At 40.0% G+C, this 72,089-nt stretch overlaps 2 long non-coding RNA genes across 3 annotated transcripts; one reads left to right on the top strand and one right to left on the bottom strand.

Annotated features, from left to right (window-relative positions):
- Nucleotides 1-26,625: 26,625 nt before the first annotated feature.
- Nucleotides 26,626-45,131, bottom strand: LOC105465807 (uncharacterized). The gene is made up of 3 exons (XR_977794.2): nucleotides 45,052-45,131; nucleotides 27,272-27,365; nucleotides 26,626-26,683 (listed from the first exon to the last, which is right to left on the bottom strand). It is a non-coding gene; the product is annotated as an uncharacterized lncRNA (long non-coding RNA).
- Nucleotides 45,132-46,009: 878 nt separating this feature from the next.
- LOC105465806 (uncharacterized) lies at nucleotides 46,010-59,892 on the top strand. 2 transcript variants are annotated; one of them, XR_977793.2, is made up of 4 exons: nucleotides 46,025-46,146; nucleotides 46,236-46,292; nucleotides 47,923-48,053; nucleotides 58,444-59,892. It is a non-coding gene; the product is annotated as an uncharacterized lncRNA (long non-coding RNA). The 2 variants fall into 2 exon arrangements; XR_011619333.1 differs by lacking the exon at nucleotides 46,236-46,292 and having other exon boundaries at nucleotides 46,010-46,146.
- The last annotated feature ends 12,197 nt before the right edge of the window (nucleotides 59,893-72,089 follow it).

Genomic DNA, 72,089 nt, shown 5'->3' on the forward strand with positions numbered 1-72,089 from the left:
TGGCATCATCTGCTGAGATAAAGAGCCCATTCTGGGCCTACTCACGGGGATATGTCCAGGAGCTACGCTGGAATTAGGATGAACAAAACTAGATTGGATAAACGCAGATCCTGAGAATCATCGTGGAAGTTTGATGGTCATTTGCCCGACTATTTGGGCAAATGTCATGTGTCCCCTATTTGGACATTTGCCCCTTTACCACAGGCCACCAACCTGGTGAAGGGGAAAGGAATCCAGGTTAGGAATCAAGAAACTTGGATTCTAGTCCATGCTCTGCTTCCAAGAAGCTATGTGGCCCTGAGAAAATCCCTTTCAGTCTCTGAGCTTCATTATCTGCAGAATAATAAGATTAAAATTATCTCCAAGTTCCTTTTGGGTTTCAACATCCTATTGTTATGGTTCCAGTTAATCTATTCCCTATTTACTGAAGTTTACTCTAAAAATAATTAGCAAGACATTGAACAAGAATTACCATAGGTAGTAAAGCTCCCTTTTTTCTTTGATATTAGTAATACCTTAAAAAAATCTTTTTGATAGTAAAAAAAAAAAAAAATTATCCCAGGTTGTTATAATGACTGTTATTTATTATTCTACAAGATATTTGGAACTTTCTTTTTCAGTTTTCCTGCTGTCTTGCACAGCTACTCACCCATTTTGAAGTATTTGTATAACTCGGTACCTGAAATATAAATACTATATCTGAATTTTCTAATCAGCTAAAAAACACCAATTAGTATTTGACTTGTCTTTAAAATTATTTTGCCAACTATTTTCTAGCCTTATTTTTAATTACAAGAGGAAAAGAAAAGCAGTTTCTAACTTCTTTCATTATTCCTTCCAGAAGAACTATCAGGTCTTCTTTCTCTACCCCTCCCTAAACCCCACCCCTCAGGAAGAAACATTTAATTCTTAGGAAGAAACTTACAAACAGAAGCCAGTCATATTTCTTGATAGTAATTTTCTTTGTTATTGTGAGTCCCTTGCAGAAGATATGTCTGAAATAGATTTGGAGACTGCTTTCTTCCACTGTTATATGGCCAACAGTAGCAATCCAAGTCAACAGGGAATGAAACAAAAGCATATTTGAACACCAGACCTGTACGTCCTATGGCTTCTAGAATATTTCCATTGGCTTGTCTCACTGCCACCTCACACATGTTGGGACAGTGCCCAATGCATGGTAATAACAACAGCTATCATTTATTGAGTCCTTAGTAGTGCCACCCACTGTACCAGGAGTTTAGCACTCATATCTCAGTTTTCACATCAGTCTGTGTGGGTTTTAATATTATTCCCATAGTACAGATGAGAAAAATTAAGACTCAGAGAGTTACTTGCCCAAAGACCATTCACAGGTAGAAAGTGGTAGAGCCCGGGGCCCAAACAGATGACATCCAGTGTCAGAGTCTGGACTTCAACAACTGGTCTGCATGGCTTCCACCTAAGCACTAAATAACTATTATAGTTGAAAATATGACTAGATTCATATATGCTGTCATCATTTTATCCCAAATAAGCTTGTCCCAATTTCTTTGCTTTGTCAGTCTCCTTTGCAATCCTATGACTACCGATAGCTTAAAAGTGTTTCCTGCCTGTCTTATATTCATCTGACATAACTTACACGTCTGGTAATATTCTAGGAGCAGTACAATCTCTTCTCTCTAGAGTTTACATTCCAGAGTAGGAGATGGATAGTAAACAAGTAAACACATAAATCAACAAAGGACTTACAAATTGTGGAAGTGTTTTGAAGGCAATAAAACAGAATAATGGGACAGAGAGTGACTGGGGGAAGATCTATTTTCCTTTGTCCTCTTGATATTCCCCCTATCTATTCTCACTGCCAGACCCCGGTAGAGGTTCGGTTCTTGGAAACATTACCACTGTACCTTCATAACTGTTCTTGCTTCCTCTAGGTTCTTTTTTTTTTTTTTTTTCAGTCTATCATGCTGACCTCTTTAGAACAACATCCCTAAATTGTTACTTTCACATCTTGCATTTTGCTGTACACTGGGCTCAAATACCTCATTTTACACTCAAGTCCCTCTGTCATCTTGTCTCATCCTACAAATCCAAAACACCTTCCTTCCTTCATCCACAAGTGTCTCTGGAGCAACTCCTATGTGTTAACCATGACGCACTCCTCAACAGAAGACATCTGGTCCTTTTGGCCAAGTTTTTCGAGGGCCCTACGTACTCCATGCTCATTCCCACAAGCCTGATGCCAGAATGGCCTTTTCTGCCCTGTCCACCTCTTAAACGCCCCTTGTCATCTACAGCCCAGCTGAAGTCTCAGTTTTGCAATTAAGTTTTCTCTATGCCATTCTACACTAATGTCCTTTTTCTTTCAAATCACATTAATTTTCATAGCTTTCCATTCAAGTACATTGCTTTGCAGTGCTCCCTAATCATTGTGTGAATGTGTGTACTGTACACGTGTATGTGACTGAAGACTGTACCTTTGTTCGGGACAATAAAGCAACTCTTACATTGCTCTCTTATTCCTGAGTGTCAATGATCACAATAGCAGCTAAAATTTATTTAGTACTTAACATCTGCAAGACACTGTGCTAAATGTTTTACACAGTGTAATTTATTACCCATACCCAACAGTAGGGTGAGTGTCACCCTTATTATCCCCATTTGGCAGATAAGGAAACTAAGGCTTGGCTAGATGAAGTGACTTGGATAGGATTACATTGTTAGCAAATAGCAACTCAGGATTTAAGTCTAGGATATGTGGTTTCAGTGTCTGCATTCTAATCTCTAAGTCACGCTGCCTGAACATGACCCTCAGCATTATTTTATACTTTCATTACCTAGCTACTTCCCAGAAAGACTCAAGACCCTTTACAGGAAAACACACTATGCTGGGGGTGGTGTGGTGGGGAAGAGAAAAGACATATAACTCCAGAGCAGGATTCTGCCTTCTGGGGGTTGCTACTGTAAAGACTCCAGGGGGAAAAGCCATGACCACCACAACTGACAAAGAGATAGGCCTTCCACTGAGGAACTGGTAGGTAAGAAGGGAGAAGATCTTAAAGTCACTGGACAAGACAGCAGTGAGAGTCGCTTCATGGTAAAGCTCACGATACACATCAAGAACCTCAGAGAATCACTCTCAATGGTAAGGGGACCCAACGAACTCACTCAGGGTTCTCTGTGAAGGTCAGAGGACTTTTGATAACTATGCTGTAAAATAACTGGAAATAGAAGATGTACTGGACATTTATCAGGGACAAAAGGTGAGCTATTTGGCAGTTTAGATAATCCTTAATATTTTTTTCTATTTTTAAAATAGTTCTTTTATAATGTGGTGTTTAATAGTGAATTGGCTCTGTTCTCTGGAAGTCCCACATTAAAACATCTGGTATTTTGCATCTCAGTGCCGATTATTCAGTTTCATTGGTTTTCCTCTGGCCAATTTCTTATGATTCCCACTCCCGCTGCCTTCCTACAGCCTTCTTTTATATATATATATAATATATATAACATAAAATAATATAATATATAATAAATAGATAGAGAGCTGTGTGGACACTGTGGAATAAGGCCACCTTTTCTAGGACTGGGTATTTTCAGATTTGTCTATGACAAGATTGATGGCTGGGAGTGTGCCCAAGGACCCTGAAGTCCCAGCCAGCAACTGCTTCACTGCTAGAACTTCTGTGGGAGATGGAAGTTTTCAGAGAACTAAATGGAGGAGGAAAATGTGCTTCATTAACTTGAACCTACCTTTAAAATTAGACGGACTGGACCAAAAGAGGGAAAATTCGGTTCAAAGTGAGGAGAGAAGGTTATGGGTAATAACAATAATCAGCTCCAAAGGTGTCTTCACTGCAGAGACAATGCATTTTTAGAGTTTTAAAATCTTGTCAGAAAATGCCACATAATAACGAAAAAGTTCACACAGAAGCATCTACCATGGAACATTGATTGCTATCTTTTGATTTTGTTTGCAGTTTTTGCTTGGGGCATGGGTTTTAGGTTTTGTCTATGCCAGTTACATTTTTAAAAGTAAAATATTTGAAAAGTCTGTTAAGTTTTTTTTTTTTTTTAAAAAACCACCATACAATTGGAGTGTGAAACACAAATACAAAGCTAAAAATCATATACAATAAAGATAACAATCAATATTCCAAAAATACAAATGACTATCAAGTTTAATGCAAATATCTCAGCAATAAAGCAAAAAGAAATTTTAACCAGTTGTACAGTTCCGAATTTAATGACATCATCTACCATGGAAAGAAAATTATTTCCATTTTGTTTTTCTTGAAAATTTCCTCATTGCCCTGCAATTTCCCACAAATACAAGCACTTTTAGAGACTTAAGGGGTTTTTCCCCTTACTTCTTCATATGTGAATGCAAATATCATCCCCAGCATATTGCCTAGTACTCTGCAGTGTATTGAGTTCAGCATGTTGAAACTTTCTGGTTTTGATTAAAACACACACCTGAAAAATTCATGAATGTAATATATTTCCTTCAAGTCATTCCTAAATACCTCACTCCACCATTACCAACATGTGCAAAGTTATGTAATTATGTCCTGAGGAGATGAGACTCAGCAGGGTGTAAGGTGATAGGCTTGAAGAATAAGTGTTCAAAGACAGCATCTTGCCCAAGAGCCATGTCCTAACACAGACCCTGAATCCCAAACTACACCCATTTAGCAACATGAGAATCAGCCTTCTCCAACTATATGCACTTCAATAGCATGCCTTGCCAAGGAGACAAAACCACTGTTTGTCTCTTTCTTTCATGCACTATCAAGCTTCCATGAATGATGTGCTTTTGGTCTTTCCTTAGCTGCTTTTAATAGGTTTAAAACCCTGAGGCTGCTGATATATGATTATATAAACATTTTTTTCAAGATATACATTTTCTCAAGTCTAAAAAAATAGCATATATTCAGTCTGTAATTGGCTTTTATCAGGAGCCATTCACCCTCTCCCTTAAAATCAGTATAGGCTTTGTGGTTCTCACTCAAAGTCCTTAAAGAAGAAAAATATATGTATTAAAGGTACAGTAAGCTTTAGAGTCTTACATCGATTGTTCTCTGCCAAGAATCCCATTTTGAATGTTTTATTTTCTCCCCAAAGTTGTGTAAAGGAACAAAGTGTATATTATTCTTTAAATCTAAGTTTAAACAGCTTAATGAGTGGAGCCAATTGAAGTAAATCATAATTGCTAAACAGGATTAAGTTTACAACAGCCTTGTGACGGTCTGCAGAAAAACACAACACAAAAATAGCCCTAGACAACAGAAATGCATTTGTATGGAGGTGCTGTCCCAAGACTCCTTTCTCTAAAATGCCGGTATTATGAATCAATGTGTGTAAAACAGTAACCTTTGTGGGCCTATATTCTAACTGGATCCATATTATTTATGTTCCACACTTTATCATATAGCTGGCAAACCTTTTCAAATAGTAAGACTCAACATGCCGTCAACAGTGATGTACAATCAGGCTGAATTACTTTCTCCTGCATTAGTAAATGAGGGCAATCCCACCCAGTCGTACTCATTTGTCCACCTTCTGTACTACACAATTTTTCTTCAGACTAATGGATTTTATGCAGCTGATCAAAAGTTGTGGGGCTTCTTTTCAATTCAATTAGCTAAATTATTTCTTGCCATTTCAAATTATAGCCTGAGTCTCCACAAGGCAGCAATTTTTAAAAATTGTAAAGTGGGATTATTTATGCTCAGATATCAGACCTATAGTAAGAATAGCCCAAACCTTGATAAGATATGGAGAAGGAAAGGACAATAAGCAGGTGAACTGGAACTATTGCCAGACTGCCTGGCCAACTTTCTAAGCCCTCTGCCCACAACGATCTACTTGCACTCTACTTCCAATCTACTTGGAATTTTACTAAGGCCCTAAGATAGAGCAAACACTTTGGTGCAAGTTTCTCAACAAACCTTTGTCCAACCACTATTCTGGCCAGATGCTCAGGAAAAAAGGGGTTCTGTGGACTAATAAATTTGGGAAATGCTGCATTTTACAAAGCTCATTAGCATAGTAAAAGCTCCTAGAAGTCCTACATAAACTTTTAATTTAGTTAACTTAGCTAAACCCCTGCTTCCCAAAATTAAGAGGACACAGAATCTCATTTTCAACATAACATCCCACAGAACCAACGTTCTGCCAGGATTCACTTTGGGAAACCCAATTTTAGAGCTCCAATTTAGCTTTCTGCTTATGTTGTCTTTAATGATTCAAGGTAGATGATATGTCGTAAATAATCCACTGTGCCTTTATGGAGAGTGCCATAATCTCTAGAGCTTGGTGGATGGTTTGAGTTTTATGTAAGTTGGAATTTTTTGTGGGGCTTAAGCTACCTGTTAATTTTGAGCTTGAACCTTGCATTCACTGTTACATTCCACCTTAGCGCACAGAGTGAAAGGTTTTTGGAGTGTGCCAAGTTGACCTGTTACTGTAACTTCTACAAACACTTAAATTTTGCTCAACATTGAACCTCACTTGACTAGTATTAGGGTAAGCAAAGTGAATTATTTATTACTCTACTTGACTGGTATTAAAGTCTCCACTTGACTAGTAGTAAAGTGATCGAAGTGAATTGTTTAATACTCACTCTCACTTTATTGAATCCAGTTCCAGGCCTTCCACAGCAAACAAACAGAAAACTATACTTGATTAATTATACTAAACTTCTGATTTCCCTTTCTATGGTCAAGTAACATCCTCAGAACACAACATCCCATCTAATCAAGCCATGTCATAGACGCTTAGCTCCCCAAATTCAGAAATCTGCAAAGAGTGTCTCCATCATCAATGTGAGTCAGTGAGGACCTAGCATAATAAAGTTTTAGCTCCAAAATGCTAAGTTTTGCCAGAGCATATGGGGTTATAAAAGCAAATGTGTACTATGCATAATATTATGTCACATTATCGGGCACATTTTTTAAAAAGGCAACACCCACAGGTCTGAACAACTTCAGTTTTATGCAAATTCTGCAAGCACTAAGACGTGCTTACTTGTCACTTTTCTGTTGTATCAGCACAGTGCCCCAGGGAGGAATCACATCTCATTTTGCTTTGCCATTATTAGGGTCTACCTTTGTAAATACTATTCTCACTTGCTAAAGGTTTTCTGGCTCTACACAAGAGTTCTTCATTCACAATCTCTTTTGTGACTGGCAGAGAGGAGCTTCTGTGAGTACAATGATGCAACTCAATCCTCCTTGGGAATTCAATATGCTGTACCATTGATGCCCAATCCCACACGCTTTTTATAATCATAGCCATCATCTTTTTATTATGTCTTGGACTTGAGGAGGCCTGAAAGCAGATGTAACTCATGATGACCTGACTTCAATGGGAGAATGAACCAGGTGGCTAATTGTCTCTAAAACAAATATGCTGATAATTAGCAGGAGAGCACAATGCAACAGAAGCCTAACCACCAACCTTTATTTAAGTTAAGCAAATGGGTGAGCAAATGATGCAGCTGCACCACACTTTGACAAGTTAATAAGGGAGCCATACTTCATCTCCTCAGCCACACTAGCCAAAGCATGCCCTCAGGACTTGGTATCAATGATGCTAAAACTGTGAACTTGGGAAATTGTCAATGCTTACAGTGAAAACCCCTTGCCTGACAATTTGATGGAGCCAGGGTTTAAGGTGTTAGATTTTCTCACCTATGGGACAGTGGGGGTCAAATCAAAGACAATAGAAAATTGATGAGATCTCACCCATACACACTGGAAGTGCTAATAATTGCAGCTCTCTAAGAGTGCTAATTTATGACAAAATCATTGCAGATTTCATTTTTCTAGGGTTTAGCATTACTTGGCTTGGATTGGCTAATGTCTAGATCAGGGTTCAGCAAGCTTTTTCTGTAAAGGGCCAAACAGTAGATATCTTAGTCTTTGCAGACTTTATGATCTCTGTCACAACTACTTACCTGTGCCATTTTAGTGCAAAATACCAATAGACAAGACATAAATAAATGACTGGCTGTATTCCAATAAAACTTTATTTATGAACACTGAAATTAAGTTTCATGTAACTTTCACCTCAGAAATATTATTCATCTTTTGATTCCTTTCAACTATTTGCAAATTTAAGAATACTTCTGACATTGTGAGCCATATAAAAATAGGTTGTATTTGAACTATGAGCTATATAATTTGCTAACCACTGGCCGAGATTAATGAATTGATCTTCAGTTAAGGATTCAGAGATAACATGGGGTTATTCCTGTTTATTTGTTTCTTAGTTGCACAAGGGAATTCAGTTCATGAGAAAGAATTGAAGAGTATTCAAATTACTCGATTCAATAAATACATACTGATAATAATTTGTTGTACAAGTCACAGGTCCTAACTAAGGGCCTAGACTCTCTGAAGTATATTATGATTTAGAGTTCCAGTAGCAAATGGATCAACCTTAGGGATCAGGCAAAGGGATTCTTCCCTGGATGATTTGTCAATAGGTATTAAAATACACATATTATGTGGCCCAAATTCTTCATTTCTGGGAATTTATCCTAACAAAATAGCTAAAATTGTGTACAAAAATTAAACAACATCAAGGATGTTTATTACCTTATTATTTACAAGGGGAAAAAACTGGAAATAAACAATAGAAATGTCAAACAGTGACACTGTTATTGTCAACGTCAAATAATAGGAACTTAAATAATTTATGGTAATATTCTATAAAATGGATTATTATGTAGCCATTAAAAGTATGATGCACAAGACTATGTATTATGGGCAGAGTGTGGTGGCTCATGCCTGTAGTCCCCGCACTTTGGGAGACTGAGGCAGGCGGATCACTTGAGTTCAGGAGTTCCAGACCAGCCTAGGCAAGATGGCTAAACTGTCTCTAGAGAAAAATACAAAAAATTAGCCAGGTATCGTGATATGTGCCTAAAGTCCTAGCTACTTGGGGGGCTGAGGCAGGAGAATTGCTTGAATTCAGGAGGTTGAGGTTGCAATGAGCCATGTTTACACCACTGCACTTCAGCCTGGGTGACAAAGTGAGACCCTGTCTCAAAAAACAAACAAACAAAACTACATATTATGGAAGGATGTTCATCTAGGGGAGCAAGCATGTAACAAAACAGTAAAGACCAAATGATCTCATTTTCATTTTTAAAACTGCAGAAAATATCTAGGAGGATAACTAAGGTGCTAGTTTTCATCACTGAGAGGTGGTTTACGACTAGTCCTTAATTTCTTCTTCTTTCGTATTATATTTTCTTGTTATTTTAAATTCATTCATTCATTCAAACCATATTTATTAAGCATTTAATGTGTTCTAAAACATGTTTTTCTACAGTGGAAACATTATATTGTGTAATTTTTTAAACTAAATATTTAAAAGAAGAAGTGATCCCCCAAAAGTTAATGTAAGAATGTACAAGCAATTGGGGTGAATTGCATGGATGCCCACCTCATAGAGGAGATGCTGAGGAAGATGAGGATCAGAGTGACTAAGGCAGACGCAGCTGGCAACTGGGTCTAAGATATCTAAAGCTACATGGTGAGCAACTGTTAGCCATACTGCAGGTACCTATGCCATTCTTTCTACCATCTTATAAAACCATTTCCCAACCCTATGAAGGGGCCAGTGGATAAGACACTAAAATAAGGCAAAGAGCTAGCCTAATAATACAGTCCTATAATGCCCTCTTCTTCTGACAGAGAGAGTGAAAAAATGAAAGAAAGGGCGATTTGAGCAGTCGACCTATTCAATTTGGAGATTTAAAAAAAACAAAAAGCAAGTGACTTAACACAATATCCTCATCATGGTAGAGTCTAGACTGCACTAGATTGGGATAATTTTGACATCTTTTGTCAAGCAGAAGTATTTTAAAGCACATACAACAAAGTATCAGAATAATGGTGATGGAGAAGTAGAAATGCAAACATTTTCACATTTTTCCTACAGACCTCTTTGACTTGCTGGTTTCACTGAGGTGTATATATATATATACACACACACACACACACACACACACCTCAGTGTATATATATATACATACCTCAGTATATATACATATATATATATATATATTTTTTTTTCGAGACAGAGTCTCGCTGTGTCACCAGGCTGGAGTGCAGTGGTACAATCTCAGCCTCGTGGCAACCTCTGCCTAACAGGTTCCAGTGAAGTGATTCTCCTGCCTCAGCCTCCAGAGTAGCTGGGATTACAGGCATGTGCCAACACACCTGGCTAATTTTTTGTTATTAGTAGAGACAGGGTTTCACCATGTTGGCCAGGCTGGTCTCTAACTCCTGACCTCAGGTGATCCACCCCCTCAGCCTCCAAAGTGCTGGGATTACAGGCATGAGCCACTGCGCCTGGCGAGTATGTGTCTTTTCAAGTGCTAAGCCTAAATAATTGTTCTTCTGACATTCAAGATGTCAGTCATTTTCTACTGTGTCTGAGGTTATACCTTTTGGGTGGTTCAGAAAACCACGGACATAAGAAGAATTTACAGGGTTATTGGAAGATAAAGACATATACAATCCCAAAACCATCATGTATCACATATTATTTCAGCTATGAGATTTTTATAGTGAAAACTCAGATATAGAACAATTGAATAACAATTGAACCTGAATACTAGAGTGCATTGCTTTTAGTAAGTTCTCATATGAATTCAGACAGTTAGATGTGGCTTCAAACACACTGATGCCTTATTGAAAACACAGGGTGTCTATTTCATTTTCTGCATCTCTCTCTTCCCACTGACATTGAATAATTCTCTTCCAGCTGCCTAAAATAATAGTTCTGGTGTGTAGCTGGCTGACAACCCAACACACAATCAAAACCATGCTGGCCAGATATGTGTAACTGCTTCTCAGCCATTGCTGATCCATCTGTCACTTTCCATACATTGGGTTGGAAAAAGTATTCAGTGAGCAGATAAAGGCTACCAAGCACGCATGCATGCATACGTCACATACACAGAGACACACATACTTATTTGCCCTGTGTGGGATTATGTGGGTGTACGTATTTATCTAGAATATAAGCCAATATTTTTCAACAACAGTTTTATCTCCATTTACATAACAGTTTGTTGTTGTTGCTGCTTAATTTCAAAATAAGCTATCCTTTCTCCTCCTTCTAAGGAGAAAACTGGAAATGTTGCTTTCACTACTGCCATTTTTCAAAAGACCCTCATCTGTACTCCAGAGAGAACCAGGTTGGGGCACAAATATTTGTATCAGCTATTCTGGTTCTATAAACACTCAAAGGAGCAGCAATAGTAGGAACAAAAGAGAAACCTAGAAACAGTTGTTCTAGTCTTTAATATAACACTTAATTTTTCCATTAATGTATGAAAATTCTCCAGATGCTGGTTATAAGCTTGCATTGCTATTTTTATTTTTATTTTCATCAATAATAATCTCAGCTTTTATTGGGCATTTCTTTTCCAGAGAGCTCTAAGAAGTTTATGCAAATCATTTTTTTATCTTCACACCATCTTTGAGACATAGCCAAGAAGTAGATCATTTTCTACTTGAAAAGATAAAAAGAAATTGGTAGAGATGTCAGCACAGGGAAAGATAACTAACTGGCCTATCTCCAACCAATTCTCTCTCCAGTCAATGCCACTCTGGCAAACCATGTTTTGTTTTTTTTCTTTTTGTTTTTGTTTTTGTTTTTTCCCCGAGACAACATCCCGCAGGCTGAGTGCAGTGGCGTGATCTCGGCTCACTGCAACTTCCGCTGCCCAGGTTCAAGCAATTCTCCCTGCCTCAGCCTCCTGAGTACCTCGGATTACAGGTGCCTGCCACCAAGACTGGCTAATTTTTGTATTTTTTAGTAGAGCTGGGGTTTTTGCCATGTTGGCCAGGCTGGTCTTGAACTCCTCACCTCGGGTGATCTGCCCTCCTAGGCCTCCCAAAGCGCTGGGATTACAGGTGTGAGCCACCGCGCCTGGCTGATCTTTTTTAAAAGAAAGTTAGGTCATGTCTTTCTGATGCTTGCCCTGAGGGCTGCAATACCTTGCCTGATCTGCCTGCTCTGAGAGCGTATCTCCTGCCTCCTTCTTTGCTCACTATGCTCCTGTGTTATTAACTGCCCAGGGTTTGGTATCCCAGAATCATTTCCAGTGACAAAAATTCATGTAAGAGTCATTCATGTGGAAAAGTTCCAGAAAAAACAATAGGGAAATGAGGAAGTGGAACCAGGAAGGGAAGGAAACCAACTGAGGTGAAAAATCAAGCAAAGTCCCAATGAGGACATCTTCAGCTCAATTCCACAGAGGATCTCTGGGAAGGTGACCCTCACTGAGGGCAAGGGAGATGGAGAATTTATACCTCCACACCCATCAGTCATTGGGAAAGGGTTTCCTTGAGGGATATACATTCCAAAAGCTTCTAACTCTCAGGACTTGCAGGCAAAGTGAATTCTGGCATCCTGAAGGCAGCTCCCCAACAAGGCAATGCAGGTGCTGCCACTGGGAGGGAAAGATACCAGATGCTAATAAATCTGAAGGGATATGGGCAGAGCCATGACAGTGCCTGCTACACCGGACTTCTGTCCTGAAACACTCCATGGAGGCGTCTTGAGGCCTCATCAAAGTCAGTTCTCCTGTGAAACTCTCTCCCTTTGGTCCTTTGCACAGGTGCCTTCTTTTTCTTAATATGGTCTCTGATTCATTTTCACTCCCTTCACAATCCTGTAAACGGAAGGGAAGCTATCTATTTAAAGGAAGCTCTCCCTCAATCCATTCCTCCAATGGCCTGTTACATCCTTCTTGGCATTTAACACAGTCATTGTTTGCTTACTTCTTGTCCATTGCCCCAGTGGAATGTAAGCTCTATGAAAGCAGGGATAGTGTCTGCCTTGTGTCCACTGTATCCTGGGCACCCAGCCCAGCTTCTGATACCCAGGAGGCACTCAGTCAACTGGTATTTCTTTAAGAAGTGAAGAAGTAAATCATACTGTTTTACACAAAACAAGTTCATGTGCTCTGCTATGGATAGCAATTAATTTTAAGATACCTAAAAACAAACTTGGAAGAACAGAAAAAAATTTCATGGTATTAAAAGCCTAAACTCTACAGTAATATATCTATAAGCTAAGGCCAAAGTAATACAAGAAGCATGAAAAAAAAAAAAAAGGAAGTTAAATACGAAACTTTCTCCACTACATTTAGTGGAAAAGTCAACAAATGGTAGAAATGAGAAAACTAAAAAAGGAATTTTTGGGGGGGATGTTTCTATTTTAATAAACCAGATTGTTTCCAAATTGGGTATGGGAACTTCTTTCACACATAATGTTTATTTTTAAATTACTCTCCCCCCTAAAAATAAGGTGTTTACCATGTAGGCTGAGCTTACTTGAGTTGCCTGTGATAGATGGATTCAAAAACGGCCCCAATTTTTTTTCTCCTATATTCAATGGGAGTTTATTGTTCCCCCTTACTGAGAGCCATTTCTCACCTCTTAAATCTGGATAGCGTTTGCCAATAGAATGAGGTCGAAGTGATAAGGTTCCAGTTCAGATTCCAGGCCTCAAGAGAACTTCCATGCTTCTACTCTCTTTTGGAATCCCTCCATCACCATATGAACACATCCAGACTGAGCTGGAAGGAGAAGAGACCACAAGGAGCCAAGATGATATCTCCCAGCCATGACCATCCTAGACTAGCCAATCCCCCACTGACCACAGGACATGAACAAGCTCAATGAGATTGAGATTGATCAAGCCCAGCCTGTATCAGTGAATCTACCCCGCAAACACACAGACTCACAAGGAGTAATAAATGTAGCTTTAGCCACTACAGACATTTGCTGAACTACAATAGCTAACTGAAGCATTTCCCCCAGTCATTATGCTACAGAACCAAACTGGACCTGAGTCTCACAACAGCTTCGGTGGATTTCTGTTTTGTGTATTTTTATTATTATTGCAGTTGTGGTTTTCAAGTCAGCTTAATAAGTATAATTTAAAAAGCCATCCCAGAATTATTTAGTATAAGTGATTAGCATAAAAAGCAACCTCAACAGGCAAGCTCTTTCAGAACAATAGCTCTTTCAAACCTCCAATAGTCTACTGAGGCTTAAAAGCAAAGCGTTTGGCAAAAAAGACAAAAAATACACATGCCAAAACAAAATAAAATAAAGAATACTGTCTAGTTCTACTCCCTATTATACCAATCAGCCATACTCATTAAGACTTACATACTTTCTTAAGTTTATAAATAATTAGTTATGATTTAATAGTAAGAATAGGATTAAATGAATCACTATTCATTTTTTTTTAAGCTACAGTGGTACGTGGGATTTTTCTCTTGCTGTTGCTTTTACCAGATCATCTGCCATTTCATTGTCCTGCGCAAAAATTAAAATCTAGGCACCTGCCAAACCAAAAGAAAAAGAGAGAAATAGGAAGGAGGGGGGAGGAGGAAAGCTTTGTTCAATGTAACTGCTCATTGGCCTATATGAAAAAGAATAGCAAATAAACAACCTGCCACAAATTGAGGTGTATATGGAAGTATAGACCTTTAAAGCATATTTCAGTTGCCACAGTTACCATTTTGCAAAATAAAATAAAGCAATAGAATTGTCAAATGAAATTTTGGCTGCATTTCTCGTGGGGGTTCAATGCATTTTTTTTTTTTTTATTGACAGTCTTTTCCTCCAAATTTGGGTGTAATAGTTTCAGTTCTAATTGTGTATTGTTCTGGGGAATGGCTCATTTTCTGATGTGTTTTTACTATATCAAAAGCTGAAATTTTTAAATCAAATCATCCTTTCTTCTTCTTTCTTTTTGTCTTCTTCCAAACATGTATGCCTATACATGTATTGTTTCTTGGTTTATTATTGAACAAAAAAATAGTTTCATTGCTGCACAAAGAGTTTTGGAAATGAAAAGCTTACCTCCTTATCATATTTAGAATCTATCATTTTACTTGCTAAATGTTGGAGTTGTGGTTCCCTGTGAGTTGTTAAGGCATCCTGTAAACTTTAATTTATCCAATGTAAACCTTGAAGAATCCTGGACGAAATAACATGAATGAAATAGCAATAGACCCTTGTCTGATCTTTTATTCTCGCCTTCCGTGGTGAACATTTTTTTTTTTTTTTTGCAGTGCTTCCTAGTGCCTCTTTTCCCTTTCTCCTTTCGTAATTTCACTCTGAATTTTTGAGGCATGTGGTTTGGGTGAGATTGATCCCATTCCCAGTTGTATCCAGCCATGTATTTGCTTAAGCCAATCAGTGTATCTCATCTGCTGTGTAAATATAAAACAAAACTGATAGATGCACTATTTGAGCCCAATGTAAGTTCTCATCTGAATCATTCCCACTGGAATGATCAATTGAAAGCACCAATAAATGCTATTTTCTTCTTTCAGCCACTTTGAGTTGAGTTTTACACCATCAAGTATTATCAGAAAATTAAAATTTGAAACAGAACTACTGAAAGATAACATGGCAAACTTTGGAAATTAATGTGTTTCTCATTAAGAGTATCCAAGCAGGGTGGAATAGCAGAGAAGAAATCCAAACATCATAGAAACAGTTTTCTTCTAAAATTACTATCAACCCTTTTGGTCCTGAATAGTGAACCAAAATGCATGAAAGTTAGATTAATATAAAGCCCACCGCCTGTCTCACCCAGATGGATAGTAAAGTCACAGACAAGGCAAGTATAGAGAAGCCAAACACCCAGATTCCCTTGAAATAATTAATGCACCAAACAATTGCCTCAGAGCCCCTCTTTGTTTTGCTACAGGAGTCTTAGTCTGTGGGAGCCAACCATGAAAATAGAAACCACTCTAGACACTCAACTGAGAAGTCAAACAGGGATAGGATGGCAACCCAGAAATTAGCAACTGCATGAAGCTGGAGAATCCCCTAGGCAGGAGGTTCAAAGGGAGGAGGTATTACTGGAGCATAGGGGTGAAGGGAGAGACCAGAACCACAGTGGACCTGACCAGTGAGAGGTGGTGGCACAGGGGATGCTCAGGCCCCACTAGTAATGCTGCAGGAGGTATAGAAAGGAGGGAAAATATCCTGGTTTTCCCCTTCCTTCCACACTCTAGTCTCTTGCAAGGGCCTCCTAGTAGCCAACACAGCCAAAAGCCCCAGACCAGGGAGCCTAGAAAACACAGTCTGTAGTTATCAGCTCATCTGTGATACACGGCAGAGCAGGACAAAGGCAAGGAGTAAATCTGAGTCAAGGACCAGCACAGGATCTAATCCACACTGGGTTATGGAAGCGCACTGACCTCAGCACACACAGGTAAGGGACAAAATCATGGGATGCTCCTTGTCTCCATCCACAGTCAAATTGAAGCCAAAAGTCAAGGTATTTGTTAAACTTAGTGCCATGTGTTCAATCAGCTCCTACTTACGATTCATAACTGGAGTGTTCCACGCTTCCTGATCCCCTGCTCAGAGCCACCTTCTCTAGCAGTTTTCCCCATCTCGGTAAACAGCAACCCCATCCTAACAACTGCACAGGCCAAAAATCTTGACATTTCTCTCTCTCTGCCCCCAGACCACATCTGCCAACAAAGCCTAACAGCTCTACCTTCAAAATATATCTAGAGACTGAATATACCTCCACTTGTGGGGTTGCCATGCTGGTTCTGGTCACTATAATCTCTACCTGAATCACTGCAGTCACCTTGTAGCAGGTCTCCTTGCCTCTGCTCTCGTCTCCCCTCATCCTACTGCACAGAGGAGCTGGGGCAATCCTTGTAAAATATGTTTGTTTCTGTCATGCCTCTGCTCAAACCTCCATGGCTCCCATCTCCTTCTGTGTATTGTAAGCCCAAGGAAACCTTTAAGGAATAAGACCTCTTCGAGTCCAGCAAATTCATCTTGGATAATTACCCCCACTGTCATTAAGTCCATGAAATTAGGCTACGGTGTATGGTTTAAAAAACAGTTCTAACCATTTGTACCTGCAATGTTGTAAACTGCTATTCCATGTCCAGAGCACTGTTCCTGACACAGTAAATATTTGTTGAAAGGCGTAAATGTTGAATGGGTAGATGGATGAATGGATTGATGGACATATCAAGAATGTGAGATTAACACAGAGCTGATTAAGTGGTTTGAGCTAAACAATAGAATATTATTTTTTAGATTATTTAGATAGAACTTTGAAAGGAATCCATCCAAACCATGCTCTGAGTTATTTATAAAGTGAACTATGTTACGTAACATATTTTTGTAAATCTGCAACTTTGTGAGCTTGGATAAAAATGGTTGCAAAGAATAAGAATTAACCCACACAATATAGATATTTCCAAACCAGAATTATTGCCCAGAGCCAAACTCCACAACTTAACAAAGCTACCTTGAACAAAGTTTATCATTGAATGTGTGAGGCAGCCAATCTCATCTTTACATGAATAAGTAAATTGAGGCTCAAATGGTTTGTTCAATCTACTTTTTAAAGAAATATTATTGCATATCCACTATAGGTTAGGCACCGGATAGGATAGGAATGATTTTAACATGAACAAGGCAGACATAAATGCTAGGCTCATAGGATGCTAGGAGAAATCAACTTTGATCAAATAACTATAAGTAACATGCATACTACAAGTAGAGACCGACAGTGCTGTAAGAAAGGGAACAAACGAAGTCTAAGAGTTTAAGCTGGGACTTGGAGAAGATAATAGTGCAAACTCTTTTTGTGGTTCTCAAACTTCAGGATGCCTCAGAATCACCTGGAAGGTTTGTTAAAACACAGATTGCTGGGTTCAGCCCCAGAGTTTCTGATTCAGTAGGTCTGGGCTGGGACCTAAGAATTTCCATCTCTTAACAAGTTCCCAGGTTGATACTGATGCTGCAGTTTTGGGAGCTACATGTTGAGACCTACTGAGTTAGGTAAAGTTGGAGCCCAGAGGCTGGGGAAATGGTCTTCTAGGCATGGGAACAGTATGTGGGAAGCCCCTGGTATAAAACTTTGGAATCAAAATAATGCCTTATAATATTCAGGATCCCAGCAAGAAACAATGATACACTTAAGCCGTATAATTTTGAAAAGTTTAATGAAGTGACTATTCACAAAGTTTTAGGCAGAGGTAAGGGAAATGAACCAAGGAAGAGATGGTGAAACATCAAAGGCTAGCAACAAAGGAGACTTTACCTGCCCTAAAACTCAGGTGCATGGGAAGAGATCAGAAAGGAAAACCAGAGAGAGCTGGAGCCACAGGACAAAGCCGCCTCACAGGAGCAGTGACCCTTGGTAGGGAAAGGTAGATCTTTCCAACCTACAACCTGGCAGGGAGAGGGCCAAGACTGATTCATCTTCTCCCCACAACCTCCCATTTTCCAAACTCATTTCAGTGGCAATGAAAAGCCAGAGGTCAAGGAAGCTCAGCTGATGCTTCCCAGGAAGTCAGGCTCCTGAGGCCCAGAGTAGAAGGGAGAAACATGCAAAAGGGCATGGAGGGGTACGCAGAGAACACCAGCATTTGCCATGGGCTAGAAAAGGCAGGCAGGCAGGATCTTGTGCAAGCCTTTGTAACCAGTTTTCTATCGCGATGTGACAAATCACCACAAACTTAGCTGCTTAAAATAACATATATTTATCATCTCCCAATTCTGTGGGTCTGGAGTCCAGGCATGTTCAACTGGGCTCCCTGCTTCAGGGTCTCACCAGGCTGCAATTAAGAGGTGGAGTTTAACGAAGGTAGCATAAACACTGGAGTGACAGCCCACCATCTGCCATATTCTACTGGTTAGAAGCAAGTTGCAGGTCCCACACACACACAGGGGAAGGGATTAGGCAAGGACGCGGATAGCAGAAGGCGGGATCATTGGAGCTTAGAGCTTATCCACAATATTGCCTAACATTAAAAACCATATTAAGGACTTAAGATTTTATCTTAAAGCTAATAATGTGAAACCATTCAAAGAGCATACTAGATTGAGGAGCAGCAGAATTAGGTCTACACTTTAAGGCTCATGTTAGTTCTCAGACAGTGGATTATCAGAAAACACAGAGGGTCTACTTACGGACACAGAGTTACTCAGTAGCTGAGCCAGGGCTACAGCTCTTTGAGAACTACCATACTCCAGTATTATTACAAGGTCCCTTTCTGTTCCATAATGCCATATTTCTCTGCATCTACAAGATGATTAACTGTCAAATTTAATAGCGTAGCATCAACATGAAGGATAGAGAAGTAACAGAGAGACTATTTTAGTTAGCAAATATTTGGACTTGGTCTTATATAAAATCTAAAATTCAGAGTTTAATTTTTTCACCTTGAAAACATTTATGAGTATGGACTCTTTCTTTGGAAATAAAAGTTCTTTCTCCTGGATGTCATCTGGAGGGGTACTGGATCCCTCATGCAAGTGGAAGAACTCTGAGTTCACTCACCTCTCCCCTCAGCTGCTGGTCTACCTGGGCTCCCAGACCTTGAATCAAGATCTAAGCTCTCTCACATGCTACCGGTAGGAACATAATTAGGTACAAGCTTTCTGGAAAGAAACAGCAAAATATGCATCCAGAGCCTTGCAGTGGTATATGCTGGCTCACGAGAACCAATTGTTTAATTATCAGGAATATTTCAAGCCAGGCATTAAACCATTGGTAGCTTGAAATCAGCAATGGTTGGAATACTTACACTCTAGAAACTGGCAAGTGCTACAAATCAGGGTGGGTTTGTTTTTTTATTTTTATTTTTTCTGTAAGCTTTTCGTTAAACATTTACCAGCACACCAATGCTTTAAAGTGTTCAAACTCTCAACCCTAACAACTCTACTTTAAGAAATATTCAGAGAAGCAAACAAATATTTACTTATAAAAAGTTCTTTGTAGAAAATAAAGTTGGAAATAACCCAAATATCTAAGAAGTAGCAGATTAAATGAAATGCTATGTAGCCACTAAAATTATATTTTTAAATCTATTTGATGACATGGAAAATTATTCAGCATATAAGGGGAAATGAGAATATAAAACTCCATATATAGTACAAGAGAAAATTTTTGTAAGGAAATAGTATGTACATATATACAGATAGAGAATTTAATTTTTTAAAAAAACTCATATAGTATCAGTGATATCTTTGGTGGGATAAAAGGTAACTTTTATTTTCTTTTTTTATCTTTGTACATTTTCCAAATATTCTTTGACAAACATGTATTACATTTCTAATCAGTCAAAAATAAATACAATCCAAAGAAAAAAGTAAGGTCAGAAGAAACTGGAAAACATGAGCCTAAAGTCAGCCAACATTTTTTGCTTACCATGGCATTTGCTGCACCATATTGACAACTACCAATCAGAAATGGACTATATACTTTCTGCATCCCTGTATAATAGGATGGTGACTCTGGATTGTGTTGAATCTGTGATTTTTAGTTCTCCGAACTCTTAAGGATGTAGCCAGTTTTCAGAATGTAGCATAGAACTGCACTTCTGACCTAAAACCCATAAAAACGGTGAATTAAGCACCTAATTTACCACTTACAAGTCTAGCCCCCTCTTAACATCCCTTTCCAGGCCTCTCTCTTAGGAAGGAGCCTAGCATTTTCTTGTAGAAACTGGAATGACACTCCAGCCCCAGCTCCCACTCCCCTCCATGACAGGCGTGACTTATCTGATCCGAGAGTTAGGAGAGGCTTTTTTGGAGCCAGCCTGTCCAGAGGACAAGCATTCCACTCTGCTCTCTGCCTTGGAGGACTGTCCCCGACTCCCGCATCATGGGGGGATGCCTGCGGTTGACCAGCTTAGCCCGTGATGGCAGATAAGTGCTGATTTTACTGCTGAGTAGGCAAACTCACTTGGCCACAGATATAACACATTCTCCAATCAAGTTTATTAGTAATCTAGGCAACATGATTTCCCTCTTCTCTAGCATCTATCTACTAATTCATCCCAAATTTAGGAGAATATAGAGATATTGGTTATTAGTCTCCACTAATCTCCAACACAATACATCAGTGTTTATGTCAAGCAGAAACTGCTGAAGACAAGGGTCATGTCTTATATTCCCATTTTTGTATTCATAGCACTTAGCGTGGCCATTTGTGCACATAAAAGTGGCCCATAGAAGATTGGGGGTGGAGGGGAGAAGAAAGCTAGTCAAAGAAAAATATTCAGAATGCAATCTCTTTACCTGTTACCTCTTATGTCCTACTGAATTCAGTGAGAGTGGCCCTTCTCTCTGGCAGATTTTGGCCCATTATTCCCATCCTTGGTTTAACGGTTGGTGCAGCATTTGTGGTTTAAACAATTTACAGTGATCGATGGGAACTAACACCAGGTGAAATGGGGTCTCATCTGAGGAAAATCCTTAGTAATGACAGACAGGGGAGAGGTATGGTCATCAGTTCTTAATTATAATCTGTCTTCTCTTGGCCATCTAGTTTCTCCTTCTCTCCCTCCTTTAACACTAATTTTAAATAAAGTGAAAATTTTAAACTGGGAAACATCTCTTCGTACTCACTATAACTTTCTGTTGCCTTGGCTGGAGCCCCCTGACTAAATCACTCCTGAAAGTCAGTAACACCGTTTCTTCCTTCTCATCAATTGGTACCAATTAGACACCTTCTAGGTAGAGAAATAATTTACTTAACTGCATAAGAAAATGGCCACTTCAAGCCCTTTAAGAATTTTGGTTCTCAATTACCCAGCCTTACTTCTCCTGTGAAGTGATAATTAGAGTCTAGATGATAACTGGATTACCAAGGACATCTCTCCCGACAGTCGTTTAACACCTAATCAAGTGTTAAGGTCGTAAATTATGCATTTCTCAACAGCATTCAGACCCATTTGAAAACAATTTGAAACAGTTCAAGAGTTCCTAGATGGTCTTCAGTTTTATGGGGCTGTGAAGGGTCCTGCTTAAAGGAATTACCCGCTTAGAAGAAGTACCCGGTTAAAGGAGTTACCCACTTAAAAGACTCAAACGTGTAAGGCTCTCTAAGTTCTTTAATCTGCTGCAGATCATTATTTTTTTAACTGACAATTGAGAACCCTCCCTCCCCACCACATAAGAGAAATTGGAGTGTTTCCCACAGTGTCAATACGCCTCCCCAGGGAGCTCAGATAAAAAGATTCTAGAGAGAATTTGAAAGGGAAAAAAATGACTTAAAAAAATAAAGCTTTACGACTTTGTTTTTCTTCTGACTTGTTCAAAAGCAGATCCAAAAATTAAAAGTTCGATACTGCAATACTGAAAACCACAGACTTGTTTCTCATTTCTGGGTTTAGAGGGGAAAAACTATTCTAAGTGATTGGGGGGAGAGGAGATGTGGGGAAAGGGAAAACAGGGGAGTGCCATGTCTTGCCCTGCCCACCTTTAAACAAAACCAAGCATCCTGTAAGCAGTGGGCTCTTCCGATGGCAGAGGCCCTATTAGAACAATTCAACCCCACTCTCACCACCGTCAACCCCATGTCTTCAGTTCCACCAGAGACCTGAGTAGAAGTCCATGTCCCAAAAAGCAGCCATCACCATAGTCTCATATTTTGCAATAAAATTTTCCCCATCAATTGGTCTATCAGTCCCTCGGCCTTCCCTTCCATTCCTCACAGGCAGAAATGTGGATGTCTCTAAAAGCACTGAGCATCACACACATTTATGACAGCACGTCTCTAACTCCCCTTTAATAACAACAGACACGCTTCTTTTGGAGCCTGAGAATCTGTTCGCATGCTCAGTCTCTTCCTCTTGGAAGGAGAAATAGTATAATTGGAAGCAAAGATTACACCATGTAATTGTACCAAGATAAGGATCCATCTTTAGTCTAGCCCAACTCAATTAGAATATTTTTACTGCTTAATTTGATCTGAAGAGCCTCAGGAAAAAAAAAAAATCTGTCTTCTTGGAGGAACAGGCAAAGTCTGACACATATGGTTTCTTCCCTCTTCCTCCCTTACTTGCATCTCAGTAACATTCCACATATTGAAAAGATAAGAACCAGAAATCCAAAGTGAGGGCAGCCCTTTTCCATCCCTTCTGCTACATGTTAAGACTTCATTCATTGGAACAAGCTGAGTTATTTGTGTGGCAAATACATTGAGTCTTTTCAAAACAAATATCTTTTATTTCAGTATACTTCTTAGAAAAAAAGAGACAGAAGAGAATTGGTGTAAGATACATAAAAGATCATTTTACCTGGGCCAATGTAAAAAGCCTCTTGGCTGATCTCCTTGTTTAGCTTTCTAAATCAAAATATCCCATCATCATCACTCTCCTGATTAAGAGCCTGTAATGGCCATCCATATCTAGAGAAAGGAAATCCAGACAACATTCAAAGACCTTCATAATTGGGTTCCTACTCACCTTTTCACCCTTACACTGTCATTTTCCCTCAAATAAACACAATGCTTCCATCATCACTTACATTCTGCAAACAGGTATGCACATTCTTGTCTCTTTGTCTTTGCTCCCACTGTTCCCTTTGTGTCTCTTTTCTCCACTCTTTGGAAAATCCTCTTCATCCCTCAAGGACTAACTCAAATGTCATCTCCTCTATAGACCTCCTCTCTGAAGCTGATATAACATCCAGCACCTGGGTTCACCTGTCACTTTTAAATTCCTCTGTTCTACTTTTATCATAGTTTATTTGTGTATGTTTCTCTCAAGGGATTACAAATTTCCTGAAAGCCATGATTACGTCTTCTAATTTATGTATACAGGTATCTCTAGCACCTTACCTGGCATAGATATGTACTATCTAGAAAGACATTATAGAAAGAAATCAGATTTTCTTTTGTATTAAATGAGATTTTAAAATGTGTCTTTTAAAAAATTTATGGATGCATTTTCATTTTGTTCAGACCCGAATTTTGAACATTCATTCACATGAAAAGATGCTATGCTAAAATTCAGAGAAATGCAAGAATTGGTATTATAATCAATTTTCTTATTCCTTTAACATTTCATATGAAGTTGTGTGTACTTAGACATGTCTTCACTTGCAGTCATGTTTGACAGGGGGTCTTTTGCTCTTTGTATATCCCCAGTGTGTGTCACATAAACAAAAGTCCTCCTCTCACTGAAATATTGACAGAAATAAATCACTTTGCAAAGCAGACTCAAATGATAGTCTCCTGAATTTTGAAAGAATTTCTTTTATTGAGATGCTGAAAATGTATATGATAAATTGTGATCATTAAAGTAGAGTAGTTAACATATAAAATCATTTAACTCAAAGAAAAACAAGGTCCCAGGTGATATACAAATTAGGTATATACAGAGCTGGGGCAACAAATACATCACTTAGGTGGTGTATTAGTCCATCTTGCACTGCTATAAAGAACTACTGGAGACTGGGTAATTTATGAAGAAAAGAGGTTTAATTGACTCACAGTTCTGCAGTACAGGAAGAATGGCTGTGGAGGCCTCATGAAACTCACAATCATGGCAGAAGCAAAGGGGAAGCAAGCATTTTCTTCGCAAGAGGAAAAGAGAGTGAAGGGGAGGTGAGGTGCTACACACGTTTAAACAACCAGATCTCAGGAGAACTCCCTCACTATCACGAGAACGCAAGGGGGAAATCCGCCCCCATGTTCCAACCACCTCCACCAGGTCCCTCCCTCAACATTAGGGATTACAATTCAATGTGAGATTTGGGTCCAAACATAGTGCCAAACTATATCAGATGGGTAATGTTTCTGTGGAGTCCTTACTCTTGGACATTCAAGTCAGGGAGGACCATCAAGGCAAAAGCTCACTCACAAATGGTTGAGGATCGCACTTCCAATCCCCCGGCCTACAGGTGAGATATAAGTGCAGTGTTCATACTTGCCCTGTCCCTGCTCACTTGGGGGCAGGCTTTGTACTCAAGCTTTTCACCTGCTCTAAATCCTGCCTTGGGACTGCTCTCTAGCCACAGCCTTTGGTCATCCCCCATGAATGGCCAGTGATAGAAGTTTATGGACGTCCCTGTGGACAGGCAAACCAAGCTGATAAAACCTCCCCCTCACCAACTTCGGCTCCACGATTTCTATCTTCCAGGCTCACAGATTCTGAAGGATCACCAAAGTCTGTTCCTTTCTCTCTACATCCTAAAAGTTGTATTGGGTAATAACATAAAAATATCATGAAATATCATTAACAAAGTGAGGGAAGGCTCATGAATGCTGAGAGATAGGAACATGAGGCAGAAGTGGCCTCAGTCTCACAGAAGGAGGAAAAAAGACAGTCGGGCACAGTGGCTCACACCTGTAATCACAGCCCTTCTGGAAGCCAAGGTGGGTGGATCACCTGAGGTCAGGAGTTCAAGACCAGCCTGGCCAACATAGTGAAACCCTCTCTCTACTAAAAATACAAAAATTAGCCAGGCAGGTGGGTGTGTGCCTATAATCCCAGCTACTCTGGAGGCTGAGGCTGGAGAATTGCTTGAACCTGGGAGGCAGAGGTTGCAGTGAGCTGAGATGGCACCACTGCACTCCAGCCTAGGTGACAGAGTGAGATTGTCTCAAAATAAAAAGAAAAAAGAAAAAGAGAACCCAGTGCTTAAGGCAAAGCAGAATATCTCACTGACCTTTGCCTGTCATCACAAGGGGATCATTGCTGTACAGCACGATCGTATTTCCCTAGACTGAAACCCCAGTGGCCACCTTGACACGCTATGGTACTGTCTGGAAGGCTTACTCTTCTTTACCTGCCTAAAAGGATGCCCCCTCACCCCCACCAGTGACCTCATAGGGTGGCAGCTTGTAGCAAGGAAAGATGGTTACAAAAAAGAAGAAGGGAGATGGGACACTTCACGGTGTCTGCCCATGGATGATGTGCTATATGTGAAGTGGTAGATAGATACCATTAAATAAGATTAAATTTCAGAGGTGAGGAAGTTATTCCCATAAGGCTCAATTATCTTTAGAGCCTTCTGATGAGTCAAAGCTAAGTGTCAGTTTAGTGCTACCAGGTCTTTAGCACCTTTCAACACTTGTAAGTTTCCCTTTTTAACAAAGAGCCAGCAGACTTCAGACTCAGAAGCTCGATCAGGCTACTGGATGCAACGAGTCTTTTAATACTATTGTTTTGACATATTTAATTTTACAGTTATTTTACGTTTGTGGCAAGTGATACTTTCTATTCATTATGTTCACATGACTTTCTTTTCAGAATAAATTATTTAATATGAACCATGAATCAGTTTAAAGTGAAATAAAGTAAATAATTGTGCAGGCTTATATAATTATTATAAAAATCAGAAAGAATGACTAAAGTTTGAGAAACATCAGTACAAACCTCAAAACATAGGATAATGAGACTAGAGGACCTGGAGTAAAAATCCCATCTCTGCTCCTTTGTAATCTCTCTGAGCCTCAGTTTCTCACCTACAAAATGGAATAAATATAATATTCCACACGACATTGTGGTTGGCCCAAGGGAGCCAAATATAGAAGATGAGGCTGAGTAAATCAGTGAGTGGGCTGGTACTCATTACAATAAGAGGGCATGACCAGTGCAGACCAATTAACTTACTTGCACGCTGCAGTATTATATTCTAAATGAGTGGTCTCAAACCTTTTTGGCACCAGGGACCAGTTTCATGGAAGACAATTTTTCCATGAACTGGGGACAGGGGAATGGTTTCAGGATGATTCAAGCACATTACATTTATTGTGCATTTTATTGCTATTATTATTACCTTGTAATAATAATGAAATAATTATACAACTCACCATAATGTAGAATCATTGAGAGTCCTGAGCTTGTTTTCCTGCAACTAGATGGTCCTATCTGGGGGTGATGGGAGACAGTGACAGATCATCAGGCATTAGATTCTCATAAGGAGTACACAACATAGATCCCTCACATGCACAGTTCACAATAGGGTCTACACTCTTATGAGAATCTAATGCGGCTGCTGATCTGACAGGAGGTGGAGCTCAGGCAGTACTGCAAGCAATGGGGAGAGACTGTAAATACAGACGAAGCTACACTTGCTGGCCCGCCACTCACCTCCTGCTGTGCAGCCTGGTTCCTAATAGGCCACAGACCAGTAGCGGTCCATGGCCTGGGGCCTGGGGACCCATGCTGTATACCATGCATGGTATTTGGTTGTATTTGCCTCCCCCAAGAGACTATAAGCTCCTTAATGGCAGTAACCATGTCTTATTGATCTGTGCCTTGGAACATTGCTTCTCTGTGGTACAGATTTTATGAATATTTTTAAATTGAATTAACCAATTGAATGGATGATCTATTTGTCTTGACAATCCAACAAAGATCCTTGAAGTGGAAAATTGTCTGCTGTATCATATATAACTATTAGGATAGTCCTTTCTCAGTAAAAACTCACTGATTGATAATATATGCATCTCTTACCTGGACGACTGTGACTGTCTTCTGGTTTAGTCTCCCTACCTCCACTGGGGTCCTCCCACAGTTCACTCTCCGCATGGCAATCAAAGTGATCTTCCTAAAACACAAGACTGACAATGTTACTCTCCTGCTAAAAACACACCTGGGGATAGAGTAAAACTTCTTAGCACAATATTCAAGGCCCTTAATTATCCATCTCCTACTTACAGCTTTAGTTTTGACCCTGAGTACACCATCTCCTCCAGCTAGACTGAAGCATTTTCAGGTGCCCAAATGAGCTGCATGGTCTCTCAACTCACGGCCATTACACCTACTGTTGCTTTCTCTGGAATGCTCTTTTCTTTCCTGTTTCTCTACCTGGTTAGGTTCCACTCATCCCTCTAGATGTCCCCTCCTACAGAAGAACTTTCTGCCCTCTTCTGCACCAGCTGTACATCCCTCACAGGTGAATGCGGGCCATGTGAGAAAAAGATAGATTTCCCTTACAACTTTCAATTCAGGCATCATATTGAATCCACCATTTGTAGTCTCTGCCTGCAATACCTCAGGTACTTGGTGGACCTCTGATCACTGACAGCCATGAGGCCTTTTGCTATTGTTAAACTGCTGCTGTTCTAAGGGTGACTGTGTGTCTTGTCGAAGTGATTCTCTCAAAGAAAAAATTATACCACTTGTATAATGCCTGATCTTGTGAAGCTTACCTCCAGATTTGATTTAAAAAAAAAAAAAAAACAAAACAAAACAAAAAAAACCTCTGTAGCTGTTTTTATGTGAAAACAGCTTTCATGGGAGAAAATAAAAGTTGAAAACATAATTGTGTGTCTAGATCACATTCCCACAGCCTGTAAAGCTTCCGACACTATGTGAGTGGGCAGTGAATTTGTGGGAAGAAGGAAGGAAGGAAAGAAGGAAGATAGAGAAAGCGAAAATGGATAATAGGGCAGTAGAGAGAAAGAAAGGGAGCAGGAAAAATCCAGAAGAGATAAAATTTTGTCATAGTTGCCATTTATCTTCAGTAGCCCCTTTGGATTTCACCCTTGCCAGCCTCTCCTTCTCCTTCTACCAAGCTCATTTGTGATGCTCTCATCTGACCACACTCATGGCCACACCTTGGCAGCCCCATCCAGCCCATACTCCATGCAGTCTAAACACACATGAGCCTGGGCTATCTCTCCTCCTTCCCACTGGCTTCTTTTATAATCTTGGCTGGGGAGATGCAGGATGCACAATGCGCCAGCTGTCTCCTCTAACTCCATGTGTGTAATAAGGCTAAACATCTTTGAAATTTGAGATAATTGAAGGGTTTCCTTAGGAGAAAAACCCCAACCAGACAGGATGTAGCCAACAGCAGTTGAAAATGTTCAAAGTAGTTAACAATATTTTAAATTTAAGAGATTCTCCACAACAATTTGGAGTTTCAGTTTCTTCCCATAATTGAAAGAACTGGCAACATGGGGCCAGCTCTGGTTGGATTTAAATAGAGCTGCTTCCTTCAATGGCGGCACATGGCTCTCCCTCTAGTTTGCCACAGACCCCACCCCTCCTTATCATACCCCAATATTGAAGCCAAGCATAGATTGCCATTTGTCAGATTGCTCTCATTTTATTTGTACTATATTTGCCTTATACTAGACTATGTTTATTCATTAACATTCCCTGTGAGGCCCCAGAGACCCTTGAGTGTGCACTGTGCAGACCAGACATTCTCCACACATGCAAAGCAGACGGCCACCTAGACAGGGCCCATCTCTTTAGCTTTGAACAAGTGCCTGTGCTCTATCATTTGTTGCTGATAATTCATGCCCAAAGGGAAATAGGGAGGAAGAGTTCTTTTTAAACTAACCCAGAGTCTCCAAACGTGACTTCCCATTTGTCCTTTTTCTTGGCTACTAGCATTAGCACTTGCTATCATTATTGTTACCTGATCTCATTACCTCTCAGACTCTTTACTTCCCATTGCAGCATTTGCCCTCGAGGTAAACCTGTTGCCCGCCTAAGAGATAATAATACTCATCAGAACCTTTTGTAGTGTTTCTGGACCTTTTGGTATCGAACCACATTTTGCACACATAAAGCCCTCTATTATCACCACTATTGTTGTCATTATTATTATTTGGGATTAGGCAGCCCTCTCAGAAGTCTTGCCAACCACAGGCAGGTGCCAGCCCAGAGCCTCACCTGGCCGGGCACAGTGACTGAGGCCGGACGCACCTGGCTGTAGGAGGCTGGTTCAGCCTGCAGAATCCTGGGCTCTTGCCAGAGAAGAAACCTGCCTTGAAATATTCACTCCTCCCCTAATGCAGGAAATAGAGAGAGGGCTGTGGGTGAGAAGGAGGCCTTTCCCAGGGAACCCAGTCTTCAGACCACGCTAGTGGATTATCATTGCTGCAGCAGTCCTCAAACCAGGCAGATCCTTAAAGAGCCAGATTCTCTGTCTCTCTCAGAAGAGAGGGATGTACAACACAGTTTGGAGTCAGAAGCTGAGTTCCCATCCCCACTGTCACTCTATAACTCTGTGAGCCTCAAACAACTGATTGACTCTTCCAGTCTCTGGTTCATCATTGGTAAAATGTGGACACATCCCAACTTCATGATAATACCATGGGATTTATATGTAAATAAATTTGAAATTATATATACAAGTATTTAGGTAAATATCAATTTATAGTGTCTGGCATATAGTAAACCCTCTATTAACTGATGAAGGAAGGGCCCCATCTCTATTCAGGCTTACTGCACCACCCAGAAGTTAACTGTTTCAGCAGCAGACCCAGAGTAAACAGACAAGATGCCTTCAGCAAGCAGAGGTGAATACAAACCTCTCTCACCAAGAGAATAATTCCCAGTCAACAGCATGCTGCCTGCCACCTGAATTCCCATTTCGTTATTCTCCATCTCTCACTGACTCCCAACCAAATGCCTCCCAAGGAAACATGAGCCTTTTCCTCTTTTTGATACACACCCTGTCCCTCTGTGATACCCATTGGTCAAGTTTGCCCCAGCAGAGGGGTGGGGATATGGAGGATCAGCACTGCTTTCTAATCCCTTCATTTTGCCCTTTTTTCTTGGAAATTAAAAAAAAAAAAAAGCAAGCAAACAAGCAAAAATGAAGCAAAATGCAAAGCGGCTTAAAACTTTCAACATTTCAAAACATTCAAAGGGAAATGTGTTGACCCAGAGATGCCAGAGATGAGCTGGGCATGAGAAGGGCAGGGATAGAAACAAGTCTCAGGAAAACTGGAGCCAAGGAAGGAAATTCTACCAGGTCCCTCTCTCCATTTCTTACTTCTCCTTCTTTCTGCACATCTGCTTCATTTCTTCTCACTACAGAGCATCGGGAATCACAGCTATAGCACTGCACAGCTTTGCAGTCATTAGAAAGTCAGTCATTAGAGAGACTGGCTTATACCCTTTCTGATACCAAATTTTAATATCTGAAATAAAATATTTGAGCGGCCAGTTTTGGTCAGGAGCCCATTCTTGGATCAATCAACTATGGCTGTGGCTACTGATGGTGTAGTTTGGTCAGGGACAAACCCCTAGATGAACCAATTGCTGGTTGGGATGATGAGCTCATGTCAGAAGATGGAAGCTGCTGCTGTAAGCTTGTGGTTGGGAAAGAGAAAGGAGGCCACCTATTATAGGATACATAATGGGACTAGATTATCTGTGCGTGAAACTTTCTAAGTTGCCAAACCATGAGCTTCTCAAGAATGGAAACTAAGCTAATGCATCTTTGTATTCTGGCCATGATAAGGACTCAGGAAATGTTTGTAGAATTGAATTAAAATGCATCTGACTAATTGTAAAGTTGTGTGTCCATCCTAGATCCTATGTGTCCAGAGAAAAACCAAAAGATCAGCTGCAGAAATGAAGATCCTACTTTGCCTGAGGAGAAATTTTCCAACAAACAGAATCACCTAGAAATGCAAACAGAAGCATCAGGAAGCTAAGTACCCCCTTTTAACGGAGGCCTTCAAGACTAAGTAAATGATTGTTTGTCAGGGATGTTGAGGAGGATATTTATGCATTCACCTAAATGCCCTTCTAAACATTTGATCTTATGATTCTGCAAACTTAGTCAAAGAAGAAAATTTCACCATGCCTCGACCAAGCTTCCCAGGACACCAAAGAAAGGAGAAATAGCCACAGCAATACAGCCAAGGCTTTTTCTGGCCATATCTGAACATATGCTTTGATGTGATCCTAGCCTTTCTTCTTCCTAGTGATGCTGGTCATGGAGATGAGTTAAAGGACTTCCTTACCTCCATCAGCGTACCTGCCTGTTTAACGACCAAAATGTGCCCAATTTAAAATGCCCTTGCTCTTGTTTTGTCCCAAGATATAAGACTTCATTTAATTGCATTTAGTATACAATGAATAAATTGAAACTATATGCTCTTTGGGCATTATTTCTAATCTGTTTTTCACCAAGAGCTTCCCAATAAGTTGGCATCCTTGATTTTTATTAGCATTTTCACTCTTATTTTCTCATACAAAGTTCTGCACACTTGAGAGGGGGTTTTCCTGAATCACCAGTCACTATAATGTGATGAAGGAAAATGCGATGATAGGACCAGCATCACCTCTATGACGCAAGCCCACCTGGGAAATTCTGGGCAAGTACAGGAAGGAAGGTTTCCTGGGATATCTTTTACCAGAAAACTGGGGCATTGATTCTCAGAAAACAGCTGTGGTGGTATGATAGAGCTAGGTCATATTAGCTTATGAAAGCCAATTATACAATTTTGAGGAATTTTGTGAGCCATTGTTAAACCATTGGTAGCTTGAAATTAGACTTGGAGTAGTTATATTTTGGCAAGTGCTATGAATCAGGCTCTCCAGCATACCCCCTCCCCTAACCCTTCCCCTAGTTTAACAACATACAACTGGTTAGCTACAACTAATCAACTCTAGTCACTGCCTCCTTGCCAAATGACAGGACTGACCCTGGCAACAATACTTAGCTAAAGCAGTCAGTGCTTCTCACAGTTCTACCAGGGAACAAAGAATCTTGTTTTTCTGGCAATATTAATAGAGTCATATCTCATTTTATTGCACTTTATAGATATTGCAGCTTTTACAAATTGAAAATTTTTGACAACCCTATGTTGAACAAGTCTGTCAGTACCATTTTTTCCAACAGCATGAGCTTACTTCGTGTCTCTGTGTCACATTTTTGTAACTCTCACAATATTTCAAACATTTTAATTATTATGATATCTGTTATTATGACTGTAATCAGTGGCCTTTGATGTTACACTGTAATTGTTTTGGGATGCCATGAGCTGTGTCCATATAAGATGGTGAACTTAATCAATAAGTATTGTATATGTTCTGACTGCTCCACCAACAAGCCGTTCCCCTCCTTCTCTCTCCCTCTTTTCAGGCCTCCCTATTCCCTGAGACACAACATTGAAACTAACCCAGTTGATAACCCTACAATGGCCTCTAAGTGTTCAAATGAAAGGAAGAGTCGCGTATCTCTCACTTTAAATTAAAAGCTAGAAATGATTAAGCTTAGCAAGGAAGACATAATGAAAGCCAAGATAGACCAAAAGCTAGACTTCTTGTGCCAAAGAGTTAGCCAAGTTGCAAAAGCAAACTAAAAGTTCTTGAAGGAAAAAAAAGTGCTACTCCAGTGAGTACACAAATGATAAGAAAGTGAATCAGCCTTATTACTGATCTGGAAAAAGTTTTAGTGGTCTGTATAGAAGATCAAACTAGCCACAACATTCCCCAAGCCAAAGCCTAATCCAGAGCAAAGCCCTAAATAATAGAGTAGAATCTCTTAAATTTATGAAGGCAGAGAGAGGTCAGGAAGCTGCAGAAGAAAAGGCAGAAGCTAACAGAGATTGGTTCATGAAGTTTAAGGAAAGGCCATCTCCACAACAATAAAGTGCAAGGCGAAACAGCAAATGCTGATGGAGACGCTGTAGCAAGTTATCCAGAAGATCTAGCTAAAATCACTGATGAAAGTGGCTACATTAAACAACAGATTTTTCAATGTAGATAAAACAGACTTCTATTGGAAGAAGATGACATCTAGGACTTCCATAGCTAGAGAGGAGAAGTTAAGGCCTGGCTTCAAAGCTTCAAAAGACAGACTGACTCTCTTGTTAGGGGCTACTGCAGCCAGTGGCTTTAAGTTGAAGCCAATGCTGACTTATCATTCCAAAAATCCTAGGGCCCTTAAAAATTACGCTAAATCTACTCTGCCTATACTCTGTAAATGGAACAACAAAGCCTAGATGACAGCATATCTATTTGTAGCATGGTTTACTGAATATTTTAAGCTGCTATTGAAACCTATTGCTCAGAAAAAGATTCCTTTCAAAATAATACTGCTTATTAACAATGCACCTGGTCAACCAAGAGCTCTAATGGAGATGTACAAGGAGATGAATATTGTTTTCATGCCAGATAACACAATATCCATTCTGCAGCCCATAGATCAAGGAGAAACTTGACTCTCATGGCTTATCATTTAAGAAATACATTTCATAAGGCTGTACCTTCCATAAATAGTGATTCCTCTGATAGATCTGGGTAAAGTACATTGAAAACCTACTGGAAATAATTCACCATTCTAGATGCCATTAGTAATATTCATGATTCATGGAAAGATGTCAAAATATCAACATTCATAGGGATTTGGAAGAAGTTGATTCCAACTTTCATGAATGACTTTGAGGACTCAAGACTTCAGTGGAGGAAGTACAAATGTGATAGAATTAGCAAGATAAGTAGAATCAGCAGTGGAACCTGAAGATGTAACTTAATTGGTGCAATCTCATAATACTTTCACATACAAAGAATTGTGTCTATGAATAAGCAAAGAAAATAGTTTCTTGAGATGGAATCTACTCCTGGTGAAAATGCGGTGAACATTGTTGAAATGACAACAAAGTATTTAGAATATTATATAAATGTAACTGATAAAGCAGCAGCAAGTTATAAGAGGATTGACTACAATTTTGAAAGAAGTTGTACTGTGGGTAAAATGCAAACAAATAGCATCACATGCTGTAGAGAAATATTTCCTGAAAAGAGAGTCAATGAATGCAGAACACTTTATTATTGTCTTATTTTAAGAAATTGCCTCAGCCACCCCAGCTTTCAGCAACCACCACCCTGCAATCAGTCGTCATCAACATCTATGCAAGACCCTCCACCACCAAAAAAGATTACAACTTGCTGAAGGCTCAGATAATCATCAGCATTTTTTAGCAACAAAGTATTCTTAATTAAGTTATGTACATTTTTCAGACATGTTATATTGCACACTTAGACTGTAGTGTAGTGTTAACATCGCTTTTATATATACTGGGAAGCCAAAAATAAAAATGTGTGATTAGCTTTATTGTGATATTTGCTTTACTGCAGAGGTCTGGAACTGAACCTACAAGATCTCTGAGGTATGCCTGTATTAACATTTATGTTGGATCTCTTCTGCAGTTGATGTATTGATTCATTATAGTGGGCATAAATACGTAGTGTTGTGTCCTGCTGTCTTGAACATATCCCCCTATATTTTTTCTAGGACATTTATATCATATTTCTTAATGGTGCTAAATGAGAAAGAGAACGTGAGAAAAAGATGCTACCTGTTTTTGGACTGTAATTTTTCTTTTCATATAAAGTACTCTACTAATGTCTAAGGTTTCCTAGATTTGTCAAAAATAAGTTTAAAAGGAGCACAGGGTTAGTGGGAGAAACATGAGAGGCTGATACATGAAGTTGGACAAGTTATCTAAGCCTCAGTTACTCAATCTAAATGGAACTTTTAATTTTGGTTTAGGGAGTTATGTAGGAAGAGGGGAAATGTATGAAAAGTGCCATGTAGCATTCAACCAAATATTGATTGATTAGTGAAATTTGTTTTGCTGGGAAAGCCAAGTAAAAAGAACATGCCAGTAGTCTTGACTTAAAGACGTTTGGAGAATTAACCCTCTAAACCTGTGCTGACACTTCAGAGATGGGCAGTCAGGAGTTGAGTGTTAGTTCAAATATTGGTTGAATTTTACATGGCACTTTTCATACATTTTCCCCCTTCCTATTTAACTATTATGACTTTTAAAAGCCCAACTTTTGGGGTGCTTCCTCTTACATGCCACACAAATAAATACTCTTTGCCCACATTTTAGTAGTAACAATAAGAATGAAAGAGAGTTTCAAAAGTAAGATCTTCTTTGGCACAAATTTATGTAGCTTTTCCCTCCCCAGTAAAAAAATAATTCTGAGCATACTTTACAAATTCTATTCCTAAAACAATCTGTTGTTTGGGGAAAGCCTGGTTAAATGAACATGACAGTAGTCTTGGCTTAAAGATGTTTGGAGAATTAACCCTCTAAACCTGTGCTGACACTTCACAGATGGGCAGTCAGGAGTTCCTGGTAGTTCCTCAGAGCTGTACAATTAGAAACCCGGAATTCAGTGGAAGTCTAAGTCAGCTCTTGACTGGAAAGAATTCTGTCCCTTTCTGAGCTACTACAAAGCCTTACAATCTGAGAGATCTTAGGGAGAGTGGAATCTTGAAGCCCATCCGATAAATAAGCTGCAGACCCAGGAGAAGTGTGTTGAAATAATATTAAATAATTTTTTATTCTTTAACTACAGCAGGGTGATAGGAGGCCTCTTGAGGACTGAGGAAATGGGGCACTGTGGTATCCCAGGATGTTACTTTAGGATTCCTTTCTAGTCACAGCATTATCAGATTTCCAAAACATGCAGAAGCCATGGGAGAGTTCTCTGGGTGGCTTTGAAAACATATCATTCAAATCTGAGGCAGCAGTTCAGTGCCTTGAGTGGTCATCCATCTCAACCCCAGCCTGTGCAAGCCTGGAGCTTGTACATGAAGTGGCAAAATAAAAAAGATAAAACAAGGTATAAGCAGACCCCTTGTTTATATAATATCACATATACAAAGAATGCATCAAAATACCTATCATGTTCAAGGTAACCCATATGAGAGATCTGTCTTTGTTGGTGGAGTTGGAATTGAAATTGGGGTTGGAGTTGTGGTTGTGGTTGGAATTGGAGCTGAAGTTGGCTTTGGTGTTCATACAGGTGAAATATTTGGAATCTTTTTGGTGTCTCTCAAATTGCAGTCGTGTCAGATGCCAAGCCACTGATTTCTGAGAGAAATCTGGCACTAACTCCCCAGATGGATCATGAATTTCTTTAGGAGTAAAGCCTATATCCTAAAGTTTCTTTATCTCCACAGCAACTAACTCTGTGCTCTACACAAAGAAAGTGCTTGGTAAATACTTAACTGCTCTAATTTATTAACAATGCAACCAATCCTCAAAGTCCTTTCAGGTGATTTTGTGAATCGTAGAGAAAACAGAAGAGCTTCCTCATGAGCAAGAAGCTCAACGACTTCTGACTGTTTCAACTGCCTGGGCCATTTGGTTAGATCTTAGTCTATACAAGAAACACCAACTGAGCAAATCTGCATACCAGGGATTTCAAGTGAAGTTCATAATAACTAATAGTGCTGCTACCTTGAAAGTTCTCATTGTTTTTACCCTTAGGCATCAAACTCTCACTGGTTTTGCATCTAAAGAGAATGCCAAATAGACAAATTTCCAAAAGCTTGTGTGGACATTGTGTAGAGTTTTTCCTACTTATGGAATTAAAATAATAAAGACATAACTCTGAAGAAATTAGCCACAGTCCAGTCCCAATTTGCCCTATGTGTGTCTAAGTGTGAGCACTTTAATGACACGTTGGCTTAACTTCTCCCAGATAGAAATACTGAAGCGATTATTAATTTTGCCTCCTTAATGCTGACAATCACCCCAGAGCAAGGACAAACCTTAGCAAACATCACTTAAAAAAAAAAAAAAAAAAAAAGCCTCTTTATAGTACCAAGGAGCATGGGAAAATGAGAGAGGGGATCATGAAATTCTGGAAAATGAGATGCTTGATGGGTATTTCCTGGTTATAAGGTGTTGTTTATTCCATCCAGTTGAGACATATGGGGGTGCCCGCAAGGTGTGCCCTGAGACTTGTTGATAATTGCAGGGTGGCTAGAGGCCAGAACCTCAACCTCAGGTAAGAGCCAAAATGATATAGCTAAGCACCTATTAATCAGGATTAACCTCCAAGGATGCCAACTCTGGAAGCTTCTTCACAAATAAGCATCTTCATGTACACTTTAAAAAGAAAACAAAACATTCATTTTCTCAGATGGAGTCATCTGGCCTGGTAGCTCCGGAAAAGATATTTTAGCCCCATCATGAAAATAAATTAGTCAACGCCCTAAAATAAGTTAGGATAGGTCTAATGAGACTCCACAGCCCTCCCCGGGGGCCTGTTACTGAAGCCTGCTTTTCTTTTCTATGAGTTTCATGTTTCTGGGAAACCTGTGCTTGTGGCAGAATCGGAAGGTATCTCTATAGGCAAATAGAGAATTGAGGTCATTTGACACATATTTAGGCCAAGGAGACACTTTTATTTCAATTACCTGCTTATTTCCAGAAAAGAGAGGAAAAATAAATTAGACTCTACTAGATTTAGAAATAAATTTTGTGTAAACCTCAAAATGTTCTTTTGCCCAAATTCATTTTCTCCTTTCCCTATTTGCTGAGGGGCTGAAGATGGCCTGAGGCCAGGGAATACAGCAGAACCCTCCCCTGAGACAAAGCTTAAAAGAGTGCAGGAACCCTGTGGTCCCAAATATCATTAACAAGTCTGGAGGAACACACAAACCTAGAGGATGGGTCCATGTCACCAGCAAACACTTGGATATTTTCTTTGGTTTATAGCCTATATGTTTGGTCCATTAGGGTGTACTAGGTGAATGGGAGTCCAAGCAGCAGAGGGTTTTCAGAGCTCTGAAAGTCCTGAATATTTTAGGAATTTTAATTTCAGTTTTCCTGTGTTTTGGCAGCTAGGCCATTAATAAGAAAATGGATGCTTAGACAAGTTGGACCATGTGGAGGTAAAAGTTCTCTCAAAAAGAAAATGACAGACCTTCGGATGGGCAGTTATCTGTGGGTCAATACTTTGGGGGAACTCTCTGAGCTTCAGGCTGCCCATATATAATGAGGAAAGCCTTAGAGTTTGTTATCATATAAAGGAAATACCATGAATTAATTTGCAAATGTGGAAATTGGATAGCTTAGGAGAATCTACTCTTGTTTTAAAGTATTTAGATGATTGCAGTTTTTGGAAAAAAAAACTCATAGATGATCATAAGGATAAAAATCGCATAGAATATACCTGTAGCATACAGTATAAAATATCTCCTCTAATCACAGGGGGAGATGTGTGTAAATACAAAAATATATAATAATTTGCTTGATCAAAGTTACGCTACCAAGATATTTTCTGGTCTAACTTACATAAAACACATTTTATGGACACCTGACTTTTATTTTAATCTTTCATCCAAAGTAAAGATGAATTTTTACTGAGCTCCATGTCTTAAAATTATAACTCCTCATTTTGATCAGACTTTGTAGTATACATAAATTAGCAAACATACACAGCATCTTGCTGTTAAAAACAAGTTGTTTTAATGAAAACATAACCTGAAAATCAAGCAGTATTTTTTGGAGGGAAAAGACATTGGTTGAAACAGCAATGTCTTATTGACATTAAAAACAGTTGACATAACTCTGCAAGGATGCTGAAATTTAACTTTTGTATGTTTTTATTATACCCAGAGCATCAAAGATAACAGAATTTATTCATAGAATGGCAGTCATTGGATTCAGTTTTCTGGTACAATTTTCTTCCCATATAAACTCATAAAAAATGTGATGGGTGAGCCATTAGGAATGCTTAAAGCAGCCCCTGATGTATGCCCGCACAGAAAGAACAGATAGATTGCAAAATGTTTATGCCTTTTACATTTTTTACAGTATTAATAAGGAAACACTGTGATTACCAATCAGAAAAGACTCCAGAGTGCTGCTTGTAAAGTGCACCATTATAAAGATTTATATATGTATCTGGGGAGTAATATAGAGCATTGATATTTTAAGGAGCTCAGTTCAAAAATCTCTTTATTCAATGAAAGTCTGGGAGAGTGAAATATCTTTTTTCTTGTGACAGAAGTGTGTGTATCAAGGTTAGTTTATGATCCATATGGTAGGGAGAAATACATTTGGTCCCCCAAATATTCACCAAATACTTGGCAATGGATTACAAGGTAGCTATGCAACTTTTTGGCAAGACTACCTATCACAATTAGAGGTGAAATGGGTGTGGGATTATCTGTTCAATGCCAAATCCTGCTTTGGTTATCTCCTGACCTAGGCCCTGTTCTGTGTCAAGAGTGTGTAGTATGTTAGCCCCACCCAGAGGCCTCTAGTCCCACCAGTGCCAATCTGTCTTTCACTCTCTGAGAGTAAATGTTTTCAGCCATCTAGAGACAGCAAATAAATCTTTAGGAGGAAAGGCCCTATATTTTTCCAAGGTGCTTCTATCAGCATCTGATAGTTGGTATTTTGAAAGTAAATGCCTAGAGAAGACACATTTTCTAGTTTACATCTGTAACCTATATTCATTTTCCAAGTTTCCTAAGCAATACTCATGCAGAATTTTTCAATCAGTTTCGCTACCTCTGAACCCAATATGAAAGCTTAATATGGCAGTGTTAACCCACCTTCAACCAGAACCTGTCCAAAATAATCTATGCCAGTCATAATACATTCTGATGCAAGTATCAATGGTTAGAGTTTTATTTGTCTAACTCATCACTGAGTCCAAAAGTAGGGAGACCACGGCAGATGCAGCAAATCAAGAAAGGCCCTAGGATTCAGGCTTCTTCCATCTTACGGCTCCACCAGTCTTAACATGCAGCTTTCTTCTTACTGACAGTAAGATGACTACTGAATCTCCAAGCATGACATATGGTCAAGCAGGAAGAAAAGAGATAAGGAGAGAGCAAAGAGCAAGATGCCTTCTCTGCTCCAGGCATTGTCTTCCACATGGGATGGGAAGGACCACCCATAGCTGTCTGAGAAGTCAGATTTTGCTTGTATTTGTTAACTGGACATAATAACACACCAAAAAAAATCAGGATTCTGCTAGAAAGAAGAGTAGATATTAGGTAAGGAATGAGTAGCCATCAGCCACAAACTTCATTTTTTAAACCTTCGGAAGGAGATTGTTTCTGACATCTAAAGCTGTGTTGTCCATTACAGTAGCCACTAGTCATGTGTAGCTATTTCAGTTAATTAAAATTAAAATTTAGTGCCTCACTCACGTAGCCACATTCATGTGCTCAATAGCCACAAGTGGCTGGTGGCTACCACATTGGATAGTGCTGGCTCAGAGCCTTCTTTCCAAGGAAGTGGATGCCTATGTCTTCTAATTCCCACATGTTTCAGTTCAAGGCCATTTTTCTTTGCCTTTGTCTTCAATGGAAAAAAATAGCAAGTCATCATCCTTTATGTAAATGTACTTAAAGATCATTGCATCCCCAGTGTATGTACCCTTTGTCTTAGCTCAGGTTTTTCCAAAAGTTGAGGGTAAGAAAAAAACTTGAGGGCAGGTAGTTTATATGAGAGGTGCCCCATCATCACCATCATAGAAAAAAACCCACTAAATAAACAAACAAACAGGAAACAGCAGTGAAGGAATGAAGAGAGTGAGACCGAGAAAAGGAAAACTCCTCAAAGTAGGTTACTAAGGTCACTGTTGCAGGCAATAAGGGCTCAACTCCTCTAGGACCTCTGAGAAACGTGCAAAATGCCTCCCAGAATCATCTGTTCAAAGTACAGAAGGCTGGAGCATATGTGCACTAGCTCCCATATCTTGTTGGTTGAGGGTTGCCCCTGGGATGTTAACTCCCCTCCCTTTCCTCTGTCTGTATGTACTGGCTGAATGAGCTTCCACAGCCTTAAAGAACGCTATCAGGCACAGAAGTGGGTGGATGCCTGCATAGAACTTAAGGAGATGCCTGTCAGGGCGCACAGCACTATTCATCAGTGCTATGGCTGATATCACGGATGGATCTAGGAGATGGGACATGGCCAACCAAGATCTCTTGCTATGCCCCTCCATTCTCTGTCAGTGACTAATTTTTAAGCTTATTTCCCTTTATAAAGGGTCTTGGTTCCACTCAATCCCAGTCGGTTGAGGAGCTCATGAGTTCACCAATAGACATGCAGCCATTTGTTAGCTATGATTACTCTTTGTACCATTCTCTTTCTTCACCATAAATAGGATTAAGAGCTTAAATCATTAGGCAGGGTTTTTTTAAAAAAACAGCTACTGAATTATTGTCCCTTACAAAAATATATTTTATATCAATGTGTTTGGGGAATTAGCTGGGATTTTCCTGCAGAAACAACAAATGCCTCTCTCGGATCCAAACATTTGCCCTGATGCTGCTTAGGGCAGACAGCCCACACTAGGCTGTGATTTGATGGATTCCAGACATGGATCCTCTCCAGAAATGTAACCACCCATTCATGTGTCTCAGCCCAGAAGACCACCATTACGGGGCTACACATTGGTGTTGAGGCTTTGCATCCCCAGGGTGCCCTATTAATGGCAACTACTTTTGGAGAAGGTGTACACTAAGCCCATGTCTGCTGCCATTGCTTGAATGGGTTCAACATACGGCTTTATGATATAACAGGTGGGAGAGGTCCCAAAGAGCTAAGTTTATGGTGAGAAACTTGATCATGAAACACAGCAAAAGGCAGTAGACATCCCAGAGCCACCTTTGAAGGAAGGCCCTGCCTACACACCCCCACCTTCCCACTGCTACCGACGGACAGGAGCACTGATAGAGGACACCAAAGGCAAAGTGTCATTATTTTGCTTTGAGTCAAGAAAGGCCTTAGGTAAAGTTGGTTCATTCATTCATTAAATATTAGTTGAGCATCTACTAAGCGTCGAGCCCAGTGCTAAACTCCAGATACCCAGTGATCACCAAAACAAACATGGTCCAGACCTTGAGGGGCTTACAGTTCTAATGGGGAAGACTTTCAGAACTCAAGCAAATAAAAAATCTAACAACTGTCACAAGAGAAAAGAACACGGTCCCATAAGACCTACTTTCTGAGAAATGACACCTACACAGAGTCTGGAAAAGGGGGTTCAGGGAAGAAAAAACATTCCAAGGAAAAAAAAAAGTTTATCTAAAAAGCATATGGATCTAGGAGGAGCTCAGATGTCAGTGGTACGGTGGGCAGGATGGGTTTGAAAAGAAAGACGCTGGCTAGGAGACAAAGGACCTCACTAGACATCCATCCCTCTTATTCCACAATTCTAGAACAAAATGCCACATTCCCAGTTTTTCATTTGTACTTGGATAATTCTCATGTACCCTCTCTTCTTAATAATCATAACAATAATTAAAGTTGTATGGCTCATATCTTGTGTGACCCATGAAGGGCTTTCACACCAGCATTTATTTACTTACTATTATTAACTACCAAAATGATGTTATTTGAGGGCAATGCTAGGAACTTTGGGTTGATATCTCCATTAATTCTCAACACAACACTTCATAGCAAGAAGCATTACACCTCATTTTACATACAAGGAAAACAAAGCTTAAATAGGTTACGGGTTGACCCCAAGGTTGCACAGCTAATCACCCAGGTATATCTGATTCTGAAATCCATGCTGTAGACCAGGAATTGGCAAACTACATCCATGGGCCAAATACTGCCCACCACCTTGTTCTGTAAATAAAGTTTTTTGGGAACACAACCATGCCCGTTCTTTTATGTGTTATCTATGGCTGCTTTCCCATTACTATGCCAGAATTGAGTACTGAAGTCATAGCAGAGGCCTTATGGCCCACAAAACCTAAATATTTGCTATCTGGACCTTTATAAAACAAATTTGCTAACCGCTGCTCTAGACAGGACAGGGGCTTTTATGCAAAGATTCTTGGAATCTCCTAGAGATAAATCCCTTGAAAGTACAAGTGTCTGTTTACCTGTGCATATTTTTTCTGAGAAAAAGGTTTATGGCTTTCATCATGAAAGAAAACTTATGGCTTAAAAAAAACAATAAGAGCGCAATTGAACCAGAAAATGTTTTAGAACAGTCGTCTTCATAGTGTGTGTGGTTCCCATATCAGTGGCAGAGGCATCGCTGGAACTTGTTAGACACACAAATTGTTACTAAATAAGAAATCCTAGGGCTGGGGCCCAGCAATCTGTTTTTTAACAAACCCCACAGTTGGTTCTGAAACTCACTCAAATTGAGAACCTCTAGACCAGGGGTGTCTAGTCTTTTGGCTTCCCTGGGCCACATCGGAAGAAGAAGAATCGTCTTGGGCCACACATAAAATACACTAACACTAGCTGATGAGCTTAAAAAACAAGTCACCAAAAAAAATCTGGCAATGTTTTAAGAAATTTTACAAATTTGTGTTGGGCCACATTCAAAGCCGTCCTGGGCCACATGTGTTACCTGGGTCGCAGGGTGGACAAGGTTGCTCTAGACTAACCTTAAAAAGTCAAAACTCGAAAAACCAAAGTCAAAATGTTGAATGCCAACACATCAGAAGTCTTTGTCTTAACCATGATTTATTTCATTTTATGAAGAGAAAGAAGACACAGAAAAAAAAAATGGCTTATTTAAACAGATACTTGAAGTTGCCATCTTCTCCATTGCCTAAAAACTGTGGCTTTTAAACCTAAACATCTAAGTTCATCAGAGATTTGAAATTCAAGGGCATTTCACATTTGGCTTTCTTGCCTTTCAACATTGGGCTCTCATTTAAGCTGTTCAGACTGATTGTTAATGGCCAACTAGGGTAAACCCCTCTGCAGACGCCACACTGTGGAAAACATACTAGCGACCACCATCTGGCCCATTCCTTTTTAGTGACACAAGTGACAAAATGGTCAAACATAAAAATTCACTGCCTCAAAACTAGAATTTTCCTCCAACAAACTAGCTATCATGCGTCTGCCTATCCCTGACACTGTCTACAAACCCATTTTTGGTCCAGACCTGGATGGCTCCCCTCACAGCCCCTCAAACCATTCCTCGTGCTTTTCTCTTAACCATTTGTTCATGTCAGAGCCATTTCTTTCTGGCTCCGAAATAATTATTGTTACTTTACAGACAAAAGAGAGATTGCTGTTGTGGTGATGGTGGTTTTTAAGATTATAGTTTTAAATGAAAACATGATTATCTGGGAGATTCTCCACAGTTTCCATTTCTATTGCTTTCTCTTAATTCTTAGGACTGACTGTTAAGAGTGGCTTTTTCCTCCATGCACTGAGGCCATTTGGGGAAAGCCTTGCCCTTGGTTTGAATGAACTCATCCAGAGAGATGTGTACCTGCAGATGAATGCAAAGTTAAGCAGCTGCCCAGTTCAACCATAACTTCAGAGCATTGTCTTCCAGCTTGGAGCCCCATGCAGGGTTTTTCATTGTCTATACCACTCCTGCAGCGATTCCAGAAGTTTCACATAAACCTATCCTACACCTGCATAATTTAATAATTATTATATCAATATTTAATTACCATCCACCTGCATAATTTAAATCAATTTTTTTTGCTTGTTTTCTCCATTTGGAGCTTAGGATGTATAAAGCAGGTGTGCTGATGTTGAATGTGGCATTTTCTGGAAGATTCCCTCTATAGCATTAATAAGACTCACCGCCTGGAAGCAGAAAGGAAGCATCGTGTTTGTGTAATTAGTGCAGGTAACCGTGGTCTGGTAAGGACACTTTTGGTGGTTAAGGGGGATTTGGTTTTTACTGGCCCACAACCAGCTGAAGAAAGTAGATTGCTCTAAATAATTACTTCATTCTTCAATAGTTTCCTATATTTTATGTTTACTCACTCTTTCAGTGTTGTTTTCTCCTTTTCTTCAGAAATCCACTAAAATCTGTATTCTGAAGAAACTCCACTGCAACCAAATTCTCACCTAAATGGAGGAGGAATAATAATAGGAAACAATAATACCAAATAGTGCCAGGCACTGTTCCAAGTGCTTTACATTGATTAACTCATGTGATCTTCAAAACAACCCTGTGAGAATTTGAGTATCACCCCCATTTTACAGATTAGGAAACTCAGTTTAGAGAGGTTAGGTAACTTGCCCAAAGTTATACAACTAGTAAATAGTGGAGGTGGGATTTGAACCTGAGCAGTCTTGGTCCAATTGTCATGTTCTCAATCACTAGGCTTTATACCTCCAAAAAAGACTCCTCTGCCTTCTTTTACAAATCTATTCTTTGGCTGTAAGCAGTATCTTCCTCCTGAACATGAGACTGAGCTCTCCACTGGGGTTCCATGAACCACCTGCAACAGGAACTGATTAAACATGTTATTTTTTGATCCACTCTCCAGGACCAAAAATCTGCTACTGAATCAGAACGTTCATGGAGGGGCCCAAGGAATCTGCATGATTACAAGCTTCAAGGCAATCTGGTGCCCACAAAATCCATACTGCTCAACCTAGAACCACTGAGCAAAATTAAAAACTTTCTGAGTTTTGCCACTCACTACCTGGCCCCATATCACTTCTATGTATCTTCAATGTCTACAGAGTCGTCTTCTGTTAGAAACATTTCTTCTGGACAAGCTTAAAACCACAAGCTGGAAGCCCCAATTGTGGTAAAACTTGAAGTGTACCCCAAAATGCTCCACCCCCACAGATGAAGCCACAGCGCTTAGAATGTTGTGAGATTCTCAGAGGCTTTGCCCATCTGAGGAGTGTTCCTGGGAGGAGCCTTGGACCATTATTAGCTAATATCAGCACATTATTCCGAATACAGGCTTTAGAAGTGGAAGAGAAGCAAGAACACCAGGAGAAGGCAGGCAGGAGCCAGAGAGAGAGAGAGAGGTCGGGGAAGACAAAAGTGCACATGGCCCACCCCATCCATGATTAGCCAGGATCCCCGTGTTTCTCATCTACAGCAGGAGCTATATTTCTGTGAGTCACCAACTTCAGGGAAGACTTTCTATGTTTATAACAAGGTGGGAAGCAAAAAAGGTGTTCCTTTTTTCTTTTATGAAAATTAGAATGATACGACAACATGGATGAAGCTGGAGGACATTAAGTGAAGTGAAATCTGCCAGGTACAGAAAGGCAAATACAGCATGGTCTCACTCACATGGGCAATCTGAAAAAGCCAGTCCCGCTAGGAGGAGAGGTAGAATGCTGGCTACCAGGAGCCTGGGTGGTTAGTGGGGAAAGGGGAATGGGGAGCGGTTGGTTAAAGGGTATATAATTACAGTTAGAGAGGAGGAATTTTTTCAATGTCCCGAATAGGCAAACATATAGAGACAGAAAGTGGATAAGCAATTGCCTGGGGGTAGGAGTGAGAGGATAGGTGGGGGGCTTGGGGGTCACAAATGGGAAATGACTAGTAAAAGTCATGGAGTTTTTTTTTTGGGGGTGATTAAAATTTTCTAAAATTGATTGTGGTGATGTTTGTACAACTCTGGAACATACTAACAGCCATTGGATTGTATACTTTAAATGGATGAATTGTATGATATGTGAATTATATATCAACAAAACTGTTTTTTAAAAAAAAAAAACAGAATAAAATATGGATTATTCTTATCTGCAGGCCCCCCTCTAACATTTGAAGGGCTTGAAATGGAAGCCCACGTACCAAAATCTCCAAATATTTACAAGTTATAAATCAAGTGAGCAAGCCATCAAATCAAATATATATTATGTTCTTGCCTTGACAAATATAGCTACACAATCACCTAGAAAGCCACCCTTGCATTTAGAAACCTGCAGGTCCTCAGGATGCTATGGTGGAACACAGAGGTGAGAGAAGCACAGCTTCTGGATTCTGACCCATGCCTCGCCCTCATTGCTTCCAACCCCTGCATTTATCTTGACTGCAGGGGCCAGCACACATAGATACAGGCATATAAGTCTGCAGGTCCCAGGTCTGTCCACACTCCCAAGCCAAGAGCCATCCCACGACCACCTCCCAGAACTAAGGGTGCACACATCAGTGAGATAGTGAAATAATGAGATAGTTCTCACTTATCTTTGAGAAGAGAAACCCAGGAAGGAGGCCCACCAGGTCCTGGAGATGCATATGGACCACTCAGGGGTATATGAGCAGAAAAATCCAAGACGCCAGATTATCCCAAAGAGTAGTCTGAAAAGTGGGCCATGAGTTTTGAGTGGGCACCACCCTCTTGGCCCTGCAGACCCTTTGCCATATAAAAGAGAAGCACAGCCCAGAGTGGGGTTCTCTAAAGCAGTGCTACTCAGCGTATGGTCCTTAGACCAGCAGCATCAGCATCACGTGGAAGACTGATAGAAATGCAGACTCTCAGGCCCCACAACAGGCCCCACCGCCACAAAAACTCAGGAGTGGAGTCCAGGAATTGAGTTTTAACAAGACTTCCTGAATTCTGATACATGCTAAAGTTTGAGACTCACTGCTCTGATAAAGCATGAAGCTCAATGCCAGTAGCACCTCACTCCCAGCCCTTTTACCCAGGTCTAAGGACAACATGGCTTAAACATATTTTTTCTTTCCTGTAGCCTCATGTCACAGGTTCCATGTACATCTTTCCCAATTACCTTCAACTCACTGAATATTATCTGAGATCTGTATCGCATGTCAATTTCAGTGCTTACCTACACCTCCAACTTCCCCACCCCATAGCACTAGGTAGCTCTCTACTGTCAGATATTCTTAATTTCTGTAGTTATTTTGCTTTCTCTTTTAAGTTTCCAGGAACTGCCTTCTTCACCTTTGGGTGCCTATCCCAAGGCCTTGTGGAGACCACAGACTCCATAACACATATTGACTGAAATCTGAAAAAGAAGAGAGAAAAGAATCTGCAAAGAAAAAGTGAAATGTAGGTTGAGCAAAAAGGAAATAACTTTCCTTTTACCCCAGTATCCTCTGGTTTTTTTCACCTCTCTATCCCTGCTTATGCAAAAATAATTGGCTTCCATTTGAGTTGTGCCATTTTTAAGTCATGTGACCTTCACCAAGTTATCAAATCTTCCTGAACCTGTTCCCCCGCTTTGCAAAAAGTAAGATGTGGTAAGTCTGAACTCAGGTGTGTGTTTATGAAAGCATTGGTTACATAATAATTGCTCAAAGAAGCCTAGCTTTCCTTGTTAAGGCCAAGAATTGCAATTGTGTGGTAAGGACACAGAGCAGGCATAAACATAGTTTGGCAGTTTAAGACCACACAGATCCACTTAGGAAAAGGAGTGGTTTCTTGAGGACACAAAAGCTGCAGACATTATGTCAGTGTGTCAGTGTGTCAGTGGGGCTCAGGTTCAGGAGCAGATTCAGATCTGTAAGGCCTTAAAACTTAAACAATTTGGAGGTGTGAGGTAGGGCTCATTAAGAAAAAAATTCTTTTACAAATTTTGCAAAAAGATATAACCTTGTGAACTCAGTGCTAGGGCCCTCCTGGGACTTGTACGGGGCCTGCGCAAGTGGGAGCTCTGAAACTTAAGCTTCATCAGCTTCACGATAACTCATCTCTGGCCGGGTCTCAAGACAAAGTTGGGAGCCCTGAAGCAGATGATACAGACTGGCGGCTAGATTGGACACCAATAAAAAGAATTAAATGTGACCCATACCCCTTTTTTTTCATCTTCCTTTTGGTCTTGCCTAAGTGGAGGTTTCCCTTCTCCTTTTCTAGAAAAGTCTCTGAGTGTGGGTGAATTCTTTTTCCTTCACCCGTCTCCAGTCAGATCACATCACTATATTCACTCATCGCCTCCTTAAATCCCCAGGGTCAGCACTCTTTCTTGGCTGCTTCCTGACTGATTTGACTCCAGATTCTGCTCAAATTTGTCCCCATGACTGTGGCTAGAAAAGTGGCCAGAAACCAAGAGCCCCATGTTTTGCTCCCCTACTAGCCAAGGACTCATTGAATCCCTAGGTCAAACCGCTGGGGCCTCTGGGTCTTGATTTCTCACTCTCTAAAATGGGATGGCTCAATGGGCATTTCCCTTGTACCCCCATCCTCGAAGTCCTATGAACTGACGGGAGATGAGAGATGAATGAGGTCATGCTTTTAATAGACTTGGCACTCGTGAGTGGAAATGCCTGTTTAATTACAAGAAAAATCTATTCTCAGGGCTAAGAGTTCACTTCTTTTATTAAATAAAAGATTCTGGGGACAAAGTAAGCAGAAGCTTGTATGTGTAGCACTCAGCACTCACGGCGTGAGAAATGTTTATCAAAGAAGAACACACTGAAGTGTGGTTAGAACAAGGAAAGAAGTAAAAGGAAAGCTAGATCATTATCAGGTTTACTGACACTTAAAGGGGAAAAAAGGAAAGGGAGAGACAGAACACAATCCTAATAAAAGAAAGAGAGAGAGCAATCCTAATGAGAGAGAGGGGAGAGAGAGAGGAAGAGAGAGAGAGAGAGAGAAGGCAATCCTACGGCAGAAAGAGAGAGAGAGAGAGAGACGGCAATCCTAATGAGGGAAAGAGAGAGAGAGAAGGCAATCCTAATGAGAGAAAGAGAGAGAGAGAGAGAGCGCCATCCTAGAGAGAGAGAGAGAAGGCAAGCCTCATGAGAAAAAGAGAGAGGGAGATGGCAATCCTAATGAGAGAGAGAAAGAGAGAGAGAGAGAGTGCAATCCTAATGAGAGAGAGAGAGAGAGTGCAATCCTAATGAGAGAGAGAGAGAGAGTGTGCAATCCTAATGAGAGAGAGAGAGGGCAATCTTAATGAGAGAGAAAGAGAGAGAAGGCAATCCTAATAAGAGAGAGAGAGAGAGAGTAATCCTAAGGGGAGAGAGAGAGAGAGAGGAAGAGAGAGAGACAGAGAAGGCAATCCTACTGCAGAAAGAGAGAGAGAGAGACGGCAATCCTAATGAGGGAAAGAGAGAGAGAGAGAAGGCAATCCTAATGAGAGAAAGAGAGAGAGAGAGAGCGCCATCCTAGAGAGAGAAAGAGAGAGAGAGAAGGCAATCCTCATAAGAAAAAGAGAGAGGGAGACGGCAATCCTAATGAGAGAGAGAGAGAGAGAGAGTGCAATCCTAATGAGAGAAAGAGTGCAATCCTAATGAGAGAGAGAGAGAGAGAGAGTGCAATCCTAATGAGAGAGAGAGTGCAATCCTAATGAGAGAGAGAGAGAGAGAGAGTGCAATCCTAATGAGAGAGAGAGAGTGCAATCCTAATGAGAGAGAGAGAGAGAGTGCAATCCTAATGAGAGAGAGAGTGAGAGAGTGCAATCCTAATGAGAGAGAGAGAGAGAGTGCAACCCTAATGAGAGAGAGAGAGAGAGTGCAATCCTAATGAGAGAGAGAGAGAGTACAATCCTAATGAGAGAGAGAGAGAGTGCAATCCTAATGAGAGAGAGAGAGAGAGTGCAATCCTAATGACAGAGAGAGAGAGAGAGAGAGAGAGTGCAATCTCAATGAGAGAGAGAGAGAGAGAGAGAGCAATCCTAATGAGAGAGAGAGAGCAATCCTAATGAGAGAGAGAGAGAGAGAGTGCAATCCTAATGAGAGAGAGAGAGAGAGAGAGTGAGAGAGTGCAATCCTAATGAGAGAGACAGTGCAACCCTAATGAGAGAGAGAGAGAGTGCAATCCTAATGAGAGAGAGAGAGAGTGCAATCCTAATGAGAGAGAGAGAGAGTGCAATCCTAATGAGAGAGAGAGAGTGCAATCCTAATGAGAGAGAGAGAGAGTGCAATCCTAATGAGAGAGAGATAGTGCAATCCTAATGAGAGAGAGAGAGGGAGTGCAATCCTAATGAGAGAGAGAGAGGGAGTGCAATCCTAATGAGAGAGAGAGAGGGAGTGCAATCCTAATGAGAGAGAGAGAGAGAGAGTGCAATCCTAATGAGAGAGAGAGAGAGTGCAATCCTAATGAGAGAGAGAGAGAGAGAGAGTGCAATCCTAATGAGAGAGAGAGAGAGAGAGTGCAATCCTAATGAGAGAGAGAGTGCAATCCTAATGAGAGAGAGAGTGCAATCCTAATGAGAGAGAGAGAGTGCAATCCTAATGAGAGAGAGAGTGAGAGAGTGCAATCCTAATGAGAGAGAGAGAGTGCAACCCTAATGAGAGAGAGAGAGAGAGTGCAATCCTAATGAGAGAGAGAGAGAGTGCAATCCTAATGACAGAGAGAGAGAGAGAGAGAGTGCAATCCCAATGAGAGAGAGAGAGAGAGAGAGAGAGTGCAATCCTAATGAGAGAGAGAGCAATCCTAATGAGAGAGAGAGAGAGAGTGTAATCCTAATGATAGAGAGAGTGCAATCCTAATGAGAGAGAGAGAGGGAGTGCAATCCTAATGAGAGAGAGAGAGTGAGAGAGTGCAATCCTAATGAGAGAGAGAGTGCAACCCTAATGAGAGAGAGAGAGAGTGCAATCCTAATGAGAGAGAGAGAGAGTGCAATCCTAATGAGAGAGAGAGTGCAATCCTAATGAGAGAGAGAGAGTGCAATCCTAATGAGAGAGAGAGAGAGTGCAATCCTAATGAGAGAGAGAGAGTGCAATCCTAATGAGAGAGAGAGAGAGAGCAATCCTAATGAGAGAGAGAGAGAGAGAGAGAGTGCAATCCTAATGATAGAGAGAGTGCAATCCTAATGAGAGAGAGAGAGGGAGTGCAATCCTAATGAGAGAGAGAGAGAGAGAGAGAGTGCAATCCTAATGAGAGAGAGAGAGAGTGCAATCCTAATGAGAGAGAGAGAGAGTGCAATCCTAATGAGAGAGAGAGAGAGTGCAATCCTAATGAGAGAGAGAGTGAGAGAGTGCAATCCTAATGAGAGAGAGAGAGAGAGAGAGAGAGAGTGCAATCCTAATGAGAGAGAGAGAGAGAGAGAGCAATCCTAATGAGAGAGAGAGAGAGAGAGAGAGTGAGAGAGTGCAATCCTAATGAGAGAGAGAGAGAGAGAGCAATCCTAATGAGAGAGAGAGAGAGGGGAGGGGGCAATCCTAATGAGAGAGAGAAGGCAATCCTAATGAGAAAAGAGAGACAGAAGGCAATCCTAAAGAGAGAGGAGAGGAGAGAGAGAAGAGAACAATCTCAATGTGAGAGGGAGGGAGAGAAAGAAGGGAGAGAAGGCAATTCTAAGGACAGAAAACAAATAAAGGAAAACAGGGGCAAAAGTTTAAATTCAAACAACATTGTTAGAAACATGCCACCCTACCCCAGCCTTGCTCCTTCTTTCTATTAATTCAAACTGGGATTATAATATTCTCTGAAATTCACAGCTTAATGAAACTGAGCCCCAGGGAAGCAGGTCCACTTATGAGAGACACCAGAGCCAGTTTCCAGCAGAGATGAGATTAAGCCCAGTCTCTGGACCCCTGTGGAGAGATCTTTCCACTACACTGTCCTACTATATATAACAAATCAGCCTGAACAAAGTCTGCTGATATGCTAGTTTATTCATTTCAAGTATATATGGTGCTGGTATTGTTAGAATTGTCAAGTGTGAGACCCTTAAATTCTGCTTTCAATAAAATTTATTTGTAATTAACAGCATTCCTCACACAATTCATCAACCTACCGAGTTTTTTGCAATAGGTAAAACATCTCCCTCTAGGAGTTTAGAGTCTAAGCTGAGGAAACAGAACCTAGACACATCAAAATTTGACAAATAATACAGACAAGGTTAAGATTTGGTGACGAAGGGTCCAAGGAGATGCTGGAAGAGTTTGGGAAGAGATGTCTTCCCAAAGAGATGTCTCTACATCCTGGAGGCTGGAGGAAGCGGGTCTTAAGCTGGGCTTGAAGAACTAGTGAATTCAGAGAGGAACAATGAGACTGCACGGTCAGCAAAAGGAACTGCATGGGTAAAGACCTGGAGATAGGAATCGTGGGCTATAGGGACAGTGAGTTCACCTATCTGACTAGATTACAGACTGTACAAAATCAGGATGCAAGGATGGAAAGAGTTTGTGGCCAGAATGGGGAAGGCAAAGTTAACTTTGAGCAAAGAGAGAAGAGATTTATCCTAAAGGCAAAAGCAGTCATTGAGATTCTGGTAATGGCATGATGAATATGTCAGAATTAATCTGGCTCTGGTAAGCAAAAACTATTCTAGGTTAAAATATTTGAGGGAGGGAAAGCTTTTCAGGTGCGAGTGGATCTGAAGTTAGAAAGCTTTTCAGGTGCGAGTGGATCTGAAGTAGGTTAAACATGTCCCCCTAACTCCGGTTTGTACCATCATTTTAAGCCGAAATTTTCACGATACATATGGGGAAAGGAAACTTCAACCACATCCCAAAGACCAAAATAGAGGCATCCTCATCTATCAGGAGTCACAGTGACTAAAAACTTAGGTAATGTCCAGTTTGGAAGGGGTGTCTCCTCCAAAGTTCCCTTGAGTAGTATTTGTGTGAAAAGAAGCTAAAATTGTCACAACAGTAAGAAAAATGGGGGTTGTGGGGGTGACTGGAGTCAGAATTAGCACCATTTGCAGTCTGACCCCAGCCTCCAGCCCCTAAACTCCCTCAATACTAACTGCTGCCTCCAGGCAGAGCCAAGAGGAAATCCACAGCCACAAGTGGCTGTTTGTTTGAGCCTGGCTGGCAGTTCACCGGGACCAGCCGTAGTCCTTGCACAACCACAACTGTCAGTTGAAAAGAGGAGGAAGGACATCTGGGGGGCTTCAACCTTAAAATAAGATCTGTGAAGCCTTACAAAAAACCACCTCCTGCGCAAGCTGCCTCTTAATACATTTTTATTATTCTTGGCTTTGGACTTCTGCACCTCTGCAGCTAGTGAAGCAAACGCATGAGTGGAATATGTTGAAATGGAATGTTTTATCTCTATTATATTTTGTGTTTGTGTGTGTGTGAATACACACAAGAGTAGGGTGACTAAGTCACAGGAAGCCTTAAAGAAAATGCCAATTAGTACTTGCAGTGGGGAAAAATATTGCTGAAATTCAGTTTACTCTTTGAATAAGCCGACACATTGTTTGTTTCTTTCCCTAAAATGTTGGTCTTTTCACCCACCAAACTTTTGCATATGTAAGTGCCTGTCTGTAAACATTCTCCTTCTCTCCACTTATTGAAAGCCTCATCTTTCAAATTCCTTCTCTCTGCCGGCCTCCTCCTCCAAACCTTCCTCAGACCATGGGAGCCCACATGGCAAACTTCCATAATATTGCTAAATAAACCTCCATAGTAAGTTCCTACTGTATGCCCAACACTTTGCCAGGCATCAGGAAAAACAGGTTTCTGCCCTCAAGGAGTTCATAACCCATTAGAAGAAACAAATGCACAAACAGCTAGCCCTAGTCAAATAGGCCCCGTGATCTAATGGGTCACACATACTGAACATTAGCCTCAGTGCATGGCTACAGCCTTTACTAAGGGGGCAGTTTTAAGTAGCTCTGTTCACACCATATGACCTTGTAGTCCTCCAGTTGTAGCTGTTTGACCAGTGAAGGGCAACGAAGCCAAGGATAGACAATTGGCAGGCTGGTCAGCAGCCTATGAAGTGGCTGGGCCTAAAGCAGTCTCCCCATACGGGGTTGAGCCAATCAGATACCTTTTCTTAGGAACATGGCAGCAATTGCAAGAGTAAAAGATGAAAGGTTGTGAGATAGGAGGAAGCAAGACAATTATGATGGGTCCAGAAGAGCCAGCAACAACCTCTATAATAGTAAATATTTATTGAGTGCCTACAATGCACCAGACTTGTTATAATTATTCCTATTTTATAATAGAAGAAAATAAGAGAGATGAAGCAATTTCACATTTTGGGGGTCTCAATTCAAATATCCCCCCCTCATACAGACCACTCTTACACAATTAGAAGTCTCTCTTATCCCTTGCATTAAAATCAGTTGCAATTCCTCTGCACTTTCGCTTAGTCACTTTTATTGTAGGAATAGAAGCTCACTTACATGGTGGTGGGTGTCATGGAGTTCCAGAGGAGGATGACCCTCCTAATTTACTGTACCACTACCAGACCCTCCTAATTTACTGTATTTAGAACCTCACTACTCAAAGTGTGGTCCCTAGACCAGCAGCATCAGCATCAACTGGGAACTTATTAGAAATGTAGAATCTCAGTCTCCATCCCGGACCAATAGACTCATCCATCATCTGCATCCCAGATGATTTGTTTCCACATCAAAGTTAGAGAAGCACTTTTTAAAAGTAATTTTATATTACTTTCATTACTTTATATTGCTTATGACAGTTGTCTCCCTCAATAAGACTGTGGGTTCCATAGGGGCAGGGTTTTTTCAAAACTTGACCATATCACATCTTTATTCCCATGTGCCAGACATTTCAAAACCACTGGCTTAATTAATAAATGATTTTGCCCAAATTCTCATTGCTAATAAGTAGCTAGTAAATAGTGGAGTCAAAATCACTACCCGGGACTCTGAAATCTAATTAGGTGGCTTCCTGTTTGAAATACTTATTCCCCCAGCTCTGGGAGTGCAGGAGACTGACAGTCTCAACTGAGCCCCTCCCTGGGGTGCCCTCAGCACCCCAGCCATGGTTACAACCCCTTCCCAGGGGCAGTCTGCCTCCAAGGACTGGTGGATGGGGGACATACAAAGACTCGCCCCCTCTTCCCTCAATTTGAGACAAGTTCAAAGAACCATCGCAGCTCCAGAGCTCCCCGTGGGATCAGCTAAGTCCTTTGTGCTGCTGCATTGCAGGCCGACTTCTCCTTCCGTCCAATCCTGTTTTCTTCACTTCCCCACAGGAATCAGTCCCAAGAGCACCACTCTTAACATTTTCTGTACCCACATTTACATCTCAGAGTATGTTTTCAGGGAACCCAATCTTGAGATCAACTGACATATACAAAGAGGTGGAGTCACATTGATGGTGCACTCCTCAGGACAGATGCAGGAGCTGCTGCCAAAAAGCTGCCCGGAATCATTTCCAGATTTCATGAGGGCCAGTTCATCCTCCTCTGGAACTCCATGACACCCATCACCATGTAAGTGAGCTTCTATTCCTACAATAAAAGCGACTAAGCGAGAGAGGTATGAGGAGGAGACTGCGAAAGTGCAGAGGAATTGCAACTGATTTTAATGCAAGGGATAAGAGAGACTTCTAATTGTGTAAGTATTTTCTCGAAAACAAGATTTTAAGTCAGGCTGCAGTGTAATTTAAAAACACTAGGCAAGTAGTATACATGTGACAAATACTGAACAGACCATAAGGCACCAAAAACAAAAGCCTAAATATCAAAAGTAAAGTCTAAATAAAGAAAAATGAATGTTTTTCTCCCACTGAAGGCATGAATTAGCATTTGCATTTAGCCATAAAGTATACAACACACTTTATGTAATCTGATGTGGTAATCTTAGCATTGGAAAGTGGGCGAATTGGCCTCAAATAGTATCCAAGAGGGTTTTTGGTGACTGAAATATTTAAAGCACCTACAAATTGGTCCCATTCAATAGTCCTGAAGGCAGGGTTCCAGAGAGAAGGAAAACAGTTGAGAACAAGACTGATCTCTAAATAGTGGTCCAATTTCAGCCATCTGCCAATGGCTGTGTTTTCTTCTGAGTCTTTGAGACACACAGGACTTCCAGTTACTCTCCTACCTAAAACAACTAAAACATGGAAAAAATACATGAAACAATAAGGATTGAGACATTGAACATCAGGCAACGAAGAGCAAGGACTCCTGAAAGACAGAAAACAAATGAAGTGTACCCTACAACTGTTCCAGTTTACTGCCTGAAGAAAGCTTCTGGGCCATGGTACAGGGAGGGGAAATCCAGGCAAGGTCCAGTGGTCTCCCTGAGTTAAGGAGACAGAACTAGGAGTCTACAAAAGCCAGGGAAGCTAGAATTCATAGGGCAGACTATCTGAGAGGAGAGTTCTATATAGAGAGGGGACTCTGAAGATATGCAGAGGGTCCCGTGGCATGTTGAATTGAGTACTAACCAGCAGTGCATGTGTGTCCAGAGATTAGAGGAACTAGTGCCCAGAGCTTCAGTAACAGGGAAGACTTAACCCTACATGAAGTGCAGCTCTGGTTCACCTAGAAAAGCTTAAAAGCCAGATTTGGAAGGATAAAACTAGCTCTGAGTAATTCAACCACATCTCAGAACAAAGCTCAAAACTGTAGAAATGTTCACAAGGTATATTCACAATGATAGGCATCAAATTAAAAATTACCAGGCACACAAAGTAGGAAGAAAATGCAACCCATCTGGGCCAATTGAAACTGACCCACAAATGACACAGATGATAGAATTAGTAGAGAGAAACATGAAAACATATACTATAACTGCATTTCATATGTTTAAGAAGCTAGAGAAAAGATTGAACATGTTAAGCAGAGACACAGAAGATAACTTTCAATAATCAAACTTCTAAAAATGATGCACAATGGATGAAGGCATGAGGTCTGCACTAAGAATCCTCAGAAGTCCTTGTGCTTTTCCCAGAAAAATGAAAGCTCAGCTGGTATCCCTCTCTTCCACCCCTCCATCCCTGAGTGGAAACTTACAGAGCTGCTATTTTGGCACTGTTCAACAAAGGAGGCGCTTCTGGCTTCCTGCAAAGGTTGGAGCTCTGGAGAGGATGAAGAAAGATCAGCTGCCACAAAGGGGCAGCAGTTCTCTTCTTGTAAGGCGACTGGTGCCAGGCAGATCAAGGGATGGGAGGCCAGAGGACATGAGTCCCCTCAGCCTCCCAACCCTCAGCAGCTGTGTGACTTTGGGTAATATATTAACCTCTCTGAACCTCAGTTTCTTAATCTGTAAAATAAGGATGATAATGATGATCATACTCATTTTGTAAGATTGTTGTGACAATTCTATTGCATCAAATAAGGAGATGCATTTGAAAGTTCTTGGTCAAGTCCAAGTATTGGTACTTATTTTTGCAAACCATAAAAGCCAGGAGATATGTACCAGCATTTGTGGGCATGTTATATGTTCTTTCTCAATCCCCAGCCCCACCCCCAAAAATCTCTTAATCATGTTTATCTTTTTATCAACATGCCTCTGACATTCTTTGGGGCTTCTCAGTTAATAGTAAATAAAGTAAGAGCAAGTAAGGCATTATTTGAAAAACTAAAAATGGGAGAGAAAATTTAAAAGCTAGCTATTCTGGTTCTCTATGTTGTGTAACAACCACTCAGAACTGCACAGTGTGAAACAGCCACCATTCCATGATGCTAACTGACTCAGTGGGTTGGCTTTGGGACTGCAGTGGAAATGACTTGTTGCTGCTCCTTTGTGTCTGGAGCCGCACCTGGGAAGAATTGAACTGCTATGGGCTGGACTCATCTAAAACCTTTTTCTCTCACATATCTGCACTTGGACTAGGATGACTTGAAAGCTGGACTTCGCTGGGACTATCACCTGGAGCACTTACATGAGGCCTTTCTGTGGACTGGGTCTTCTCACAGCATCACAACTGGATTCCAAGAAGGATGATTCAGAAAGTACCCCCAAGAGGGAGGATTGTAAGAGAAACGGGGAGAAGATATTGCTTTGATTTTCTACCCTTGACAGTTCCTCATTTATTGAAGCAGTTACAAGCCCACCCAGATTCAACGGGAAGGGACAAGGCCTCCCTTTCCAACGGGAAAAGGAGCAGAGTACTTGGGGCCATGTTTTAAGCGTGCCACACTTGCTATCTAAATTCTGCACAGCCAAAGTAGTATTAACGCTTATTCAAGTTCTCAGAATAAATGATTGTCAACGATGCTATCTTTCCCTAAATTAGTCTAGTCCAAGAAAACCTCACCTTCAGTAGTTCCGTCCTCTGGTTTATCTGGGCCATCATTTACATTCATCATTTTGTATCATCACTGAGGACTACAAATAGCATTGTATTGGCAACCAGGAAAATTAGGTCTGGCTTGTCAGAGCATAACATTCAAACCCTCCCTCAAAATTATTAATAGGATGGAATCAATTACAGAGTTGCCCTCTGACCTTAATTCAGATGATCCTAGAACACTACAAAAGAGAAAGTTTTTCCTGAAGCAAAATGAAAATCTCAGAAAAATTTAACTGATAGTGTGTTTGTATTAGAATTCCTACTCTGAAAAAGGCTGCTCCAAAGAAAACTGAGGTTAATAAAAGTATGCATAGAATAAGGGACATAAGTAAAAACAGGCCTCTTTCTGAAGGGATTAGGTTTGATGCTTTTCAAGTTTTATGACAAGAATGACAAGCCCAGTGTGAATGAGAAGGACTCAGGCTTAATATTTATTGTGGGATAACGGGAGTGGTGTTAGGATGCAAACATGTCCAAAAAGTTAGCACAAGAGCTTGGGAAAAACTCTGCCTTCAGAAACATGCCAAAGTTGCTTCTAAAAGTTAAGCTCAAGTCAATGGCTGGAGCTGTTATAAGCTGGAAGGACAGTGTTGAGAAGCCCTGCTCATTTGGTTTGGTTTGAACAAAAATAGAGCCTTTTATTTAGAAAGAAAAAGAGAATCACCAAAAGTGACAGTTCTTGTGAAAGGAAAAGTGTAGATTCCAGGCTCCTGAATGATGTGAGAAGTAGCCACATAGCTGCCTCTTTTAGCAAAGAATTCATGACACCTTCCAACTGTTTATTTATACATGAAGTGTGCATGAAGAACAGAAAGGCAGCTCCATGCAGTGGTTGGAAATGGGGCCCTGGAACAAATCCTGGATTTGAATTCTAACTGCTGTTTACTAATTGTGTGACCTTGTATAAAATTATTTTGTCTTGTCTCCTCTAAGATTTAATATCCTCATCTGTAAATGTATATAAAAACTTAACATAGTGTATAATTCATTAAAAATGCACCCTAAATTCCCATTTTTATCATTGTGTTTATTTTCTTACAGTTTCTATTAGTTTCATTTCATAATCCATGCTTATTATAGAAAATAACAAAAGTCACCCATAAAACTGCCATCTAGAAACCATTTTTGTTGACATTTTAGTATATTTCATTTAGTCTTCCTACAATGCATTTTCTCTATCTGAGATCTCATGAGGGATATACCTTTGCATGCTGTATTTTTCCCTTCTGATCACAGGATCAGTATTTTCCATGTAACTAAAAATCCTTGATGACTATTCCTTTGGATGACATAGCCTCCCACTGTACACTTATGTAACTCTCTTAACTGTAACACAAAAATCTCTCTGGGGAAAAAAATAAGTTTGTGTTCTTTTCTTTGGGAGAGAAGCAGCTAGGAGGCACCTGCATTGCAGGGGTTGTTTGTGCTGTCTACATACTTAAGAAGTAATAGGAGCAAGGGATTTGAGGCATAAAGGCATTAAAATATAGCCCTAGATCTGTCCACACGAGGAACATGGTCTTAGCTACTAGTCCAGTTTTCCAGATTTCCAAGTATGAATTTCTACATAATTTCCTCAAGAAATCACAAACCTATGACGTTCACAAGGAAATTATTTCGATTTTCTGATTTCCATTTAAGTATCTCCTGTTACTTCTACTTCTGAAAAGGCTTTTTTTAAGAACATATAAGAAAGCATGGTTGTTGTGGTTAAAAATCGCCTTCCTGCCCATCACAAATAAAGCTATTTTCTTCTCTTTCTTAAGTGTTCTGAGAAATCAGCAGGTAATTAAGGGAAGATATTTATTAATAAATATATGGATGTTCTGTAACTGCCAGACATACATGAACGAAGCTGGGAGTTAACACAGATATATTCCTGCTCACACAATGCAGTCATTAGTTGGGTTGGCTTTTGTTGAACAATTTTAAAGCCTTGATTTGTCCATGTTTGCTTTAGACATCCTTGCCTAAACATCTAATGCTCCGTAGAAGTGCTTCCTACATTTTTTATTAAAGCTTCTTATGCTCTGGTTTGGGGTATGTCTCCTTCCACAGGCCACCAAGACCAAACAGAAAATGCCTTGAAATGCAAACAGTCCCTGAATTATTATACCTATTACTTTTTATTAGTAGTAAAAACAAAAAAGAAACAAGGAACAGTTCTATTTTTGCAGAGCAGTTGGAACATAAATAATAATAAAATGCTAAAACTATAAAACTACTTACATGATATTAATTTAATTCTTATAAAAAGTAGGTGTAGGTATTGCCTCCATGTTAGCAAATGTAGTACATTTTGCTTTCATTCAATATTTATAACCAAAAAACATTTTGGTTTAGGAAATAAAGTAGTGATAAAAAATTACAGTCTTTGAATATTGGGCTTTGACTAGTCCCCTGCTGCCCTTTATTGTATGTTTCAGTAAAATACAGTACATCTTGCTGTTTTATTTCATTGTTTGTGGCCCGTGCAAAATCCTATTGTCCAGCTGCCCAGCGTAAATGAACAACAAATCAGAAGAACCAGAGAGACACTTTAACTGATTAAACTGGGTTTGGAATTTTCCTTTTACTGCTAAATTATCACCTTATTGCAATTATTTTTACACATTGTGGTTATTTTTACATATTGTGATCATTTCTGCAAAATTCTAGGGGAGATGCTAGTCAGAGAGCCAAGGCTATAGTACTCCATCTTAAAATCTCAAGCCCAATAAAAAGACGAGCTTTCATATTCTAAAGTTGTGTCTTTTTCTCTCTAAAATTACTTAAATCAGCTGATTAATGGAGCTCGAATAACTAGGCCTTTTTAAAAAATAATTTACTCGGGGCTCATCACTTTACATTTTTCGTAAAAGTTCTTTGACCTGAGGAATTCTGTCGTAAGTAAAGTAACACTTCATTTTGTCACAAAACAAAATAGAATAATGACACAATTCAGCCAGGTGGTGTGGCTCATGCCTGTAATCCCAGCACTTTGGGAGGGTGGATCACCTGAGGTCAGGAATTCAAGACCAGCGTGGCCAACATGTGAAACCCCATCTCTACCGAAAATACAAAAATTAGCCAGGTATAGTGGCACGCACCTGTAGTCTCAGCAACTTGGGAGGCTGAGTCAGAAGAGTCGCTTGAACCTGGGAGGCTGAGGTTGCAGTGAGCCAAGGTCACACCATTGCGCTCCAGCCTGGGTGATGGAGAGAGACTCCATCTGAAAAAAAAAGAAAAAAGAAAAGAAAAGAAAAAAAATACCCTTGCTACAATTAAGAATCTCCTTTAGAGGTACCTGATAAAGCAGAATATATGACTTTTTAAAATAAAGAAAATGTAATGTTTCAATGAAAATCATAGATGTTTCTTTATCAAGGTCAGGTGTATACAGACAAAACAGAAAACCAGAGCCACCATGTATGGATGTACAAGTTGTACACTGCACAACTCCAGGGGAAGCCATTTATGTAGATAACCCGGTGAATGCTGCCTTGATTAAGTCTAATTTTGTGCCTTCTATTCAGGAATGGGTCTCCAAGTAAGTTAAAACAAAATTTAGGACCTAATATATTTTTAAATGTTTCTGAGTCAACATAAATCAACAGATAGGTATTAAGCCCACTGTGATGAATTTTACTGGCTACACATGAAAAAAATAAAAATTTTGCATTAGTGGAATTGCAAAGAAAAGCAGTTAAATTGTATGTAAAATTTTTAAATTATATAAGGGAACAATTTTCAAGTACTTCAGGAACATTCACTACCAACAGACAATTATTGTGTTGTCACATATGGTCATTTTCCAGATGTAATAGTGAATCTGGCCAGAGCTCCCTCTGCCTGGTTACACTGGAGTAGCTGTTCTGTGTACTTGAAAGTAATAAAGTGACATTTCTTTTCAAATATTGTGCTACTCACCTCTGTCACCAATGTAGACTCACCTTTTTTTTTTTTTTTACCTCACATCAGAATTAATAAGGTTTAAGTGCATCTGGAGGAGGGACCCACATATTTACAGCTTCATTTTAATGTATAATAGAAGAAGATAAATTCAGACAGCAAACCAATTCCAATGGCAAGTTTTTCCTTACAAGTGCCATCTCTACTGAGTTTATCAGAGTCTCTTCTTATTTAAAAAAAAAAAATTGTCACCTGCTAGATTTAGGCATATATTAAAGACATCTAAGTGATTAAACCACAAGTGATCTACATATGTTAGCATATGCTGGAGAAGGACTTTTGACTCTACTCTTTAGCCACTTTTGTTTCCTTGGACCTAATGACCTTGCCTTGACTATGCCTGATGACAATTGCTTAATCATATATTAGGATCAACTCAAGATGTAGTTTGTAAGGGCAAAGCAACTCTGTTTACCATGATGGGGCAGATCAAAATCTTTCTTTATATATCCTTACCAGTGAGCACACGCTTGTACATAAACAGCCGGGAAAATTCAATCCCCAACTTGTGTACACACAAACAGGCATTCAGATATTTGATCTGAGCTTGTGTTGAAAGTAAGAATTCCTCTGCAGGAAAAGCACCCCCAACCCCCCATTGGCATGTTTGTGACATGGGAAATTGCTGGAATTCTCAGATTGCTAAGGTGCAGGCAAATGATTAACATGTCTCCATAAATCACTGCAGATTTAGGATTTAAATACATACGAAAATGGCAGGGACTCTTGGATCTTCTATTTATAAAGGCAGTCCTTCTTTTCTTTTCTTCTTTTGCTTCTTCCCAAACCCCTCCCCTTTGGATCAAAGAGAGAATTCCAAGCAGACTGAAAAACAATGGTAAATGTTTGCATTGCTGAAATTCACGCTGGTGCCATAAGTGGATTTAAGGCGGACTGGGCTCTATAAACAAAATAAAAAGATGGCATCCAAATGAAAATATGTAAAAAAGAGACTGGGGGAAAAAGGCTTCAGAGAAGCAGTCTGGTTAGTTGTAAAATGACTTTAAATTAGGCTTTAAAAAGGATTGCTAAATCTTGACACATATATGAGCAGCTTATTATCATGCAATTGTGCAGTAGTTGCTTGATCTTGTTACTGATTCGTCACATATGAATAAATGATTAATTACCAGAAAGGCTAAAACAGAGTAGAGTGAGAGTACTGAAGCTCACCCTGAAAGAGGGGCTTAAACACGTTTATTGCCCTTTAAGTGCATTTCATTAAGGCCAATTAAGGACTTTCATGTCTTATTAGAAAAATGAAGTAGATTTATGAGGTTTTCGTAGGTTGTAAATGCTGGGGCTAGCAGATACAAAACTGAGTCGAAATGTGGTAGTTAAGAGCTAAGAAAATATATACAAATGCTCCCAGAAAGCAAATATTTAATGGCAGTAAAAAGCTGGTTCAACATGAAGGTGATCTTTAAATAAAAGAAAGGGCATAATTTTTATTTCCTCTCGTCTACTCACCATAAACTGAGGGATTTGTGCATGGGAAAGGATTCTCTCTGCAATTCAGGAACCTACTTCAGGGTGGGGGAAAAAAAAAGCTAACCCTAACCTCACAGCCACCAAGTCTTTTGTCAAAACCAAAGTATACACCAGTAAAAATGCTCTTTCAACTCTAGGGTGAGAAACACATTTTTGAAAGAGAGAAAGCTCGAAAGTAAATCCAGCACTGACATGGTTGTTAATAAACAAACAGTAAGCAAAATTCACTGGCAAGGGCCTAACTTCCCACTTTTCTGGTCCTGTCACATGATGTCAGAACATTAGCCCAACCAAATGGTTACTATACACCCTGGATTTCCTTGATTCGTTTTCAAGGAAAATTACCACGACAGGTTAGCAAGCATGTTCTGCTGCCCTTTGGGAATGATTATCACCCCAACACCATTCTAGCCATGGGTTTATCTATTTACTCAACATTCAGATGGCTCCTTTACTCTTTCTCTCTGTCACACACACACACACACACACACACACACATACACAAATACACACACAGTACACACCACACACACACCATACACACACACTACACACATACACATACATACATACACACACACCCGTAAACACACACATACACACTATACACACCACACACACACACACACACACACACACACACACAGACTTAGGTAATATTTCCTCAGGGGACTCGTGCAGCTTTTTCAAATGCAGGAAAATGCATTTATGAATGTTTGGTAAAATGCACACCATTATGGAAAGCCTCAACTGTTTATCATATACCCTCTTGGATAAATAATTTAAAACCACATGAAACTTCTTCAAGAAAATAATCAGCTGAAGATGTACAGTCACAGCTTTTTAAGTTCAAATCTCTCCTCCTTTAAAAAATGAATATTGGCAAGTAGGGATATTATGTCTTCTTGATTTAAAAAAAAAAAAATGTAAGAGAACTGCTATACAGCACATGAAAGACGTTCGAAACTCGCCAACAGTTTTGCAGCACACACGTATTACTTTAAAATGAACGCCTTGGTTTTGCTTTTTTAAAACCTATTTACTGCCACAGAAAAGACTGAACATGGAACTTTAGTACTTCTTCAAGAGCACTGACAATTTTTTCTGCTGAGAACCTTTAAAACGGTACTACTAGAAGATCTAACAGCAGGAAATCAGATTAACTGTGCTGTTTCAGAGGAAAAGATGAAGAGGTGGTGGGTGATATTTATAAAGGTGGAAGTTGTGAAACTGAAAGTGATGTCCTACAGGAACATCTCCGCCAAAAATAACAAAAAACGCACAAAACAGCAAACAAAATATTAATTTCAATGTCTTTAGTATAACACTATTTTGTTCTGTGAATTAGATTTTCCAAACAAATGATGGCCTGGACAGAGACCTAAAGCAACTAGCCATGTATCTGTTCAGACTCTGCAAAGAATTTTATTGAACTGAAATGTGATGAGCATCTGTCCTTGGTGATTTATTCCAAACAGCGGAGATGTTATAAAATGAACACATTGCATCTCCTGCTATAAAAGAGAAACAAAATGATCTTTTAGTTAATATCCAATCAAACTTCAAGACACCTTATGGAGCACAAGGATTTCATGGGATCATTTCATTCCATTGCACCTTTCTCCAGAATGCTAAAATGGGATTACCTTAAGAATTTCTAAAATGCAGAGCTAAATGTGTGTATCCAGTTTTGGGTTTTTCCAGATCAACAGACGCCACTTGATTTTTATTTTTATTTTGACAACCCAAAATGTAAGCCCAGGCTAGGGTGCTAATTACCAATAAGTTCTTATTAAAGAACCAAGAGTGCTTTTTCAGAAAGTTCAATACCAATTTGGGCCTCAGGGTCACTGAGTTACAAATAGGAGTGGAACCTTTTCAAGTTCAGGATTGGATACATTTTGTCAGGTACAATAGACTATTTCTGGGAGAATTGCTGCCTAAAAAGAAAAAGAGAAAAGAAGTTGGGTTTAAAAGCCTCCCAAAACTTCTAGTATGAGAATTTTATTCCATAAAAGAATTTTCGGATGGCTTCTGTACAGATGAATCCCAAATAGATTAATACCCATGAGATAAGCATAGGGATATTAAAATTATAACTCATACTCCAAAATTTCTATAATAGCGCAGTTTGAAATTGTCAAATAAACAAGACAAGTTTTATCTAATGTAGCCAATTTACTTTTAAGGAGTTCACTAAAACTAGGGAATTAAACTTTCAAGTGGTGAAAAGGTAATTTCTGTTTATACCCAACACAGAAAAAAAGTCTCAAATTATTAGAGTTTAGAATAAAATGAAGTTTTAATATTAGGAAAAGAGAATAGTTTCTATGGAATCACCGAGCTAAATCTGCCAAACACAAAGAGTAGAAATGAGATAAAGAAGGATTTAGTACATTCAAGCAGAGCTGGACAATTTCAAACTCAACATGGACTTATTTCTCCCTGAATTTTCTGAGTTGGTCGCCCATAAATCTTCAATGTAATGAACAGGCTGCCAAGTCTTGCCCTTTCCTTCAGGCGATTCAAATTCTAATGAAATCCTATCTATCTATAGATATTATTGGGCATGCTTGGCATACCTTGAACATACTGTCAGGCAGAGCTTTGTGGTGCCACTGTGGGGTAGACGGTTTTGAAATAGAGGGGTGACTTTAAGGAAGCAGGCATAAATCTGATCAGTTGTTGTAGAACTCAGACTATGCCTGGAAAAACCTACAGCTCCATTTTAAGGCAACTAGCAGTTTTCAGAGGTGGAAAGCTCTGGGCTGAAAGCAAAGGTCACAAACTACCAGCCTGAAAGCCTGATTTCAATCACATATATGTTTTGGTAGGGTTGCACAGTGCTTTTAAAACTGGTAAGCCATTATTAAAAAATCAGGTTGCTTGTTTTTTTTTTTCCCCCCAACTTTCTGGCTTCTTTTGAAAAATTGGAAAATCTGAAACAGTGGCCCAAGCTCCCTATGGCAATGGCCAGCTCTTTCTCTAGCATCCAACCCATCCTTCCAGTCTCTATCATATTATTACAGCCTGCTGCTCACTTGTCTGACCCTTGAGTTTGGACCCCAGGCTTACAGTCTCTGAGCCCTTTCCTCAAATCCCTTAAAATCCTCATGCATCTTAGTTCAATGAACTGCTAACCAGAAATAAATAAGAAATTGAGGTGCTTTGTTTAGGAACTATGTGAGCTACCTAAAAGTTTATTACAAAATAAAATTCTGAAGATGGACTTATCACATTTTTAATCTCTTACGCTAGAGATCAGAGAACTATGACCCATGGATGTGCCAAATCCTGCTGCTGTCCAGTTTTATAAATAAAGTTTTATTGAAACTCAGCCATGTTTAACTGTTTGCATCTTGTCTGTGGGTGCTTTACATTGCAATCCTTAGAGACCACATGAGTTGCAACGTTTAAATATTTACTATGTGTCCTTTTACAGAAAAAGAAAATGTACCAGCCCTTGCTTTTTACTCTAGACTTAAAGATGGTATCGCATTTCTAAAGCCAAAGAATGACGCTGAAGCTCTACTGCCCCTTCCCAGGATGCTTTGCATCTGCTAAGGCCACCTGCATGGATCAACTGTTTATTTTCTGTGTGGGCAGGGCCATATTCCAAATCCAGAGAGTATCCATTTAATAGGTTTATTTCCCCAGTACCTATATACTGTAGGTTTTTAAATTCCCTTTGGTGGCCACCTCAGGAGATGCCTATTTTGTTGGTAATTTATGAAGTGGCTATATCTCAGCTTAACTTTCTAAAATAATACATTCAGGGGGATAAATCTGAAGTCTATCCTGCCCAAGGTTTATTCAGGATAAAATTATCCCCAGCAATTTTAATCATTGTGTGTGCCCTGTCTGGCACCATGTTATATGTAGTCCAAAGTGTCTCCATAACACAGTTTTTTCTGCCTCTTTAGAAGCAATATAATCAATAAATCTGAGGGTCAACCAACGAGATAAAAATGATGCAGCTCTAAAAATGATGCAGCTCTAAAGACTGACGAGTGGTATTCTTCTCACCCTAGCCTATGGAAAATATTAACACTAGCCAACATCTATTTAGGTGTGAATCTGTGCCGTACTTTGTGCCATGAATTTGTTATGTAACACTGCTAGTAGCCCCATGAGATAGGTACTGTTGTCCTCCCATTTTATAGAGGAACAAACTGAGAGTTTACTGAAGGTCAGGAATTTAACGAAGAGCAGAACTGAGACTAGAATTCAGATCTATCTGACTTGACTTTCATTAAGTCAAGCTGGAGAGATTGCCATTGGGAGCCATTGGGACAAAATCCTTTTCCAGCTGCAGAAATTGAGCAATGAATAAGTATTCATCTTGACAGGATGACAGATTTGTGATTTTAGTCTGAAATTGCTCAAATTTCTGATAGGTCATTTAAGACATTGTGCTGTGTAAAGCAAAGCACCTTCTATTTTCTGTAATTCATCTTTCTCTTTGAACTGTGTCTATAATTCTGATGCAAAAGATTCGAGGGTGTAAACAAATGTCAGAAGCCTCTCAGATGTAAAGATATTCCAGAGGTATTTCTGAATTGCCTTCATTTATACGTAGCTTACCTTCTAGTTGGTGAAGTTCTCAAGTTGATTTTCACTTCCTAGGTAAGCACAAAGCTTCCTATTACCAGCGGAACTACCCCTGTACCCCATCAGGGGGCAATCAAGGTTATTGGCTTCCTCCTCCTACCCTCTCCACCTCTACTAGCAGAACATGGTCCAGTATTCTTCCCCCACTTAGGGAAGTTTGGACCCTGGACTTACAGTCTCTGAGCTTATTTGTTGACAAATACTATAACTATGTTTATGTGTCTGTTTGTTGACAAATACTACAAACATGTTACTACCTCTTGTGACCTGGAGAACCCCGCACCTTCCCCCCGCCCCACCCTTTTGTAAGTCAAAAGTCTCTGGATAAGGATGTGAAGCAGAAATTTAGATGAATTAGAACAGAAAGAAGAATCTTCTGGAATTTGTCATGTTACTGGGGATATTTGATTTTTTGTTTGTTTGTTTGTTTGACTTAATTCAGAAGCTTTCTTCTCAGTAAGAAAAACAATAAGAATTTGTGTTTGAAATACAAGCTTTTGTATTTCACTTTAATCTTCCTACCTGTAACAAATGTTCCCATTGCACAAGCTTTCTTACTAACAATGACTGGTAATTTGAGAGAAAGCCCCCTTTTTAGGGAGGAGCAGGCACATCGTCTGAGCAGTCACCCGGGGAGGAATGTGTCATAAAGGCACATTCCTCATAATCAAGGATAATTCAAAAGGGAAACAGTGATCGAACATCTATGAGAGCCAACAGAAGCCTAATCCTGAGCCCAGCTCTGCAGACGGGGACACAGGCTGCTGCAAAGCCAGGGCAGATGCCAGGGAAGGGACCAGCCACAAATGGAACAGAAGTCCAGTCCAGAGCTTGGCATCTGGGTTCTTCAGCTGCCAGCCTTGCCTCGCGAGTAGCCACAATGTTTGGCTCCTGTGCAGAAAACAACAGAGGATGAGGCTAAAGAGGTCCATGCTCTGTCCTGCCAGCAACAGGATGAGGCAGTGCCAAGAGAAGACTGCAGTGCCACACGGGTGCCAATGTGCCTTGGAACGGCTTTTATATTTTCTAAAGGGACAACAGAATTCCTGCAAAAAGAAAAAGCCGGATCCAACCCTCAGAACCATTTTTCCCATTTTCTTCTCAAAAAAAAAAAAAAGAAAGAAGAAAAGAAAAGAAAAACCCTGCTATTCCTGTCCACAGTCCATTTTTTTCACAAGGTTAACATGGCCAGGTCTCTTTCTGCTTCTCTTCTATGTCCCATATCCTCACATTAAAACCAAGCTGGCAATTTGTTTCATACTCATTACTAACCTTCTGATTATAACTTCCCTATTATTATTTGCTTTCATTTAGTTTCCAGAAAAAAATCATCAATAGAATGTGTGGAATGGGGTGGAGGATGCAGAAGGTAATGGAATAGCCTGAGATATCCATATAGGTTATGAGTTGAGCAAGCCATTTCAACCCTGAGGATTTGTAGTAGGTTTTCAAAGACCTAGTCTTCTATTTATAAGGCAGTATTGTTGTGGTTGTTCAACTGGGAAGACTGTGACGAAACCAAGGAGGTAAGATGCCAGCATTAGTAAAATCCACTACCTAGATATCAATTTCTTGAAACATCAGAGATTAGAAATAAAGGAGTAGAATCCTTTTGTCCATTCACATGAGGTGAATGAAGATGGAGGAAGAAGAAAATAAAGAAGCCATGAAGGACACGGAGACCCTTCACTGTGGTGGGGCTCCTCTTGCCTTACTCAAATTAATGCACAGAACTGTCAACCAGAAAAACTCAAGCACAGTTTGTTTTTGGTAAGAAAATACAAAACCTCTTGTCCCTGTGGAGATCTTGATTTTGTCACTTCATGTCTTGTAGAAGATGAGTAAATTTGAGAATGTTATATGTAAGGCTTTCAAGATAAAAAGCAAGGACATTTTATCTACAAATATTACTAAGCTCTCATTTTCCCATTAAAAATCCATATTAGGCTCAGCGCAGTGGCTCACACCTGTAATTCTAGCATTTTGGGAGGCCAAGGTGGGCAGATCATGAGGTCAGGGGTTCGAGACCAGCCTGACCAACATGGTGAAACCCCGTCTCTACTAAAAATACAAAAATCAGCCAGGCATGGCACCTGTAATCCCAGCTACTCAGGAGGCTGAGGCAGGAGAATCGCTTGAACCTGGGAGGCGGAGGTTGCAGTGAGCCAAGATGCCGCCATTGCACTATAGCCTGGGTGGTAGAGCGAGACTCTGTCTCAAAAAAAAAAAAAAAAAAAAAAAAACCAAATTAGTAAATACTAAGGTCAAACATTAACATCTTCTTAATTATTCTCACACCACCTCTTATGTTCTAAAGTTTCTTCAGCAGAATACCTGAATGATTGATACATAAAACAGGCACAGGCCTTCAGCACTCTAAGTGCAATTCTTATATAATTTGGGGGGGGGAAAAAACAAGGCTTCTCAAGGTAACTGTAACTATCTCACTATTCCCTAGCATAGAGCAAATACCACACTCCACTCATGACTCTAATTTTACTATTTTTCTTCTAATCACAATGCTTTTTCTTGAATTATTCCCTTTTTTCAGGTTAACTTTCTTCACCAACATTCTTTTCAAGGCTTAGCTTCAGTTATGAAACTTTACAAGGACCTTTCTTTTTCTCCAGTTCGTTCATCATTCATGGTCTCTACCACAGATCTCCGCATTGATTATACTGCCTTGTAATTTAGTAGTTGTCATGTAAGTATTATTTACACAATGGTGGTCACCCTGAAGGAAGCAAGGGGTCATGACTTCTAGTTTTCTTTATCATGGGCTGGACCCATGATAATAGTGTGACATCTTAGAAAAAAATTACTTGCTTTTCAAATTAAAATTTATCTCCATACAGATTTTAATCTCTATATGGATGATTAAAAAAATAAAGCTTTGACAAGACAAGCTTTACATCTCTGTCAAAAATTAATATTTTTATGGTGAGTTAATATCATTTATGGGGCACCAACTATGAATACAAAGGCTAGGGTTCAAAGAAGAGGGACCCTATGTTCAAAGGAGCTAAGTCTAGAGCAATGAGCACAATAACCAACACTTGTGACTTGATCCCACATGTTTACTATGAAGAAAGGACACAAGCACCTCATTGGGTTGGGTGCCATCACAGTCTCT

Source organism: Macaca nemestrina, chromosome 2, assembly GCF_043159975.1.
Source record: "Macaca nemestrina isolate mMacNem1 chromosome 2, mMacNem.hap1, whole genome shotgun sequence".
Taxonomy (NCBI): Eukaryota; Metazoa; Chordata; class Mammalia; order Primates; family Cercopithecidae; genus Macaca; species Macaca nemestrina.